The 70,333-nt window shown below is 45.4% G+C and overlaps 6 protein-coding genes across 10 annotated transcripts; 2 read left to right on the forward strand and 4 right to left on the reverse strand.

Moving 5' to 3' along the window:
* Window positions 1-4,309: 4,309 nt before the first annotated feature.
* LOC115768793 (ecdysone-induced protein 74EF) lies at window positions 4,310-33,101 on the reverse strand (the record flags this gene model as incomplete). The annotated part of the gene is made up of 5 exons (XM_030713488.1): window positions 33,047-33,101; window positions 11,287-11,911; window positions 10,673-11,250; window positions 6,329-6,507; window positions 4,310-4,417 (listed from the first exon to the last, which is right to left on the reverse strand). Coding segments are annotated over exons 1-5 (1,545 nt in total), but the record flags the coding sequence as incomplete, so codon positions are not given.
* A 2,711-nt stretch (window positions 33,102-35,812) lies between these two features.
* Window positions 35,813-40,782, reverse strand: LOC115768778 (gamma-tubulin complex component 2 homolog). 3 transcript variants are annotated; one of them, XM_030713472.1, is made up of 10 exons: window positions 40,708-40,782; window positions 39,983-40,138; window positions 39,538-39,916; window positions 38,565-39,338; window positions 38,368-38,496; window positions 37,452-38,196; window positions 37,223-37,394; window positions 36,839-37,160; window positions 36,539-36,649; window positions 35,813-36,304 (listed from the first exon to the last, which is right to left on the reverse strand). In XM_030713472.1, exons 1-10 carry the CDS (start codon window positions 40,731-40,733, stop codon window positions 36,086-36,088), a joined length of 3,033 nt encoding a protein of 1,010 aa, XP_030569332.1. In that variant the 5' UTR covers window positions 40,734-40,782; the 3' UTR covers window positions 35,813-36,085. The 3 variants fall into 3 exon arrangements, with proteins under 3 accessions (XP_030569332.1, XP_030569331.1, XP_030569333.1); XM_030713471.1 differs by lacking the exon at window positions 40,708-40,782 and adding an exon at window positions 40,337-40,518; XM_030713473.1 differs by lacking the exons at window positions 36,539-36,649; window positions 40,708-40,782 and adding an exon at window positions 40,337-40,517.
* A 172-nt stretch (window positions 40,783-40,954) lies between these two features.
* On the forward strand, window positions 40,955-45,093 carry LOC115768782 (probable ATP-dependent RNA helicase kurz). Its single transcript, XM_030713477.1, has 5 exons — window positions 40,955-41,163; window positions 41,222-41,419; window positions 41,477-44,448; window positions 44,510-44,712; window positions 44,768-45,093. Exons 1-5 carry the CDS (start codon window positions 41,089-41,091, stop codon window positions 44,863-44,865), a joined length of 3,546 nt encoding a protein of 1,181 aa, XP_030569337.1. The 5' UTR covers window positions 40,955-41,088; the 3' UTR covers window positions 44,866-45,093.
* Window positions 45,094-48,211: 3,118 nt separating this feature from the next.
* LOC115768781 (protein pecanex) lies at window positions 48,212-63,820 on the reverse strand. The gene is made up of 14 exons (XM_030713476.1): window positions 62,852-63,820; window positions 62,464-62,785; window positions 61,391-62,401; window positions 59,970-60,198; window positions 58,039-59,921; window positions 57,085-57,990; window positions 55,644-57,026; window positions 54,490-54,650; window positions 54,018-54,417; window positions 53,609-53,955; window positions 53,195-53,547; window positions 52,766-53,098; window positions 50,893-52,696; window positions 48,212-49,538 (listed from the first exon to the last, which is right to left on the reverse strand). The coding sequence occupies exons 1-14, from the start codon at window positions 63,002-63,004 to the stop codon at window positions 48,483-48,485; spliced, it is 10,341 nt and encodes a 3,446-aa protein (XP_030569336.1). The 5' UTR covers window positions 63,005-63,820; the 3' UTR covers window positions 48,212-48,482.
* Window positions 63,821-64,049: 229 nt separating this feature from the next.
* On the reverse strand, window positions 64,050-65,124 carry LOC115768779 (histidine-rich glycoprotein). Of its 2 annotated transcripts, none has more exons than XM_030713475.1 (3): window positions 64,769-65,124; window positions 64,626-64,693; window positions 64,050-64,561 (listed from the first exon to the last, which is right to left on the reverse strand). In XM_030713475.1, the coding sequence occupies exons 1-3, from the start codon at window positions 64,784-64,786 to the stop codon at window positions 64,177-64,179; spliced, it is 471 nt and encodes a 156-aa protein (XP_030569335.1). In that variant the 5' UTR covers window positions 64,787-65,124; the 3' UTR covers window positions 64,050-64,176. The 2 variants fall into 2 exon arrangements, with proteins under 2 accessions (XP_030569335.1, XP_030569334.1); XM_030713474.1 differs by having other exon boundaries at window positions 64,050-64,564.
* Window positions 65,125-66,182: 1,058 nt separating this feature from the next.
* Window positions 66,183-70,109, forward strand: LOC115768771 (AP-1 complex subunit beta-1). 2 transcript variants are annotated; one of them, XM_030713461.1, is made up of 2 exons: window positions 66,183-66,293; window positions 66,831-70,109. In XM_030713461.1, exon 2 carries the CDS (start codon window positions 66,888-66,890, stop codon window positions 69,663-69,665), a length of 2,778 nt encoding a protein of 925 aa, XP_030569321.1. In that variant the 5' UTR covers window positions 66,183-66,293; window positions 66,831-66,887; the 3' UTR covers window positions 69,666-70,109. The 2 variants fall into 2 exon arrangements, with proteins under 2 accessions (XP_030569321.1, XP_030569322.1); XM_030713462.1 differs by lacking the exon at window positions 66,183-66,293 and adding an exon at window positions 66,647-66,758.
* Window positions 70,110-70,333: the final 224 nt, after the last annotated feature.

The following is a 70,333-nucleotide window of genomic DNA, read 5'->3' on the forward strand; positions in this document are numbered from 1 at the left end:
AGGAGTTAGAGCCTTGCACTTTGGTATCTACGCACTTTTGTAGGCCAACTTGAAGCCCTGAAAATTTCATTAAGATCGGACTGTGAATAGCCAAGTTAAATGGGACTGCTTTATGCATATATGATCAGGAGCAGAAGCGAAGAGGAAGCACAGCTGTTGCTTAACTATGTTTATTATGAAGAGTGTGTAGAGTGTGAGGGTCTTAAAATTTTGTTGTGGAATGTGTAACGCTCCGATCCAATAGGGTAAAAGTATATATATTCTAGATCAGCATCAAGAGCCGACTTCAAATAGACATGTTCGTCCATCTGTCTATTTCTATGCGAACTAGACTCTTAGTTTAATAGATATCCTCTTGAAACTTTAAAAAAGTTATATAGAACACAGTACTATGTCTGATCGGACCACACTATAGCATATAGCTGCCATAGGAACAATCGAAAAGTAGGTTCTTGCATGAAAAACTAATCTTTTGCTTATCAAGTTATCTAGAGGAACACTGGCATTGAATATTAAAACAATGCTACCTATATAAGTATATCCAGCCATATCTTATCAAGATCATACTTCTATATAATATATATAGCTGTATGGGAAGAATCGGCCGAAAAATGGGCTCAAGTATGAACTACTTTATGATTTAGCAAGATATCTTTATGCTCAACAGATCGGACAACTATATCATATAGCTGCCATAGGAAAGATCCGTCCAAAAGTAGGTTTTCATTAAACTCAGCATTTACGAGCGAGCTTCTCGCTTCAGACTTATCTGCAAAAGGCAAATGTTTGCCAGGCTATTAGATCTTCTTTCTTTCTTTCTGCTTTTATTGGGTATGTGTAGAAGTAAGCTAAGGGCTGCTTTAAGGGTAACTGCTAACTAGAGGACTCTTGCTCTTCTTTATCTCATCTTAACTTATCTTATCTATATCATATCTATGGGAACAATTGCTATATGATATAGTTGTCATAGGAACAATCGGTATATATTTGATTTGTAGCATGAAAACCCTGAAGTCAACTGCCTGTTAGCTCTTTTCCAGCTGACTTTAAAGCTAGATTAGCTAGTTTTTCAGTTCTTTTACTTCGAATTGCAATTGGGCTATGACAAATTCGAATTTCAGTTGAGCACCAGAAATGAGAGATATTTGTTTGGGGAATGCAATTTTCCAAGCAGATGTGGCTGGCAACGCCTTTTTAGACGCCCCACGACAAATTTCGTCAACACCAACTCACAAATTATGTTCTTGTTCTTGTTCTTGTTGTTGTTGTTGTTAAGTGAGTGCCAGAGTCAAGTTGTAAGCGCACTCGTCAAATTACCAACGGCAAAAGGAAAACCTGTCTCACTCTCTGCCTCTCTCTCTCTCGCTCCTATATTATTTGAGGGTTGCGGTCGCTGGTTCGAGTCCTCGAGACAAGGGTTGGCGTGTGTAAATATTTGAACATTTGTAGAAAAATATGGTTTATGCTGTGCTAATAGCCCGGCATTTGCCTGTCATTTGATCGCCAACAAATGTCCTGATTCGCCATCGGCTTTAAGATACCCTCGACTCGCAATCCGCAATCCGCAACCCCTCCTCCTCCTCCCCCTCATCCGATTCAGATTTAGATTGTTAACATTTCAATCAGTTGTGTTTGTTCTGCGCACATAATTATCAGATCAAGCCATATATAGTTATGCATTGTCCCTGCCCTTGCGCACAATTCTCTAGAGCTCTCGCTTGAAAGCACTTTAAAGAGCTTCGAGCAAATGCAAAGCAAAAGCTGTTCCGGCTGTGATAGCTATCTGCTTGCTAGAATTATAAGAAGAGCTTTGAGCTTCGAGAAGCAGATACTGCTCCTGATCATATATGCATAAAGCAGTCCCATTTAACTTGGCTATTCACAGTCCGATCTTAATGAAACTTTCAGGACTTCAAGTTGGCCTACAAAAGTGCATAGATACCAAAGTGCAAGGCTCTAACTCCTGAAATGAGTTTTCTACAATGCAAGGTCTGAGTGCGAGGAGTTATTCAAAAAGTATATTTTATAGAAGAACCCACAACCCAAATTAGCTGCATCTAGCTCCATTTTATCGCGAGCTTAGCTTAAGTAAACAGATCTCAAAATCGATATTTATCGATATAAGGAAATCGTATGCACATGCATGTTATGGGAGAACTCGCCCTCGCCCTGATCACGAATATTGTAAACTTCTTTATTTTCGAATTTCTCGTTTCTCTTAATTTCATGTCTTCTCATTCTTCTTCCTTAAGAGTGACCAGCTTCTATTTGGTATAATACTATTATACGGTTTATACTACAATTCCTTTACAACACTAGACGTTGTGGCTGTTGACTTTTAAAAGAGTACCTAAATGTTCACAACATTTACAATATAGTATATACTCTATTTGATTGGAGATGCTGCTTCTGCTGCCTCTTCAAGCCAATTTGCATGTGTTGGGTGCCTGAAAAGCCTTTTTCTCTAACGTTTTACAACACTAAAATTGCCGAAACTCTCGCACTTTTACAACTTTTACGCCGCGTCATGAATAAGCTATGGCTAAAAATGCACTCATAGTTAGCTGGCAGCCAGCCAGGCATGTGTGTGTGTGTGTGCTCCACTTAGCCAGGACTCTTTCAGCTGGGGAATCTTGCTGGTAAAATCTGTGATTTTAGCCGCCTTTGTGACATGTAATTGTACACCTCAAATGGCAAAATGAAATGCGCTCTCAGCACCACTTTTAGCCCTGCTATGAGAAGGGGAAGTGGGAGGGTCGGTGCTGAATAGAGCTCGACAACCCTAGTCGGCAACCCTAACCACAGCGAAGTCGGCGGCACCACCCGCTGCACTCACTTGTTTCGCGAGTCATGATAAAAACTATAAATTAATTATTACCGCGGCGCACTTGAAAGCGCAACAGAGTCGCAGCGCACACAGGGGCGGGGCCAGGGGCATGGACGGGGGCGGGGGGGCGGAGGCACACACACACACACATGTGCCCCGGGGGTCGGCTTGTTCGACTAGGCTCGCCGTGTCGCCCGGAGAGCACTTTAGAGCGACACCCAAAAGCGAAGCATTCAATTGGAATAATCGCGCACTAATCGTCTAACCGAGATCATCGGCGGATTGTCGGCTAAAAAGGATGGGCGAGAGGAGAGGGGGGGGGGGGGTGGAGGGGGTAGGGGTGGGGTTTGGTGGTTGGCCCTAAATCGCATCAGTGCACAAATTGCCTACGCTGGCTGCGAATGCGTCTGCTCAAAGACCAATTCAGTTGAACAACTGTTGCAATAAATTGCAAATCAGCCCCTGTCCGCGCAGCTCGATAACTTTACCTATCGATACATATCGATTTACAGCTTATACTTTCGGAAAACCCTTTTAACTTTTTTGTCTACTTTCTTATACAAAGATACATATCGATTTCAGCTTCCAGTTTAAAAGAGACTTTTTGTATATCGAGCACAGCACACGTTTACTTTTTGTCGATAACTTTATCAATCGATATATATCGATTTTTAGTTTTTGATTTCTCAACGACTTCTTGAACATATATAAAACACAGTATATGTTTCCGTTTTTGTAGAGCACTTTTTGTATCGATATATATCGATTTTCAGTTTACAATCCAGGTCGATAACTTTGTATATCGATACATTCAGATTTTCAGCTTTCAATTTTGTTAAACGCATCGAATTTATAGTTTCAAATATTATATAACATAGCATGTGTTTGACTTTTTTGTCGATAACTTGATACATCGATTTATATCGATCATCTGATTTAGAGGCACAAGTTTTGAACGTAGCGTCAAGAATATAAGATGTAGCAAAGGTTGCTTTTTATCGACAACTTTATACATGGATTTTCAGCTTCCAATTGTTTAAAACTCATCGATTTGAGAAGAAAGCAAAGTTGACTTTTTGTCGATAACTTTGTCTATCGACTTTGCACCAACTCAATCTACGTAACTCCTGATCTATCTGGCCTCATTATAGAATGAAAGACCAGCTAGCTTGATAGAGCGACGAACACAAGACTTCTAAGTAGCTACATCTAAATTATTTTTATTTGACTTGAAATGTGGGCTCTCAGATAAAGTTTCTTTATGTCTATCGATGAACTTAACCAAAATCGATAAGTATCATATATAAATATCGACCCACAATTGACACTTCAAAGGGAATACCCTTCATCTTTGGTATAAAAATCCATCTTCAATAAGATGAAAAGCTCAAAAGTTATTTCGAAATACAATTTCCATGTGTGTAGAGCTGGCGATCGTGCACACTCTTCGTTACATATTTCTAGGGTATTTTTGGTACTCACTTGTATTCGGGCCTCGTTTAGCTTTGTCGTGCGCGCCAGCTCTTCGCGACAGTAAATATCCGGGTAATGCGATTTGGCGAATGCAGCTTCCAGTTCAGCTAATTGTTCCTGAAATTAAGCGGATTTTAATTAGGCTAATTTGTTGTTATATAAGCTACACTCACGCAAATACATGCTCTCTCTCGCTCTCTCTCTCTCTGCCTTACTCTTTAATTTTGTTTTTTTGACTTTTTGTTGCTTGTTTATGCTGAATAAGACAGTGGGGGAGGGGGGAGCCGGAGCCAGAACATTTTCTATTCCCATTGCTCACTTTCAGCGTCGAAATGCAAATTGTGTTGCCTACTTTGGGGCATGTCAAAAGTTTCAGAGCTGCCAAGCTGCCGAATTTCCATTAGAAAGCAGTGTTGAAAAGTGACCAGCGAAACAAAAAACGAAAGAAAAAAAATACTAATACTGTGCCTTAAGCTGTCTCAGCTAAACGGGCTGCAAATGGAGCTTAGTTGGCTGTCAAAGCAGTCTATGCAGAGCTGTCGATGGCCTTAAGAGTTATCGAATTATCGACTGCTTGAGCCACACTGAAGCTTAACGAGTTGTATGATCTTTAATTACACAGTTATTTCAAGTGTGACCATAGCTAGGAGCTAGTAAATAGTAATTTTAAAGTGTGACCATAGCTAGAAGCTAGTAACTAGTAACTCTAAAGTGTGACCATAGCTTGGAGTTAGTAACTATGGTCACACTTTAAATCTGATTAACGATTAGATATCTGAGTGCTTCGCTTAAAAATTTGAGCTCTCTTTAAGATTCGCTTCATAAAGCTGATGTTCTACAATTATGAATACAGGCTTTAGCTTTATTTTCATATAATTTTCAAGGAGTTTAATAAATATAAAATTATGAGATTCAAGCGATATATGCATCGATATGAAAATAAGATATGTATTTCAAGTTATATCGATGTTGAAGATAAGAAAAACAGAATACTTCAAGCTTCGATATTTGACTTAGTTGTTTAGCTGTCTCGAAGTCCTTCAACTAAACAAATTTTTAATAAAATGGAAAGGTCGCCAAAAGCCAAATAAATATATAGAATAGGGAAAAAGAATACTAACTTGACAATTTACAAGATTCAATTTAAGCAATGCAAAAGCTGTAGACTTGGGAATATAAGATATATATTCTCTCAAGCTAAGCGCGGCAAGAGTTTACAGTTTATGTCATCGATATATTCTACTATCTGACCGATGACGATATATATCGATGTTGAGATGAACGTTTTTTAAGCATAGCTTTTGAATACCTGCCAGTTCCCTTACAATTGTAAGAAATTCACTCTCGCAGCTATAAACTTCGATTTTGGTATTACAAATAATTATATGCATTATTTATGCGCTCCAAATTTGATACGAATCGAACAATAGAGTCCGACGCGCACGTAATTTGCGCTCTATACGAAATTGTCAACTAGTTTGTGTCTAACATGTCTCTGGTTGGCTTTTATTAGGTTAAGTTAAAGATTTTTATTTAAAAAATTGTTTTTATTATCTTAAATTTCGTGCGGTTCAGCTTTTTTGAAGCAAGTGTTTGATAACAAGGAAAGTTGTTTGAAACGCTTCAGATCGAAAAACGGATTGTTTACAGCACTACAGCGTACGTTTTGCAACACTTGTTTGCACTTTGGACGCGTCTGCTGATTAGATTTCTAATCATGATTAAATATCGCCTCGTTTAGGCTGTAACTAGACGGGGCACAACAACAACCGAGGAAAGATACTTGCTGTTGTTGTTGTTAGCCCGTCGTTAACTTGGAAAATGCCAAAGTTTTAATTACAAGCGTAACCTTCACGAAATCTAATTAAAATTTCTCACTACGTGCAACAGCAAAAGGGAGTTTGGGGCAGGCAGAGAGAGAGAGAAAGGGAGAGAGAGAGAGAGAGCGCAGCAGGGAATACCCCTAATGTATGTAGATGAGCTCCATTATATATATATATACATATGTGTGTATAGCCTGGCACTGACCTGTGTGAATGTGGTTCGATGTCTTCGTCTGGCTGGCGTTGGGCAGGATGCTGTGGTTGGGGTATGCCCGGCATGCTGACTCAGCGAGGAGAGTCCACTTCCGGGCGATGTGATGCCGGCGGAAACCGTTGACAGGCCGCTGTTGGGTTCCGGTTTGAGTTTCTTGAATGCACCTTCGGCTGCAATAAAACATAAAACATTATTATTATCTATAAATAAAAGATTGAAAAAAGACTGCCCGACTGATTGGCGATCAGGAGGCAGAAGTTTTCGACAGAATTCAACTTTCAAGTGGGGTAAAATGGCGAACAAAGTTGTAAGTTTAAGTTTACTGAGCGTCGGATCTGCGAGCGAGAAGTTGTCGGTTCAAATTCAACAAAAATTCTCAATTTTTATGGTTTTTTATTTAATTAACTTTTTGTGATCTAAATGTCTGCGCGCCGCACGAGAAGTCGCCGGTTCAAATACTTTCGAAATCATCATTTTTACGCTTGTTTATGTCGCTAGAAGTCGCTGGTTCAAATCCAACAGAAATGTTTCATTCTTATAGCTAGACGATGCCGTTTCAAATCGAGCTGATGTTTTTTATTTTGATCCCATTTTATTTTATTTGTCCTATAAGCCTGTATGGGAATTACTGTGGCTAGGATCAACAAGCTAGAAGTTGCTGGTTCAAATTTTCCCCCTTTATGCTTGTTTATTTAACTCTATGGGCCTATAACCCTTAGATGTCTGGGCGTTGAACCAGCAAGCGAGAAGTCGCCGGCTCAAATCACGCAAAAATGTTCAAATTTAAGAACTTTTTATTTCTACAACAAAAAAGCGAAAGTAATCAACTTTTTTAAATGAATAATTAAAGTTTTTCTACAAGTTTCCTTTGTCTGTGTGTATTTTACAAAGAATTTAATTGAGCTGGACGCCGCCGGGTAATTTATTTGAAGCGAAAAGTAGGCAACACGAATTTAATGTTTTCTGTTTTCTGGCTGGCGTTTAATATGCGGCAAACGATTATCCTGCCCGCCCGCTTGTTGCATAATTATGCCCCAGCAACAACAACAACAAGGAGCAGGAGCAGGAGGAAGAGGAGGAAAGGGCAAAGGAGGAGCAGGCGAACAACAACAACAAGAATGGCGACCGCAGTGCGGCCACAAGACATCGCGACGACGACGTCTACTTGTCCAGAGTTTTGGGTCACGTCGCCGGGTCGCATGAATATGCAATATGGGATAATTTATGCAAATTTCTGCCACATTAATCGAGCTGGCGTTCGCCGGGTCACCTGCCTGCCACCTGGCTGCCACCTGGCTGCTGCCAAAAGGCGGCAAATTACACGGCCAAAGGTCAAAGCGCAAAGCGCAAGCTAAGCTGGCCGCAAGTAGGGAGCAGTGGGCGGGCATACAGCTTTAGCTACGGCTTGGCAGGAAGTCATCAGAGCCGCTGCCCTCTGAACTCTGACCTCTGACCAGCCTTGGCGCTTAATTGGCGCGCTTAGCTCGTTAACAAAATTTAAACTATGTATACATTTTTGGGGCCGGTTCACACTAATTGAATAACACACAAAAGTGCTCGCTACCCATTTTGCCCCCGCCCACAGGTGGGCGTAAAGGTGCCATTTATTTATGTTAAGCCAGTCTCATTGCCTCCCTCTTCCACTCTCTCTCTCTCGCTCTTATGCTCTCTTGACCTTGCGGCCAGGTCTGGCCAACAAGGTCAAATAGCTAAGCGCGTGTCCTGTTTTGCACATTTCCGTTTTTTGTGCTCTGTTCTCAAAAGCGATCCTCCAAGCATTTAATTAAATAAACTCTATTGTATAACTAGCTCGGGCAAACTGTGCTCAAGTTCAGCTGCAAAAACTCTCGGTTTAAAAGCTTATTGCCTCAATCAATTGAGAATTCTCTATATTGTATATCTATCAATTGCCGTACTCAAGCTTAGTTCTTAGTTCTCTGCAAAGACGCTCGAGTTGCCTTTAAAGGACAATTGCCTTAACCAATTGCGAATTATAAGCGCGTTCTTGTCAGCGTTGCCAGATCAAAGCGGCTCAGTTCGTTTGTAGTTTCTTATACGTTTTCTTGCTAAATATTGAAAATTGATTCATAATATTTGATTCTATACAAATAAGTATATCTAGCTTAAAGCAGTTGAAGATCTCAGGATTGAATATTATTTCGGAACTTTGGATCAAGCGTCAAGAAAGCGTCTTTTCAAAAGTGCTTCGATTTAACTAAAAGTGGAATACCCCTAATCTTTGGAAAATCAGTTCTTTATCCTTTTGGGCCACTGTTTTAAAAGGAACTTCGATTTTGTTCTCCTGCAAAATGTTTTGCGTTTCGGATGTTGTCACAAATGTTAATCAAGTTTACTTAAAGCGATTTAAATAGATCTGTCTGTAAGATTTTTTTCCCCAATTTTTATTCCTGTACAAATCAACATTGTCAGAAAAATCTATATGAAGTTGTTCTATCAAGACTTTTGAAAATAACTACTGAGATCCCGGAGAATATTGAAAAACGTAATTGATTAATTATTTAATTAGTATTAAATAATTAAGAGAATATGCTACTCTTGCAATACTTTCTTTAGCTTCATAGCAGAAACATTTGAAGAACATTTTCGCATTGAACTATTTGCTTAATGCTTTCTCTCTAAGGTTTAATTTAAAGGACTCTTCCAGAATTGGGCAAACTTTTCTGAGCATTCACATTTTAATTATGGCAATTTCCAAATACTTAGAGACTTTTTGAGAGCAGGACATAAAACGTAGTTAGCAAAAGAACTGAGTCTAAATGCCGACATCATCTCCGATCGGTCGATGAGAATTTATTGAAAGTTCTTTTTAAGACAGATAGAAAAGATATAGATAGAAGTCGCCTTCTAGTTTATATAATATATATAAATTCTTGTTAATCAGGTTCATTCATTTGTCTATCAGCTTCTTGACAAACTTGCATTCATTATTTCACATATTGGACTATCACCTACTATATATTCCATATCATATAGTTGCCATTGGAACAATCGCTTGTGTAAGCTTCAGAAAAGTACTTCAAATGAAACATAACTAAACGCAGCGATTGACACATAAATTCGCTTCTAACAAACAGACAAATTCGTATTCAAATCAAAATTCTATAACATCAGGTTCCTAAAGGAAGAATCGCTCCAAAAAGATATGCCATAAGCTATTCAGATCAAAGTTTTTACCATATCCCAACAATGGCATATAAATGGACTTATGATGTTATCATTTAAATAGTCTTAAATTCAGTCTGATTGTTCCTATATGCTATATAACACCATAAACCGATTTATATACCGTGGCTGGGAACATAATGAACACTTTGTTCTAAGTACCTAAAAGAATCGTCTCATAATGTTATATAGGAACAATGGGAACAATTAGTCTGAATTCGTGATTGTTCCTATATACTATATATATATATATATATATATATATATATATTCTATATATATGTATTTATAAAGGAGTCAATTGTGACTCCATATATTATATATATTCCTGATCGGGAAGACGATAAACTTCTCAACCTTGAAATTTGTTCTTAACATTCTCCCATATCAAATGTGGCCTGCTTTTCTTCGATAATTCTTGGCATTTTCATAATATCGATAAATATCGATTTTGAGATATGTTTATTTAAGTTCAACTCGAGCATTATGAGTGCTAAGCAGACCAAAACTGACAAATTTGCTCTCGTTTCGTCTACAAAGACTTGGAATATTGATTGATTTCTGAATATCTTTCGACTATTTGCCCAGGAATTGGCATAATCGGATTTGAATAAGCTATAGCCGCGCGCCTTGGTATATGCACACTTTTTTTGTGCCATATTTAAGCGCCGAAAATTTCAACAAGTTCGGGCTACAAACAATGAAGTTACAGAAGGTTGGATTTTGAATATATTGTCTGGGGGCAAAAGAGTAGAAGAAGCAGAATTGAGGCGTGTCGAGAGTATTTCGAGAAAAGTTTCATTGTATCAACAATATTCATCAAATATTCGCAGGAGCACAAAGCTGGGCTATTTAAAGGATTCATTCGCCTGCTGGCCTGCTGGAAGGATGTGTGTTCCAGGCGCAGCTGAGTTTTATTTTTCTGTACTCTTGTATTCTTGTAATTTGAATGCCTTTTGGGTGTCACAACAATTGCGATAAGCCGATTGAAATGTGCGCCAAAAAGGGCAAGCGCGAGGGTCGGATCGGGTCGGGTCGGGTCGGGTCGGGTCGGGTCAGCAGCAGCAGGCGATAATCCTTGGCCCGGACGCGTGGCCAGAGCGGTGGAGACAATGGGTTAAGAGCTCTGCCCAAAAGGGCTAATGTGCTTACCTGATATGGTGTGATCGGAGAGGCGCGAGGGCGGCGTATGGGCCGGCGTATGATGGTGCGAGGACGAGTCCATGCCGGGCGTGGGCAGGCCCGAATAGAGGGCGCTGAAGTCCTCGGGCGTGCTGCTGCATTTGCGCTGATGGTTGAGCGAGGAGGAGGAGGACTTGTCCAGCGTGGTGATCGGCGAGCGTGTATCCTGCACGGACGTGGCCAAGCTGAGCAGGCGGTTCTCGTGTGCGCCGCCAATGCCCATCAGGCGATTATCCTGGAACGACATGAATTTCGTGTCCTGCGGTACGCCGCCGCCGCCGCCGCCACCGCCGCCGCCGCCGCCTGCATGCTGCATGCTGCTGGCATGATCCTCGAGCAGGCCCTGCTGCAGGCCGAGCAGGCCACCGACCAGATTCGGACGCAGCTCGTCCATGCTCAGCTTGGCCGCCTGGCCGCAAGCGCCGGCCGCCGAAAAGTTCAGCTGCCGGCTAAATATGGCCGGAAATATGTTGAACTGCTGCGAATCGGCGCTCGATTGCGGACTCAGCCCTAGACTGTGCGGCGCCACGTGCGGCAGGGACGCGCCGCTGGCCACAGATGCCGCTGAAACGCCCGATACGGACGCCGATGCGGCGCTGGCAGCGGCCGCAGCTGCTGCGGCGGCGGCGGCGGCGGCTGATGTGCCTATCGTATGACCTGCTCCCGACGAGCCTGGTCCGTTGCCTATTAACAATGTGGGCGTGACCACGCCTACGCCGTTGCTGCTGTTGCTGCTCAACAGCTGCTGCTGCTGCTGCTGTTGTTGCTGTTGTTGCTGCTGTTGTGTTGCCTGCAACTGTTGTTGTTGTTGCTGATGTGGTGTAGCGCCCGCCGGCAGCTGTTGCTGCTGCTGCTGTTGTTGTTGTTGCTGTTGCAACGGCAGCACCGCGTGCAGCTGGTGTGCGTGCGCGGCCGCTAGGGCGTGTGCGTGACTGTGGGCGTGGCTGCTGTTGCTGCCGTTCGCTGGCAACGGTTGCTGCTGTTGCTGCTGCTGCTGCTGCTGTTGCTGCTGTTGCTGCTGGGTGTTGGTGTTGCTGCTGTTGGTGTTGCCGACGACTCCTAGCACTCCAGCAGCGCCGCCGGCACAACTTTGATGTTTGAAATCCAATTTGTGGCCGGCGTAAAAACGCTGCGTATCGATATACGTTTTGAAGAAATCTATTGAATAATCCAACTGGAGGCTGTAACGCGGCGAACGCGCACGTTTCCCTAAATGAAATTTGTTTAATTAAATGCAAATTAAAATGATGCGCTGACCGACGCTCGATTCAATTTGCTTGTTTTTTTTTCTTTTCTTTTTTATTATTATTATTTTTATTATTTTTTAGTGTTTCTCTTGCGTCGTCTTTGCGCCAATTGACTTGAAGGTTAGCTTGCGCTTCGTTCAGTTTGTGAATGACTTTTTGAATTTGGCGCCGCGTGCGCTTGTCTTTAATTGGCCAGCCTGAAGCTAAGCTTCGTTGAGTTGTCGTTGTTGTTGTTGTTGTTGTCGTCGCACTTAACGCAAATAATGCATTTTGTTATTATTGCCGTGCTCTTCGCTCTCTTGAGACAGACACACACACACACACACGCGCGCACACTTTTTGCAAATGGCGACGGCTTTTGGGCACTTGAAAAAAATACAAAATTCTTATTGGATTTGCGTACAATGCACATGCAAAAAATTGAAAGCAGTTGTTGTTATTTATTTTGTTTTATTATTATTGCTGTTGTTGTTGTTGTTGTTGTTATTGTTGTTGTTATTGTTGTTGTGGTTGGATTTGCACAATGCGGCGTCGCGTTTTGTGGCACCGTTATGTCTAAAGCCGTTGCAGCGACTGTTGGTTTTGTTGGTTTGTTGCCGCTGCCAAAGCAAAAAAGCGGCGACGCCGACGGCGACGGCGTGCAAAAATAACGGCACAAAAAAAAAATGATAGAAAACCAAACCAAACGCCACTAAAAAACACAACAACAAGCCAGCGCCCACGCACACATCTAAACAAATGTGTTTTTTATATTATGCTGGCCAAATTGTCGCAACTATTGTGAATTGTTTTGTTGTTGCTGTTGTTGTTGTTGTTGTTGTCGCACGCACAACACGGTATGTATTCACGGCCGATCAAACTTAAAATGATATACAATTTCAGGCAACATACAAAATTATAACGAAATTAAGGATCATGTGCTCAGCACGATGCTGCGCTGCGCTGCGCTGCTCAGCTGCTGCTGCTGCTGCTGTTGCTGTCGCTGTCGCTGTCGCTGCTGCTGCTGCTGCTGCTGCTGGGGGTTGCTCTTGGCTTGTGGGGACAATTGCGGGCTGCGCGCGAACGATTGGTGGTTAGCAGTGCTGTGTGCGTGTGTTTGTGTATGTGTGCGTGTGTGAGACCACGAATCGTTAGTCGTACTAATAATTTGAAAAATAATGAAACTTGCGCTGACGACGTCGTCGTCGTCGCCGCCGCCGCCTGGTCTGGCAACGCTGCGCGCGTGTCGAGTGCGACAGCATGCGCCATTTTGTGCTAGCGTCGTTTGAAGCGCGCGCGCGCTCGCTCGCACGCACGCGTCGGCTGCTGCTGTTGCTGCTGTCTCGCTTTAACTTGCTTGGTTAATTTCGTTAGTTGTTGCCCAGACGTGGACGTTGACGTCGGCGGCGGCGGCGGCGTCAGCGGTGCCCTGCGTGAGTCTTCGTGTGTGTGTGTGTGTGTGTGTGTGTGTGTGTGTGTGCGCGTCCGAGCAGCTGTCCATATGTATGCCATGTTTCTGTTGATCCAATAAGGCTCGTCGCTGTTGTTGCTGTTGTTGTTGCTGTTGCTCGCTCGCTCGCACACACGCAACAAAATGAAACAACATTTATTCTATTAGACTGGCAAGTTTTCTTTTGCCTGCTCCAACTTGAGCCGTCCACACACACACACACACACATATACACACACACTAACACATGTCTGACACACTTCCTTGGGAAATTGCATTTGGCCGCAACAACGGCAACTGTGGCTAATTTGTCGCTGTTGCCAACTTGCGGCGCAGTGAAAGTGCGCAAATTAATTGCAGCAACAGCAAAATAAAACAACGCCACGCACAGTTTGACACAGTTTAACAGGCGGCAGTGCATGTCAAACTGTCAGCAACGATCAGCAGCAAGCCAGCTTGCGAGCGAGCTAGAGCGAGAGCGAGATAGCCTGCTGCCTGCTCATTAAGTTGCTGTAAAAAACTGTCATCATTCCAATTGGAATCTTATGCAGACACACACGCACACACATACACACAGGCCATACCCTGTTCGCACACAGCAAAATTCATAGCGAAATTCATGTGGCACGGCAAATGTGTTGTGCCCGCTGCCAGCGACGCGCATCAAATGAAAATGTTGCCCCAGCAAAGCCAGCAGCAATGGCGACAGCAAATTGCAGTGCGCGCACTATGGTTGTCTCGCTCTGGCTGGCGCGCGCGCGTAGCCAGTGCACACGCGCTGACCAATCAGCGCGTAGCTGCCGCAGCAAAATGGAGTTGAGCATGTCTGTGGCCGTTGTTGGTGTTATTGCTGCTGCTGCTGCTGCTGCTGCCGCTGCGCTGCCAGCGCAATGAATTAGTGTTCGTTAAATGTGGCAGCCTGGCGTTGACGTTGTCGCTGGCATCGGCAACGTCGACGTCGTCGGCATCGGCGCTGGCGCTGTTGCCGCATTTCTTTGGCAGTTTCTTTTGGGGCGGCATTGGGCGCTGCAGTTGCGCGCCGCTTTCTCTGGAATCCTTAAAACAATACTTTTGAACCGAAGGCCCCAAAATGCTGCGCCAAACTGACTTTGGCCAGCGTCGCCAGCGTTGTCGCTCGTTTCGTGCCGTTTAGCTGCTCAGCCTGCAGCCACCTCCAGCCCCCCTCCACCCACTCCAGCCGTGCTCGTCCTCCTCGTCCTTGCGCCCATTCGCATTCCCGTTCGCCTTGTCCGCCTTGTGTGGGCGCGTCTGTCCGGCTTTTGCTTTGAAGCTGCCTCAGCTATTATTTTTTTTTTTTCCATTTCTATTTTCTCTTTTTTTTCTCATTTGTTTGTTCTTTATTGTGTTGCTTTTTTTTCTCGTTTATTTTTCATCTTATTGCTTTTCCAGCATTGGGGTTCTGCCTTGCTCGAAATGATTTCATCTACTTGCTTTACACACACACACACACACACACACACACGCACACGCACACATATGCTTGCATATGGCTTAAAGGCTGCGGCTTTACCGTTAGGCCAAATGTCAGCCTCGTCCTGTTGGTCACTGGGTTCCATATTGGCCGCTTAAATTGCAGCAAAATTGCCGTTTTCTTCCCTAGCGATGACACTTGGCAAGCACATTTATCGATAGCACAGCTTGTTATCGAGTCTGTCTATCGTTTTCGAGCACCGCTTGCATCGCGAGCTCTTAACCAACACTCAGTAAACATTTTGTTTAAACTAATTCAAAGCATTTTCATTTGGGTTTCAAGCCACAAATCAAATGTTAACTTTGTTGTTTTTTTTTTACCATGAATCGAATTGAGTTTATCGAAGCGTACGATATACAAAATATTATTTTGTATAATCAAACTTCATACTTTAAATTTGATGAGTTCTTTATATCCTTGTAGAGCGTTAAAATGTTGTCAAAAAATGTGTAACGCATAAAAAGAGACATCTCCTTTTTTTCCTTTTCTCGGAATTTGTCTTAAATTGTTGATAGCTCACCTCAAATCGATAAGAATCGATATTAACATGCGCTCCTCTGATCCTATCGCGGAGTTATAAGCACTTTGAATGCCAAATCTGGGATGTGGAACATATTGGAGCATAAACAGTTGCAGAAGTCTTCACTTATTGGATACTCTGCCCCATCTTTTCGAAATTTAGGGTATCTTCTAGTTGGACACTCCCGACTAGAGCACTTTTACATGTTTTATTATAATGCTGATTCGCTTTGAGCTTGGGTTTGTCTGTATTTTTGCATAAGATTTGGTTCAATATTACCCGCAAGTGGTATAAATTGATATCATATCTTGTAGTCAAGCCCAATCTGAGATGAGTATGTTTGAGTATAAGTGTGAACAAGTGCGAGTACTATGAGTCACCAAGCCAATAAGTGTTCAAGTACTTGTAAGTAGTTATTTTTATAAAACCATTTGCGAATGGAGTTTGCATTTAATGAGTATGCATGAGTATAAGTGCGTATGTGCTAGAGCATGTTTGAATACTTTGAATAGTAGAGCCAAATGAAATACTACTCGAATCATAATGAGGTTTTTAAGCTCGGTAATTAAAGTTAGCAATATTTAACTCAAATATCCCAAATTGTATCTATCGTCCTTCCTTCTACTTTCTACTCTTCTTACACTTAACTCTTCCTTAGATCCTGCAGCTGACTAAATTATACTTCTCCTCAATATTTCCCATTTTCGACAGTTCCTTCAATTTCTGTAGTATTCAATTCGTCTCTGGTTCACAAAACAAAAAAAACATATCTAAATATATTCTCTTTCATATTTGTCCAATTGGGTTTTACATTAATTGTTTTAATCCTGGCAAAAAGTCAAAAATTCGTCTCGAAAAGTTTCGCCTTGTGCACTTTAAGTTCTTTTCAGCTGCATAGAAATTATTGCAAACGAATTGGCTTTAAAGCTGTTTTAAGTGCATTGCACACACACACACACACACACACACGCACACACACAGCATTACCAATTCCAATTCGAATTCCAATCCGAATCCGAATCCTCAATATGGTGCATGGCTTGCATCATCCACAGAGCGACATCAAAAGGCCGCAATAACCTGTTTTCCACACACACACACACACACGCATACAAATGCACACTCACATGTTTACGTAGCTTGCACACCCACACACACACACACACACACACACTCGCACAGTTGGATTCGTTGTCAGAAAACAAGCAGTTGGGCTTTTAAGCATCCATTTAGGATACTAATTTGTGTATCATTACAAATTGTATCTGCACGCACACACACACACACACACACACACACATGCACACACACACATGCACACACACTCCTAGCCTGCCCCCCCTCCTCTTTTCACTCCCTTTTCAAGTTACAGTTAACCATTTTGTCGAGTTCCCATTGCAAACGCCCATCTCTTTGCCTCCCCCCCCCCCCCCTCCACCCACCGCAACGCTCTTCTTGCCCCACACAATGCCAAAGCAAAATGGCAGCCATTGCAAAAGCGTTGCCCCCTCCCCCGCCCCCCCTTCCGCTATACTCTTTACCCTCCTGCTCAGCGAGAGCATTTTTGTTTCCGTTTCATTCCATTGAGCTGCGTTTCATTCAGTTCCGTTTCGCTTTGGGCCTTGTCCTTGTTGTGCACCACAAAATGCAATAGCCCAAAAAAAAGGAAAGAAAGAAAGAAGATGAAAAACAACAATTATAACAGCAATTACATGTGGTTGTTCTTGTTGTTGTTTTTCTCGTTTGCTGCTGATGACGATGATCATAACATCAATTAGGGCTTCCTTCTATCTAGTCGGCCAAGGGCTTTGGCTAGGCAAAAAGCCCAAAATGCTTCGCAAAACAAAATAAAAACCAAAACCCCAAAATGACAACCAAACGAATGGACAACAACAACAGGAACAACAACAGGAACAGGAACGAGGAAACAGAGTTTGCTTCTTGGTTAGTTAGCTGGTTGCTTGGCTTGGGTACATCTTCGGCTCATCATTTCTAGAAGGCCAAAAAAAAAAAAACGAACAAGAGTAGCTCTGGACAGCGACTGCACGACTCGAAGATACCCTAACACCAGTTGAATCAGCTTCTGCTTCGCTTTGCCCCATTGAGCTTTGGCTGAAGTTCGGTGCCTAAAGTCCGATCTTTATGCAATTTTCTGGGCACAGAGGCTCCAATTTGGCCAAGTTTGGTATATATAGCACTTATCCTCGAGTTATGCCCAAGAAACCATGTCTCGAAATCGATATTTATCGATTGGAAGGACTTAAGACTGAGTCTTTCACATGATACAGGAGAATTGACAAATATTGCACAATTTCAAATCACTTGCCTTTATCTTCGCGATAGTTTTAGCAATTTTCTGTTTTCTGAGCGAAGCGCGAAGAAATATATATTGTTATCCAGGCTAGATATACTCCAAAAGCAAACACGGTTAATCGATATTTATCGGTTCTGAGAAAATTGTATCGCTTCATTCAAAAGGAAAATGCTATAAAAATGAGTACCTTTCACTTTTCAAGTCCTTAGCTATTATTACAAATGAATATCTATCTGTTCTATCTATCTTGTCGCTCTACGTTCAAGAATTTGAATACTTTTCCTCATCTGTCGCATACGTATGAATATGAGTGCATGTGAGTACATGTGAGTATATAATATGAGTGAGCTTTCTATTACTCATATCTTTACACTTTAATTTATTCTGAAAATGCTTGTATTAAAATAAGTTTCAGCCTATGTATTTGAGTACGAATATGCGTAGTTTGAGTAGCTGCATGAAATATGCGAATACTTTCAAGTATTTTTAAGAACTATTCAACTGAAAATGCATTTATCAGTATGAGTTAGTTAGAGTATGAGTATGTATGAGTAAAGGTGTGCATACGTACGAGTACCATTAATAACTAAGCCAAGAAATACGCGAGTTCTTTCTGTTATGAGTATGTTCGAGTATAAGTGTGAGCAGCGCGAGTACTATGGGTAACTTAGCCAATAAATACTCAAGTACTTGTGACTTGCTGTTTTTATATAAAACTATTTACGAATGGAGCTTGCATTTAATGAGTATGAGTGCGTATGTGCTAGAGCATATTTGAATACTTTCAATAGTAGAGCCAATTGAAATACTACTCGAATGCTTGTGACACTTTTTTTTTGTACTCATTTCAATACTCGTAAAATTCTTACGCATTTCACAGGGTAGCTGCTAGCGGAGCATACTCAACTATTTGTTGTGGGGCTTACTCAGTTGCACTTGCAAAAAAATAGAGCACACACACACACACACACACAAGTACACATATGAAGCTGAGTGCTTTGCACTCGACGGACAGCCTACTCACACTCACGCTCTCTCTCCCCTCTCTCACTCTCTCCCCTCTCTCACTCTCTCCCCACTCGCTCCTCCCCCCCCCCCCCCCCCCCCCCCCCCCCCCCCCCGCGCTACAAAGTTGGCACGCAAGAAAGCAAAATGTATCCCATTGATGTGGCTTTTTAACTTTTCATTATTTACCGCTAAAAGCATCTTTTAAAAAATTTCAAATAGCTGCCGCACAGCAACAACAACAACAACGACGAATAAAAAGTGCACACAGCAACAACAACATGAAGGAGAGAAAAAATAACGGCAAAGAAATGCGTGGGAAGAAGAAGACGAAATGCGAGAGTAGACAACAAAAATGGTTGGCTGCTTCGCAAAGTGCCAGAGCCCGCCCCCCGCCACCCGCCCCCCAACGAGCCCGCCCACTCGCATGCCTGCCACCATTTTGCCAGCGCTTTGATATTCGCAGCCCCCCACCCCCTCCCCCACCCCCTCCCCGCTCTCCGCACCAGGACCCAGCCATTTGCTAGCTTTGTCGTCCTTCAACTCATTTAGCTGATGCTGCTCTCTGTTTTATTTTTGTTCGTCTCATTTTTTGCTCTTCTACTTTATTCTGCCTCCCCCCCTCCTTTCACCCCCCCTCTGCACACACCCCTCACGTTTACACTTGCCGTACAGTTTTTTTTTTTTTTGTTTTTGCCAGCTCTTTCGCATTTTTACTTTGATTGCAAAACGCACTTTTATTCTCCATGCTGCGCTTAAACGCTTTTAAAGGCATTTTCTTCCTCTTACGCTTGCTCTTGCCTTTGCTGCCCCCCCTGTCCCTCCCCCCCTTCTCCACCGCTTCTGTCTATCTGCTTGCCTTGCAGCCCTCTCGCTTTATTTCTGCCCTCCTGCCTGTCCTTCTGCCTGTCCTCGTCGTCCTCGTCATCGTCTAATTTAGCCTATTAGCTAGTAGATGCTTTTACACACACACACACACACACACACACACACACTCGCGCGCGCACACACACACACACACACACTCGCACACACACACACAGGGCTTTATTATGTAGAAACCTTGGCTAGCTTAAAGCTTTCGCTGCAATGTCTTACTTAAGATTCTTCCATTGAATTCGCCGAATGGAACACATGGAAAATTCTGGATGAACTATGGATATTATTTATAACAGGAACTGCTTGAGATATACTGATGATACTGATGATGATGTTCTACATATTCCGGATATTAAAGCTTTAAAGAAACTTGATTTAAAGCTTAGAAATTTCTTAAGCTGTGAGCCTAAAATATGTACACTTCCCGGAATTTCGAGTAGTTTAACGCTTTAATATTCCAAATACTTAATCGAAAAAATCGTTCTAAGTCTATCTATCTATGAAAAGTCTCGAGTCTCTGTCTTACAGCTTAACAGTTTATAAATTTTGATCAAAAGTAAAAAAGTAAAACTTAGTCGGAAAGATTTCCGAGAAAATGGAATTCCAGTTCGAATTGGATCAAGCTCTTTGTGAATATTTATGAATAGAGAACAAGTTAAAGTCATCGGACATTCACTTTTCGTGTTCGATGTTTGAACTTGGATTGTTTTTATATACACAAATCTGTTCATTCCTCGACACTAGAAGTTTGCGTCTATATACTGCCAATATATATACATATATGTTAACCGATCTGGAGAGTTGCCAGATTCTCAGGCATCTGAGAGACAGAAGGAAGCTGCAGGGAAAGCTAGAAAAAAAACGGTTTGAACCAGCACGCTGGTTCGCTTATCCAATTTGAAGACCTTAAGTTGAGTATATCGGGAATATGTGAGCACGGTTCAGTTAAGATTCGATCCGAACCGGTTCGGCTTAGACCCGGCTGGGTTGCTTTCCATTTAGATCATGAAAGACTGAAAGACTTAACAGAATTTCTTAAAGCCAATAATATATATTCTTACAATATCTGAAATATACTTAGTATTCAATTGGCCAGGCATAGAATCCGTGAACTAAGTTTTTCGAGTGCAACAATTCCAATATTTTCCGAACTTGGTTAACTCTCAAGAGGCGAGATTTCGTTTGAGTGCACTTTCGCATTCACTTAAAATGTATTCATTCGAGATCTGGACTATTTTAAGGAGCGGTATCAACGAGTACTCCAAAGTTTCAAGTCCATGGCATTAACAATGGGGCCAATTTCTCTGAGCGAGCAATGAAGTAATATTTGTTCGACCTGATATAACAAATAAGACTTTTTTGGTCGTTAGCAGGAATTGTCCATCATTTCAAGTAATTGTGCAATTTAGTTATGGCATAAATCGGAATATTTTCCATATGGGATTTACCAATTATTAACTGGGCATTCCCTCTGAGCGAGCAGAGAAGTATTATTTGCGTGAATCTGATATCAAATAAGACTTTTTTGGTTCGCTATGAGGTATTGTTCATATATAAACACGTCTGTCTATATACTACTCATATGAAACTGTTTGGCCAGACTGATTGATGATTGATTGAGTGACTGATGTGAGTGTTTGATTGAACGAATGACTGTAATACTGAGTGATTGATTAAGTGACTAATTGATCGACTGACTGATTGGTTGACTGACTGATTGACTGACTGACCGACCGATGACTGACTGGTTGATTGACCGTCTGACAAGCAGACTAGCTAATTGACTGCATGGCCAACCAACTGACTAAATAACTGATTGATTGACTTATTTATTGATTGACTGAATGCCTGGCAGTTTAATTGACTGCCTCACTCATTGTCTAGCTGATAAACAGACTGATTGACCACCTGCCTGACTGATTGACTGAATGATGAAGGGTTTGATTGACTGCTAACTGACTGACTGGAATTTTCTGATTGATTGATTGACTGACTAACTGACTGCCCGACTGTTTGATTGACTGCCTTATTTGAAGGCCTGCTTTATTGCTGACTACCTGTTTGATTAAGCAACTAATCGATTGACTGATTGATTGACTGATTGACTGACTGGCTAACTAGATGGCTGGCTGACTCACTTACTGACTAATCGAATGACTGGCTGAATGACAGGGTTAACGGCTTGACTGACTTATTGATTGTATGACTGACTGATTCACTATCTGACTATTTGACTGACTGACTCATTGACGACTGACTGATTGACTGAATAACTGTATGGTTGATTGATTGACTACTGATTGGTTGGCTGACTGGCTAACTGACTGATTGACTGTTCAATTGGCTGTTGGCCTGATTGACTGACTAACTGGCTGGCTGATTAATTGACTGTCTGATTGACTGATCGACAGTTATTTCAGGTAATGTAAATGCGCACTAAAATGGGATTCGAACTTCCACCCACAAGTGTGGAAAATTGATGGAAAACGAATATAACAAAATTTGAATTTATTTTCAAAGGGCTCAAACTCATTTTGAAATGAGTTTTCCGGTTGCGAAATGGTGCTTCAAGCTAGAAGGAATAAACCTTGATTTAAAAAAAGCGCCTGGCCCGTGCAAAGCCGGGTGACAATACACGTACAGCATATCAATATGGGCAGTATGTGACGTTTCCCACTTGATAAAAAAAAAAACAAACGAAGTTGTAAAGCTGCGACGTTTAAATGATTTAAATCTTTCGATTTAATTAGCATCATTTTAAAAAATTCAATTTCATTTTGCATTTTGCTAGATTATTACAATACACACAGACAGACGGCACAGGGGTAGAGTGTGGCAGAGAGTGAGAGAGAGCGAGAGAGAGAGAGAGAGAGAGGGGGCAGGCAGCGACTGTTTGTGCGTAAAAAGGCGTTTCGCTTAATGGCGTAAAAGGAGGGAAGTCGGGAACATGTTGGGCTGCTAACTTTACCTGTGAACCGCACTCGAATAGTTGACAGAACCCCCCCCCCCCCCCCTCCCCCACTCCCTGCCTCCCTCCCTTCAAGCAGCCCCTTGCCATTGCGACCCATGAGCCGGTCATGCCCATTAATTTTTCAATCAAACAATTTGCGCAAGCGGCGCAAAGCCGAAGCTCCAGCTGGGCGCCAAGGAGCAGGTCGGACACGAGGCGACAGCGACAGCGACAGCGACAGAAATGCCGCCAGCAGCAACAACTACAACAACAACAACTACAAGGGCTACAACAACGCCGCGACGTTTCATCCTGGACGCTCAACTAAAATCAAGTGCATGTCCCTTGATGCTGAGGATACACTCGAAACTCAGCAGCAAAAAAAAATAAAACCAGCGAAACGAAAAGCAACAACAAAAAACAAAAAAAAAATGGGAAAAATGTCGCCCTGCTGTTTCCGGAAAAGTGCTCGGGGCGCACATATGTCAACTTTTTGCACTGACTGTCGCCCGACCGCCCGCCCTCTGCCTGTGCCGTTTGCTATATATACCCTGTATTCCAGTGAGAAAAGGGTGTGCCCTTAAACATACATTAACTATATACAATTCTGATCAGGTTTTGGCAGATTCCACTGTCAAAGTTTCAAGAGCGTCGAACCATTAAACGAGAAGTTGCTGGCTCAAATCTAAAAGTAATTCACAATTTTTCATGTTAGCTTATACTTTCAGGCATTTATCTACGATAGATAAGATTAAGAACAGGTTTTGGAAGTTTTAATAGCCAAAGTTTCTTCCTGCTTTAGCTGATTCGCTGGTTCAAACCCGAAACCGAAAAAATGTCCACTTTTACATTATTTTGCTTCGTTTCTTGTTGTTCATTAAGAAAAAGCATTAAATCATAGACATTGGCATTTCGCTAGGACCTCCATTTCGAATGTAACTCATTAGTTCCGCGCGACGCCGGGTAATCGATAAATATTTATCGTAAAGCTCTGATTTCTTGGCACATCTTGAAAAATATTATTATTTATTGGATGCGTGCAACGCCTGGTAATTGTTGCAAGCTAACATTACACGCAGCACAAGCATATACTTATTCATTCGATTGCTCCCTCTATTTATCGATAAATATCGATCTCTTAACTCTGCTTTTTCTTCTTGTTGGCATATCTTGGGCAATAGTATTCATTAGAGCCGCACAAGACCGGTCAATTTCGTCAAGTTAATATTGTACGCAATTCAAGCTTATACTTTTCGATTCGATAACTATGCTATTTATCGATAAATATCGATATGCCATCTTTTCACAAGAGTTACTCTGCGAAAATATACTGCAAAAATGTCAAGTACAGAGTATCTGATAGTCGGGCAGCAGCTGACTAGACCATACTTTCTAGTTGTTGCACACGCACTATGTGTGTGCGTGTGTGCGTGTGTGTGTGTGTGTGTGCGTGTGTTCGACAACTTTAGCCGAGAAGTTTTGGCAGCAGGAACCGGGCAGAGCGCGCTTGAAGAGCGGCACAACTTGAAATTGGAAACTTTTGAATGTCCCTCTTATCAAAATCGTATAATTTGAATGTAATTTGCAACTGCAAAAAGGGCGGGGGGGTGCTGGAAGGTGGAAGGAGAATGGGGGTGGGGTGGGTTGGAGGGTGGCAGGCAGGCTGACATAGGCTAGAGACGCGCCCCAAACCCGGAAACTGAGACCAATCGCAAGCTCAATGCCAGCCCAAGGGTTGCCAGAGTTCAATACGAACGTATGAGGGGGGCGTTGGTGGGGGCGGGATAGGGATAGGGGAGAGAGCTGGAGCTGGAGCTGGGGCTGGGGCTGTTTGCAGCAATGCGGTAAAGTCAATGAGACGACGACAGGTTGTTAAATGTTTAATGCGCTCGCCTGCCAAATACCAAAGACAAAGGCTTTTAAGCGTATGCTAATGCTAATAAGAAAACCCCTCCCAAACCCAGCCCCCCACCCCCCCTACACCCACCATTTGTTGGCGGGAGTGGTTGGGGAGGAGGGGAGGGGGGGCGAGCATAGATAATGAAATTAACAAATCGTAGCATAAATCTTGCACACACCAAAATTTGAGTGGAAATCAACGAGGTTGATGATTTAACAAAGTCGGAAATGCCCGACTAGAGTTATACCCTGTACCAACTTCCGATGGATATGGCAACAAGATGAAAGATATTTGATATATCATATGTTACTCAAGTAGCTAAAAGTCAAGTTTCGGTGACTCTAGCTCAAAAAACGGGATATCTATATCGATTTTTATCGATTGAAATGGGGCAAGTTATCGATAACAAACTCATACTGCGCAGACAGAAGGCGGACCTAGGTTTCAAATTGCAAGGCTCTAGCTCTTAAAGGTTCTGAGATCGACAAAAGAACAGACAGACGGACGAACAGACAGACGGACGGACGGACGGAGAGGCGGATGGACAGACTGACGGATAGACAGACGGATAGACAGACGGATAGACAGACGGATGGATGGATAGACGGAGGGAGGTATAGATGGTTGGAGGGAGGTATGGATGGATGGACGGATGGATAGACCAAAGGACGGATGGAAGGAATACACGGAAACACGGACGGACAAACGTACGGAAAGACGGCTATGACTAGACTCGGCCACTCGGCCACCATTGATCCTGATCAAGAATATATATACGCTATAAGCACGGAGAAGCCTCCTTCTGCCTGAGAAAGCATCTGAAATTGTTAGAAGAATATGTAACTATATGCTAAACTTTCAAAGAGATTGGAATAATATAAGAATTATAAGAAATTTTATATATTCTATATCATATATCCTATATATTATATGTAAATGTACTCATCTAATAGAAATGTTAGTCAGTCTAAATATCCTTTTAGTTCTCTAAAAACTTAATTGTTTACCTGTTTAAACTAAGTAAAGCTCAGTTCGGAAATAATTGGACTTTATATAGGTACTTCACATTTGAAATATGTCAAGAACTCTTCAAAGAAAAAGAAATAAATGATAAAAGATTCTCTATAGAACACAATGTCAAATCTGAGCAGATATTAGAAAGGAAACAAAGCCGAATTGAAATATTTCGGGTTTTGTCACATGAAAGTAGCTGAGTTTGTCATGCATGCTTTCATGCATGAGCTGTAAGTGAATTTCGCTAATCAATTAATTTGCAGCAAATGCGCTTTGAGCGTCAAAAGTCTGCCGCAAAATGCAGTCTCACGGATTAGCCAACATGCTTAGCCCTGGCTAAAGCTCTTCGCCCGATAAAGGACGTGGCGGGGCGGGGTTGAGAGCAGCAACAGCAGCAACAACAACAACAACAACAAATAGCGATGATGACAACAATTTAAAATCCATCAAGAGCACAAAAAGGCCTCATTAAGTCAAGAGGGTGACAAAGCAAATGGTCGGGGCGTGTTGCATGCCGTATGTGCCAAACCCGACTCGACCCGTTGCCCGACCCGTTGCCCGACCCAAACCCAAACCGAACCCAACCACCGAAACCTGCACTAGATTCCCCCCCTTGGTCGCACAAAATGTGCGCATAAGACACAATAGTAATTATTGCCTAAATAATTGCAAATGATGAAGCAGAGCTCTTGTTGCTGGTGGCTGGTTTGGCTGGTTCAACTTCTGGTGGTGGCTCGCATGGTGGTCCATTTGCTGTTGCTGGCTGTCAACATTTGTCCAGCGGCGCTAGGCACAAGTGCACTACAATTGAGAAATGTTTCAGCAGGTCTTCAAGTTGCTGCGCAGCACATGAAGCCGAACTGGGCATGCCCTGCGATTGACATGAACTTTAACTGCCAGTTAACAAGTCCAAAAATCCAAGCGTTTTCTAACTATGCTTAAATAACAATAATTAAAATAAATAAACGTCAAATTTGTTATTACACAAGCGTGTTTTAGGCACACGCTTAGCCTGCATGTGCGTATGAGAAGCGCAAAGAGAGGCGCCAATATCATTTTGTACATTGAACGGTAGCTATCGCATGTATTTGATAATCCTAGCAAAAAAAGTCAAATTTGTTGTTATACAAGCGTGTTTTAGGCGCACGCATGTGCTTATGAGAAGCGCAAAGAGAGGCGCCAATATCATATTGTACATTGAACGGTAGCTATCGGATGTATTTGATAATCCTAGCAACCGTCTTTGTGCAAAACGATGTGGCACACATTCAACATAATCTTTGTTATTAACAAATACGTAAATGGCAGTGAAAAGTGAGTCAAAGTTTAGTGTATGTTGCATGTTAAACTTAAGAACCGTAGCTCGAGTAGATTCCGCGCTTGTATAGTTTGTCGGGCGAATACTTAGAGCGGATCGTTCGAATATGAGACACAGCCATTAGCTTTGTGTAATACGAGCATTCAAAATTAATCCAAATGCGCATATGCTCAATTCGGAACTATTTTTGTGGCTCTGACAAAGACGCAGCTCGTCATTCCGAGTGACTGTCAACACCTCGGGGTGTCGCGCTAAAGCGCACAGTTGTTGCACGCCCAAAGAGAGAGACGGGGAGACACAGGGTGAAAGAGAGATAGAGAGAGAGGGAGAGAGCTGATGGACAACTGCGTCAAGCCAGAGCTCGAAAACAACTGAAATTTCAAATGTTTTGCCTAGAAGGGGACCCGCCCCTCTGGCCCACGCCTCCCTGGCCATGTGTCGATGGGTTTTGTAATTCGAGCAGGCGTTCGAACTGGGCTCTGGGGTCTGCTGTCAACTGAAAATTGAAATGGAAAAGCAAAAAAGCAACAAAAAAAAAAGAAAGCAAAATTGTAACAACAAATGAGGATCAAATGAATTGTTGAATTATGCCACAAAAAATGTTGAAATCAATTTGTGCATGTGTTCCACTCCTCGATCTTGATGACCTCGTCTTTGGCATGGGCATTTTATCATATACGGAAATAATTTAATTCACTTTTGATTATTTGCTTAGTTGAAACAGACAACGAATTGGCCAGAACACAAGAGCTGGCCAGATTTCTCTATATATATCTCTTATCTCTATAAATACCTTAACTCTTGTGATGACGGCGTATTCCGGCAATTCCATCCGCAAGTGTGGAAAAATCGCAAAAACGTATGTTTGCAACTTCATCATTTGAGGCGTGTTTCGCACTTTTGCAGAATCAATCCTCGGTGGAAAGTTCGATTTGAAGATTTTTTAATGAAGTTTACACACATACATATAAACATGCATATGTACATACATACATACATACATACATACATACATACATACATACATACATACATACATACATACATACATACATACATACACACATACATACATACATACATACATATATACATACATATATACATACATACATACATACATACATACATACATACATACATACATACATATGTACATATATACATACATACATATGTACATACATACATATGTACATACATACATATGTACATACATACATATGTACATACATACATATGTACATACATACATATGTACATACATACTATGTACATACATACATATGTACATACATACATATGTACATACATACATATGTATATATGTACATACATACACATGTATATATGTACATACATACATATGTATATATGTACATACATACATATGTATATATGTACATACATACATATGTACATACATACATATGTACATATGTACATATGTACATACATACATATGTACATACATACATATACACCAAAAAAAAACACCAAAAAAAAACACCAAAAAAAAACCACCAAAAAAAAACCACCAAAAAAATAACCACCAAAAAAAAAACCACCAAAAAAAAACCACCAAAAAAAACCACCAAAAAAAACACCAAAAAAAAAACCACCAAAAAAAAAACCACCAAAAAAAAAGCTGCACACTACTAGCTGGGCATGAAAAACTGCAGAGCCTACTTGAATTCTTGAGAATCGAGGAGAAGAGCACTTGGTATAAATTCGTTTTATTTAAATTTGCAGCACAGCGAAAAATAAGGTTGGTCTGCATTTTGTATCAGAAATCAAAAATGTATGCGTACATATATACATAAATGCATACATACATACATACATACACACATACATACATACATACATACAAACATACATACATACACTCACACACACACACAAACACACAGAAGTTTGGCATCTAAATCTGGCAACATTTTTCTTGTATACCATATATCTCATATATCTGATATATCTGATATATCTGATATATCTGATTTATCTGATATATCTTATATGTCTTATATATCCTATATCCAGGTTCACAAAGCGTAGCCCAAGGCGTGGCATTGACTTGCAGCGTGAACCGAACCATTAAAGATATATTTATGTACTTTATATTTGTGCGTCTCCAATCGAAAGATCTGATATCCAGCATGAATTCAGGACACAAACGCTTCGAAACCAGGTCAGAGTTGGAGGCCATTGTTATGGCAGGTGCGAAGGTGGACAGGTGGACAGGTGGACAGATGGACAGGTGCGAAGGTGGGCAGGTGGGCAGGTGTCATCAATAGCCGCAGCCAGGCGCATCCGCATCCACATCCGTCGCAGGCGTCGCATTTACCCTTACCCTTTGGCCGGGCCGGTTGACGCTCACTTGGCCAAACTTCAGCCGTTTTTTTTTTTGGCCGTTTTACGGCGCTGTTGTTGGCCAATTGATTGAGACACGTGCCTCCACTTTGCGCAACAACAGCCGGAGCAGACGCCGGAGCAGCCGGAGTAGCCGGAGAAGCAGCAACAACTGGAAGCGAGTCAAAAGAAGTCAAAAACCAGGCCACGTGCCTGCCTGCGTGTGTGTGTGGTTGTGCGTGTGTTAATTTTGTCAGCTGAAGCTACCTAATTGAACGCCTCATGAAAACGCACAGGCATGCCGCGCCCCTCCCCTTCCTATCCTCCCCTACCCTCCGCTCAACAGTTCCGCAAAGCCTTTGCCAATTTTCATTGCGTTTGTTTGTTGTGCGTGTGTGCGTGTGTGCATGTGTGTGTATGTAGGTCACGCCTTGTTTTTCACAATCTATAAATTTAAGAAAAGTAATCAACGCATTTGTTGCCCGTCCTCCTTATACCCTAACCCAGACTCCAACCAGGCGGATCTTCGACTTCTTTTTACAGCCCAAACTATTTCTTTTCGGTTTAGTTTCACTTTTCGGGGCTTTTACTAGAATTTACATATTTGTACAAATGAAAATGGAAAATTTTCTTGCGATTTGAGCCAACGACCACACGCTTACCAGTTCAAACTCAGTTTCAAATATACCTTAAGATTATTTTTAAATGTATGTACGTTTTTCATTAACATATATTTTAGCCCGATTATTATTTCCATTAGTTTTGACAACAATCTGTTGAACAACTTGGATTTTACTGGAGCAATTCTTAAACTCCTGATCTCAAATCTTAGTCTTTAACTATATCTCTCTCTCTCTCTCTAATAGCCCAAACTTAAGGTTTACATTCAGTTTTCTAGTTGCAAAAGCTGAAAGCTGTTAAAGGCATGAAATGAAGTCTAAATAAATCGAGGGGGTTTTAAGTTCCATCAAATTTTATATATATAAATGGTCTGACTGATTGATTGATTGATTAATTCAAGTACCGCCTTCAAGCCTTACAGCAAGAAAGTTCAACTTTTGCACTGTGTCTACTTCATGCGATTTAAGGCAAAGCTTGGCCAATTCCACACGCGAATGCGGAAAATTCATGGAAATAAGTTATTTAAGTTTAATTTTAAGTTTGCAACGGAGCGAAATAATTGAAATACTTGGACTGGGCAACGCCGGGTAACAGCTGAGAAACATTTTGGCACTTTCAATTGAAAATTGAAAAGAAATGGAAATTACACCTGATTACAGGGTAAACTTGCAGTCGAGCAGACTCAGCTATGTGAAGCTTTAATTTATTTGATTTTCGACTGCAAATTTTTTTGTTATTGCAATTTCATATTTCATTGTTCAATTAAATGTTACCTTTTAACACGCATGTGGAGTGTGGAGGGAGTGGAGGGGAGTGTGTGGAGAGGGGAGTGTGGGGCGGAGGTTGTAGTGGGCGTGGCTGTTAGCCGCCCATTGTTAGTCGTGTGCCAAGCTAAATGAATTGTTTGTTGTATTCCGCTTGCCTCACACGCACACAGATCTCCCCATCTCGCCTATTGTCCAGACGCACGTGTTTGTTGTCTGACGGTGGGCGGCAGGTGGAGGTGGGGCAGGGCTCTACTAGCTAGCTAGAGGGGCGTGGCGGGGGGGGCGGATTTCAGCCAATTTTGTATGGTGCGTCTAATTGAATATATATTCATGTTTGGGCATCTCTCTAGCTGCTTGCCAAGTAACGCCCACTATTATTATTATTTACAGCTCATTGTGTGTTGGAGTGTGTGTGTGTGTGTGTGTGTGTGTGTTTTTATATGCCTAGCACGACAGATTTCCGGTTTATCATACCGTATTATCTTTATTTAAAGAGCTGTTGATTGATTGACTGATTGACTGATTGATGATCCACCTGATTGATTTCCAAACAGGTGGAAAATGCGTGGAAAATTAAACATGAAATAACTTGACTCGGGCAAGGCCGGGCAATACCCGCTAGCTAGACGCACACACTAGAGAAAGTTATGCAGCTAACTTACTTAGCAGGCCCACTTATCGATAGACCTATCGATAAACCTATCGATAAAGCTAGCAGCCAATCGATTAGTTCACAATTGCTGTTGATTTGGAATCACGACACTCAACTGTTATGTAGAAAACGATAACAGTGAGTCTCGCGTTCCAACTCAAAGGCAATAATTCTCGAGCAACTTTCGATGCGAATCGTTTCGATTTGTATCGATAAATCGGCTTTCGTGTTTTTGGGCCTGATCATGAATTCGATATGGTCTTTGATTTTAGATACTCCCTATATCCAGTATGTGTGCCACTTATTGAAATACAAGATGTATGGGGTGTCTGCAATCACAAACCACGTAGCCGCAATCAGCCCGCAGTCAAGTGTTATCGTTATCGAAATTAATTATCGCCCGTTGTAGTGCGTTCTTTGGTGCAGCCCCTCGCGATTGATGATAGCATCTCCAATGAGCATTTCACATTGGATTAGTTCTCATCGATGCCGATGCGCTGTACCAGCAACAACAACAACAACAACAACAGGAACGGGAACAGAAACGGGAACGGGAACCGGAACAGGATGAAGAAATTGTGTTTCCACTGGCCCAGCCCAGTTGCGATTGCGCGGACATCTCATCGTACGAGCATTCGATAACCGACGAGATATTCACGTTATCGAGACTGAGACATCGGCAACGACTGCAAAATTGTGCGCGAAAATTGTTAAAGAAAGTGATTTGAAAAGTGGTTAAAAAACGCTTTAAAAAGTGGTTTGAAAGAGGTTTTAAAAGTAATTTGAAAAAGGTTTTTATAAGTGACTCAAAAAGTGGTTTTAAATGTGGTTTGAAAGATGTTCAAAAAGTGGTTTAAAAAGTAGTTTAAAAGCGGTTTTAAATGTGGTTTAAGAAATGGTTTAAAAAGTGGTTTGACAGAGATTTAAAAAGTAGTTTGAAAGTGGTTTTAAAAAGTGACTCAAAAAGTGGTTTAAAAAGGGGTTTGAAAGCGGTTTTAAATGTGGTTTTAAAATGGTTTAAAAAGTGGTTTGAAAGAGATTTAAAAAGTAGTTTGAAAGTGATTTTAAAAAGTGGTTTAAAAATTGGTTTAAAAAGTGTTTTGAAAGAGGTTAAAAAAGTGGTTTAAAAAGAAGTTTGAAAGTGGTTTTAAAAAGTGGTTAAAAGAGGTTTAAAACGTGGTTTGAAAGCGGTTTTAAATGTGGTTTAAGAAATGGTTTAAAAAGTGGTTTGAAAGAGGTTCAAAAAGTGGTTTAAAAAGTGGTTTGAAATTTCTTTAAAAAGTTATTTAACAAGAAGTTAAAAAATTGGTTTAAGAAATGGTTCAAAAAATGTTTTACTCACCCCTAAAACTTGTTTGCTAACAAAACTTGAAGACTCTCGACTTTACAGACTCTCGACTCTCGAGCAGCTAGCGCAGAAGCTGGATAATTATCTCCTTCAATAACTGGAACTGAATAAAGAGAACTGAGAAAAACTTGACAAAAATTAGCTCCACACTTGTTGCCAACCTATTGTCCATCTATTATTAGACAAGAATTTTAGTCAAGTTTTTTTTATGGCAAATTCTCCAAAAATATTTTGGCTCAAATAATGAAATGCCAAATGGACTTCAAATGCAAGATGAAGCTGGCTTTTTAAACCTGATGGCATTTCGTTGTCATCATCATCATCATCATCAGCAGCAGCATCATCATCATCATCATCATCATCATCATCATCATTGTTGCTGGGCCTTTCAAGTGCACATTAATGAGCTGCTTGTATGCTTTTAATTTGCATATGTCTGTCAGTAAATGCCCAATCGATAGATAGATGGGCTTTTGATTAATTAACATACACACACACACACACACACAGTCGCTGCCCCTCCCCTCACTGGCTACCTCTCTTGCTGCACAAGCTGGCCGCATCCGCATCCAGGACCATGTCCATGTCCATGTCCGTGTCCAAGCCAACGCCATGGCCAGAAACCATAATTGATTGTCGATAATTCATGCGAGCTTAAATTGCCAATTGCATGTGGAGCCAGCGGGGCTGGTTCAGCGGGGGCGGCAGCGGGGGCGGGGCGGGGCGGACAGAGGCGATGCCACAACTACGTCGGCTAATGGTAAACATATAACATATATAAGCATATATATATCTATATATATATATGCACATGGACAGCCAGTCAAGTCAAGCGGGGCCGTTCGATAAGTAATATGTTATTTGGAACATGTATAAAAATTATATATGTATAAATATATATACCAGAAGGAAATATCCTGCCCATGTGCCGCATCTATGCCTGCCCCCCCAAAATGTGCTTTTTTTCCAATTTCAGGGATAAGTTGGAGAAAGTTATCAAATAGTTTAAATTGTATAAGCTATACGAACATTTACAGCTCTCTTATAACTCGTATAGTTTTCGAGTTATATTCAAACAACCGTGTCTCAAATAATTATATCGATGCTATCGATAGCTATCGATATTTTTAGCAAGCAAACTCAACACAACCTTGAAATATCACAACTTAAACCTACTTAAACGCCCTTCAGCCGTAAGTCCGTCTGATGTCCACTCAAAATTCCCAAATTCTAGTTTAATTTAGAAGAATTCCACTTGCAATAACACAACACTTTATCGATAACGATTAATCTTGCCTAATTGCTAGTGATGACACTTGAACCGATAACTTATTGATCAACCCGCGTGCCTATGTACTTATGAATATGCAAGCCAAATTGGCTTTTGTGCGTGCATGTGTGTGTGTGTGTGTGTGGGAGTGAGTGTGAGTGTAAGTGTGTGTGTGTGTGAGTGTGTGTGTGTGGGTCGTTGTCCTTTCGTCTGGGCCCCTTAACGGCCAGTTGTGGCCGATGGCCGTGCAAAAACTGCGGAACATGATGAAAATCCATGGCAAATTAAAATTGGCACATTTTCGCACGAGACCAACCGACACACACACACAGAAGACAGCCAGGGGCAAGGAGGGGTGGCCAAATGGGGATGCGGGAGGGGAAGGGGCGGCTTGAACAGCAGACAGCTGCGCCAAAAACAAAGCCATCAATTTTGGTCGTTGTTGTTGTTGTTAGCGTGAAAATAAAGTTGTGTATGTAAATTGGTTGGCTGTGATCTGCATTAAGGCTAAGCGATGGCACGCGGTACCGTTGGTTATGCATTCAGTGTTGGTAAATGCCACGAAGGCCGAGCGAACGCTAACTGTTGCAGCTGTAGGCCAATTAAGTTGTTTGTCCAGTGTGCGTAAGTTACGAATAGAACTAGCTGCAGATCTTTACAGTGTTGTAAAGGAAATTGTGAGGCTAACGATAACTGGCTGCAATTAGCTCCTTACAACAGCGCTGTTAGGAAAATTGTGGGGCATGCTGTCAGTATTGTGAAGCATACGAAATGCTGTAAGTAAATGAATTAATTGATTAGTATTAAACAAATAAAAGATAATTAATTGATTGATGACTGACTGATGATTGATGATTGGCAAGTTGGGTATGTTTTACTTAATTATGCAGAAGTTGCAGAGCTCAGACAATTGTTAGCTTGAGATATATGCATTTAGAACAAACCATTTCTTGAAGAAAATATGGTTCGGCCTAGTAAAGGGTTTGGCTGTTCTTTGTCCAACTTGTTCAGGTACGGCTCATGTCAAATAACAATTTGAATTTCCAGATTGAGCCGGTTCTTGCTTAAAGACTTCTCCTCAAGAGGCTAGAAATCATATGTGCAGTTGTAGTACAGTTTAATAACAATGTTGGAAAACGGCGCCAGTGCTGTAAAGGATTGGAAAATCGTGTTTGATGAGGTTACCGACTTGTTGGGCACTTAGTTGCTAATGTGGCCGATATTTTCAATATGTTGTGTTAATATTGCGTGCGCATATGCAAAAATAAGGCACTTTAGCAGCCAAGAGTCCACAGTCCGAGTCCAACATTAAAAACCAAGAGTCTATGCTAAATAAAAGCTAACCTTACAAATTTGGAGTGCCATGTGGCATATGAAGCGAAAGGCCCTTTTCGACTGCTATGTGCATTTTTTGACTAGTCATAGATAACAGTCTGAAAGGGCCTTTTGGCTCAGATGCAGACACAGCGATAACGATAACAATAACGATAACTTAAGCGATAACGATAACGATAAGCGCATCTGGTGACTAGCCGTTCCTGAAGTGTCAAATAGTAGGTACTACTCGTAAGAAAATGTACGTTGATTTTTATTTGGCACATCAGTGACAGCATGTTACGAGTAATTGCACAACAGCCACAGCCAGAGCCGGAAACAGAGCCAGAGCCGGAGACAGATGAGTCTTGGATGATAACGCGATGTGGCATCTAAGCTGGAACTCGATTCTCCTCTGTCATATGCGGACGATAACTATGGCAGTGAGGGTGGGGTTTCCTTATTAGATGCGATACTCAAAACGCGTGTTATCGATCAACGATAGCCGATAACCGATAACACATACATACATGGTACAGTCACAACTGGAAACAGGCACAGCCGTACTCTACGCTTTTGGGAACGAGTCCTTTGACACACTCGGTTCCATTGCCGTTGAGTAGAGCTGTCCTGATGCATATCTCAACGTATTGATTCAAACAAGAACCGTAATATTATTTTTTTTTTTTTGGAAAAAAAAAGGAAAAACATTTTACTTTATTATTAAATACGTTACGAACTAAATGGAGAAGTTATTACCAGGTGCATTATGACGCTCAGCAACAATTAACTGCGAAGCTGGGAATGATGATGGATTCACATATATATATGTATATATACATGTATATATACATATAGTATATATATCTATGGGATGCATGCCAATTTGGTTGATAATTACTTTAGTTTTGTCTGATTTAATACTCGGTTTGCTTGTCTTTTTTTCTTGTTTTGTTCTTCTTCATTTGTTTTGATATTAGTTTTTGCAGAACTAGCCCATGGCATTCTTGACGCACAGCTTTTCCATTTGTTCGGAGTAGAAGCCATTGAAATTGATTCTATGGACGAGATTCATGAAACGATCGGCGGTATTATCCTTGGCCAGATCATTGATTTGCTTAAGGAACGATATCAGCATGCCCGTAAACTCCAGATCGAAACGCTTCACGCGCTCCGCAAACGTATCCGTCTCATCCAAAGTGCTCTCCGACTACATGTATGCGAAGGGGGAGACAATCAATCAAGGAATTAGCAAAAATCATTAATGAATTCAGTAAAGTTAATAATTGATTTGTACATTAAATAAATGTCCACATGAATTGGGCTTAAATGGCTGGACTAGGTGCATGCAAAGGGTCTGGCTAAATGATGATGGTTTTAATGGTAATAAAAACAAAGAACAAATATAACCATGTATGTGTGTGTGGCCGTGTGTGTGGTATACCTGCCGGCGATCCGATATATCTGGCTCAGAGTCGGACAGATCCGTATTCTCATCACTGCTATCACAGACCATGGACTTGAGCTCCGCGTCGAGAAAGAAACGTTGCGAACGCTAATATTTTGAGGAAAAGGGCAAAGGCGCAGGCATGGACGAGAGAGAGAGAGAGAGAGAGAGAGAGAGGAGAGAGAAACGAGGAAACAAGACACAAGACAAGTGGAGGCGCATTTACAATAATTCAAGCTCAATCCAAATCGATATATATATATATATAGGTTTATATTGATAGACCCCTGGACGCACCTGTATGAACTCGCAGAACTTGAGACAGATCTTGCATAATTTGAATATGGCACGATTCAGATGCGACGTTTCGGTTAGCATGCAATTCTTGAGACAGAGATCTAGAAAGTCCTGATGCAAGCTGAGCACCATGTCCACGTTCTCCACATTCTTCATTTTCTCAATGAAAATATGCCAATTGGGCTCAATTATCTCGATCATCATATAGTATTCGAGATTCTGCACCGCGTTCATCATGCGCTGGCGCAGCGTAAACGCCGAACGATACAGCTCAGCGGCATGCGGTGAGAACTTCTTGGCAATCGAGTTCTCCTTCCATATTCTGCAAGGGATTTCGATTAATGTGCATCGCATATATGGGGTGTTAAGGGCAGCCACACTCACTTGCACAGCTGACGCTCGACGTGCTTGCAGTAGAAGAGCTGGCGGAAGAGCATCTGGTATTTGGTAATGGCAATGTGATTGAGCACCAGCGAAACGGGCCACTTGACCTCGTAGGTAAAGGCAAAGCACTCCAGGCCACTCAAGTCGAGGCGATCCGTGGTCTTCCAGTATTCTGCAAGCCAAATCTCAGAGTTAAACCATGCTCATCTTATCTTGTCAATTTGCTTACCCTCCTTTTGGTTCATGATCTTGGACATTTGTGTGACCAGATCGTAGGTGAGCAGCTCGCAGTGTAGATCATCCTTGTAGGGATCGCTGCGTGCGGAGGATAGGCGCAGCGTCAGGCCTAAGAGATTCTCCAGCGTCATGGGCAGCACCAGATCGACATTCTTGGCCAGCTCATCCTCGCAGGCATCCATGAATTGCATGGTAAAATCACCCTGATTCAGCAACAAATAACGCTTCACCGACTGCAGATGCCCCATCAGATCGTTCTCGGTGAGCAGCACATCGAGCAGCATCCGGGCCGCAAAATAGTAGGCATCATTTATGACATGCACATGCAGCTCACTGGTCGGATCAAATTCGAGATTCATTTGCTGTGTGGGCATCACACGCTTGCCGCACTGTCGGATCACGTTCAGATATTTGCCGGTGCGCAATATTTTGTCCGCGTACTTCTCCAGGAATGTGGGTATACATTCGGTGCGCACTGTGTAGCGTTTCTCCCAATAGTCATCGGAATAATGCTCGGGCAGCTCATCCTTGTGTATGACCTCGTTATCCTCGACCAGAAACTCATGCGTGCTATCCACAATGATGCCCTTCTGTATCCACAGCTGCAGCATGCGCATATACGGCTCAGCCGCCTTCCTGGCCAGCCCAATGATCAGCTCCTGGGCATACTTATCGCCCTCCAAGTGTTTGATCCGATCGCACAGATGCGACAACACAGCAGCGCCATGGTAATCATGCTGCGGAGAAGTAAACAAATTCTAGTTATAGACAGCTTTCCATTTTTCTACTTAATCTAGGAAATCGAATCGGACAGGTCTAGACAACCTTTGCTCTTCCTCCTCATCTGCTTCTATATGCTCCATGGAGTCGGAGCTGCTGTCCATTAAATGGATTCGGAGCATACTAACCATATCCAGTTCCGCCAATGTGGTCCAGATCTCATCTATGACCCAAATCGTTGGCTGCAAATAGTAGAGTAGCTTGGGCACGGTCAGATCATTCTTGAGCATCTCGACCTCGGCCTGCTGCAGCAGCATCTGCGCATGTAGAAAGACATTTGAATGGAATGTAATTTGGATTTGATATGGATTTGGCTGCAACTCACATAAAAGTCGTGCGTGATGTTTTGAAGCGCAGCGTTGAGCGCATTGTTCACCTGGCCATTGCCGTCCGTCAGTGCGATCACCTTCTGTATGCCCATAAAGTGCGAGGCCAGCGGCAGTATTTCGTGCACCATTTCGGCCAGCGATTTGTCCAGATGCACATGGACACTAAAACGCGTCTCGTATTTGGCGAGGCCCAGCGACAGCTCGTCGTGGGGCAGTGCCACAATATAATTGCCGCGCACACCGCTCAGGCAGTAGATGATTTCGGTGAGCAGCAGACGCTGCTGGGCATCCGGCGGCAGGGCGGCCAGCTCGGGCTTGGGCATCGGATTCGGCGGCTCCACCTTGTAGTAGTCCCAGAGCAAATGTGTGCGATACTCATCCGGCAGTCCATCCTTGCAGCCAACCAAATACTTGTTGTTGTTGTTGTTGTTGTTCAGACTGCAGCGATCCAGGAAGACATTGCTCAGCGGTCGATAGCCGCTGCTGGTGGCCCGACTGCTGGGAGCACGACTGCTGTTCCCGCCATTGCTGGTGCCCGTGCTGATAGCAATGCTCATGCCGGATCTATGGCTGTTGCAGGGACTGCTGCCGGGACTCGAGTCCAAATTGTAGGTGACACCGGATCGGGCACTGGCCGCATTGCTGGCCGCCGCATTGTTGCCCGCGGACCGATTGCTGGCCTTGCTGCTGCTGCTATTCAGCAGCTGATCAATGGAGCCCATTGTCAGCGCCGTGCTGTTCGAGACGGCATTCAGCACGCGCTTCTTGATCTGTAAAACGGAAAGGTCAGCTTATTAATCAGGTCTGGGGAACCCTATATATGATATTAGTTGCAGCCAGGAGAAGCGATTCGATATCGGGAACTCTATCGAGATCATCTCCTCGAGCAGGACAAACAGACCGAAAAGCTGTCACTAAACTCTGCCTGGCTTTAACTGGACCAGGATTGCGGGAATGGGGTGGACTCACCACGCTGAGATCGCCACGCGGCACAATTGGCTCGCTGGGCACCGGACGACGTGCATATGTGGCTATGGCCGTCGTCACGGGCACCGTGGCGAGGCCCAAGGACTCGTCGGACTTGCGATGCGTGACGGGCGTCGATGTGGACAGGTCGAGTTGCGAGTTGCGCGCATGATCGCCACTGGCATTGGTCGGCTGCTCCTCAACCTGCAGCAGGCTGCTGGAGCTGCGATGGATGGCCGCATCCAGCAACGGGGCTGGCGATTCAACATTCTTTTGGCTTGCCGGATGCGATAGGTTCGAGCTGCTGCCGTACTTCAAGGGCCACATGGCGTCGTCGTTGATGCGTTCGGCAAAGACCAGCAGTGCGTACATGGGATCCTTCCTGAAATGGGTTCACATATATATATATATATATATATATATGTATAATATATGCCGGTCGACTTACCGCTCGAGTGTGCTTGTTATTTCGGCTAGCACCTCGCGATAATTGGGCCGCTTGCAGCTGATGGACTCGAGCAGCGACAGGAGCTCGCGGTCGGGACGCCGCTTATCGACGGTGGCACGAAACTCACGTAGTATCTTCTCGGGCGTGTATGGCGTTCTATAAACGAATCGAATAAATACGCGTATCAATTTTGATTTGCCCTCCAATGTGTGTGATATTCACAACGAAAAATATATAAACAATATTTATTAATTAATTGAGCAAAGCATTCAGCAGCAGCCGTCAGCCAACAACAGCCGTCTCAGCCGTCAGCGTTGAGCATCTGGTGCATTCTGCGCTGGGCTGGGCACTTACTGGGATTCGGCGATGAGATTTGCCAGCACAATGCGCACTGGATCGGTTTTACTCGTCGCGGCGTGGGCCATTTGTTTTTGTAGATTTTTGTTAAATTAACGGTTTAAATGAACAGTAAATGGCTAGCTAGCACACACAACACACACACAACAAGGCACAACCAACAACAAACACAGGCTCGTTTTCAGCTGAGGGGCAGGCCACTGCGCTCAAGCGCAAATTGAGCGCGTTTGCCAATAACTGCGTATTCTCTTTCTCTCTTTCTCTCTCGCTTACACTTTGTTGCTCTTTCTGGCAGCGCTGCCACCCAGTTCGAATTATGCAAATATGCACATATGTTTGGCAATATATGCATATAAACTATTACTTACATTGCGTTGTGCAAATGATGATTCATAAGTTTATGGCTTAAGGTAAATTCGCTAAATATCTGTCAGCAATATATGCAATTGACATTTATGCCAGTACGTTTGACATACAGGCCAAATATGACATCCAACTCTATTCATCTAGCATGTATATATTTATGTTGCTTATCATAAATTGATGTTTTATCTATTAAGGCAATTTGTTCTAGTTAAATGTACATTTTATTTAAGCTAAGCTGACAAAACATCAAATTTAACTGCGATGCTTGCAATGTTTTCTCTTTGCGATGTTTTCGCTTCATAGTTATCGATAGTTACGATACACATCCCTAACAGCTGCACGTGCATTTGGCATTGGCAACAAATGTTTACCGAAACATAAACATGGGCAAAAAGGTGTACAATGCCAAGGCACGGCGAAATCCCGAAACCATTGTCGACAATTCCGCCGTAAAGAATGTGAGTAGCATCTCAGGCTAATGCCGATGTCAACAATTAAACCAATTACATTGCACAGATCAAAATCGTCAACGAGGATGTGGCGGGCGGCAGCGGCATTTCCACGGGCTACGATGAGGCCAACGCGCTCGTCCTGCCCTCACAGAAGCGTGCCACCAAGATCAAAGTCGAGCAGCGTCGCAACGTGAAGATCCTCTCGAAGAAGCAGCGCAAGCATCTGCAGGCCATTGTGGACAAGAAAAAGAAGAAGGAGGGCGTAAGTAATGCAGATCCAAGTGTCCACGCCGAATAACCGTTCGCATTTTGCTTGCAGCGAGCAGAATTGCTAGAGAACTTGGCTGCTGTGCAAATACCCGAAGCTGAATTGCGGCAATACACATCCATAAGTCAGGTGCAGACGGTGGGCCTGAAGCGCTTGCATACGCTCGATGAGTACCTGGCCAAGAAGAAGGAGCGCCAGTCGCAGCTGTTGGTCGAGCAGGAACAGCACGGCGCCAGACGCGTCAACGCCATCAAGGGCAGCAAACGCAAGCTGCTCATCGAGGAGCAGGAAGAACTCGAAGCCAAGCGCAAGAATCCAAACATTGTCAATGCCGACGCATCCGACGACGATTCCAGCACGGAAGACAGTGAGAGCGAAAGCGATGACAATGATGCTCCGGCAGCTGTAGAGCCTGCAGCCCAGCCGGAAGCCAATGTGGCAGTTGCCATTAAACAGCAGCCGGCCAAGCCAACGGACACGCCCACACCCAAGCCTAAATCAGCAGCGGCACCAGCTGCGACAGCGTCTTACCAGCACAAGACCGTGTATGTGCCTGTGGATCGCACGCCCGAGGTGCAAGCGGCACGCCTGCGCCTGCCCATACTCGCCGAGGAGCAGCAGGTGATGGAGCTAATCAATGAGCATCCGATTGTGATAGTCGCCGGCGAGACGGGCTCCGGCAAGACGACACAGCTGCCGCAGTTCCTGTACGAGGCGGGCTACGCCCAGCACAAGATGATTGGCATTACGGAGCCGCGTCGCGTTGCAGCCATTGCCATGTCGAAGCGTGTCGCACACGAAATGAATCTGCCCAGCAGCGAGGTCTCCTACCTGATACGCTTCGAGGGCAACGTTACGCCAGCCACACGCATCAAATTCATGACCGACGGCGTGCTGCTCAAGGAGATCGAATCCGATTTTCTGCTCAGCAAGTATTCGGTCATTGTGCTGGATGAGGCGCACGAGCGCAGCGTCTATACGGATATCCTGGTGGGTCTGCTGTCGCGCATTGTGCCGCTGCGCCACAAGCGCTCCAATCCCCTCAAGCTGATCATCATGTCCGCGACGTTGCGTGTCAGCGACTTTACGGAGAATACGCGTCTGTTCAAGGTGCCGCCGCCGCTGATCAAAGTGGAGGCGCGACAGTATCCGGTCACCATACACTTTCAGAAGCACACACCCGACGACTACATGGCGGAGGCGTATCGCAAGACATTGAAGATACACGCCCAGCTGCCCGAGGGCGGCATACTCATCTTTGTGACCGGCCAGCTTGAGGTCAATCAGCTGGTGCGCAAGCTGCGACGCGCCTTTCCCTGCCAGCAGCAGGACAACAAGCCCAACCAGCAGGAGCAACCAAAGCCGGAGCCAGAGCAGGAGCAGGAGTTTGATATGAAGCGCAGCATACGCAATATGCGCAAGTCCAAGAAGAAGTTTCTACATCAAATCTCATTGCCCAAAATCAATTTGGATGATTACAAGCTGCCCGGCGATGATACCGAGGCGGACATGCACGAGGCCCACGAGGACAACGAGGATGAGGAGGATGAGGATGACTTGGAGGAGCTGCAGCAACTGGCCGCGCCGACAACCAAGCAGCCGCTGTGGGTTTTGCCGCTCTACTCGCTGCTCTCCTCGGAGAAACAGCATCGCATCTTTCAGCCAGTGCCCGAGGGCTGTCGCCTGTGCGTGGTGGCCACCAATGTGGCGGAGACCTCGCTCACGATACCGCACATCAAGTACGTGGTGGACAGCGGGCGTCAGAAGACGCGCCTTTACGACAAACTGACCGGTGTCAGCGCCTTTGTGGTGACACACACCTCGAAGGCGTCAGCGGATCAGCGTGCCGGCCGAGCGGGTCGCGTCAGTGCGGGTCACTGTTATCGGCTGTACTCGAGCGCCGTTTACAATGACATCTTTCCGGACTTTAGCCAGCCGGATATACAGCAGAAGCCCGTCGATGATCTTATGCTGCAGATGCGCTGCATGGGCATCGATCGTGTTGTCCACTTTCCGTTCCCATCGCCGCCCGATCAGCTGCAGCTGGTCGCCGCCGAGCAGCGTCTGAGCGTGCTAGGCGCCTTGGAGCCGCGCACTGAGGGCAATACGCCGCCAGCTGTCACCCAGCTGGGCAGGGTAATCTCACGGTTTCCGGTTGCGCCGCGTTTTGGCAAAATGCTGGCCCTGTCCAATCAGCAGCAGCTGCTGCCCTATAGCGTCTGCCTGGTCGCTGCGCTCTCTGTGCAGGAGCTGCTCGTGGAGACGGGCGTGCAGCGTGACGAGGATGTGGCGCCGGTGTCGAACAAGTTCCATCAGCGGCGCATGAGCTGGGCGGCCAGCGGCAATTATCGACTGCTCGGTGATCCCATGGTGCTGCTGCGTGCCGTTGGCGCTGCCGAATATGCCGGCTCCCAGGGCAAGCTGGCCAGCTTTTGTGAGGCGAATGGACTGCGTTCGAAGGCGATGAACGAAGTGCGCAAGCTGCGCGTCCAGCTGACCAACGAGATCAATTTGAATGTGTGCGACGTGGAGCTGTGCGTCGATCCGCAGCTAAAGCCGCCCAGCGATGCGCAGGCGCGTTTTCTGCGGCAAATCCTGCTCGCCGGCATGGGTGATCATGTGGCGCGCAAGGTGCCGCTCGACGAGATCAGCGACAAGGAGGAGCGACGTCGTCTGAAGTATGCCTACAATTGTGCCGATATGGAGCAGCCAGCATTTATGCATTCCTCCTCGGTGCTAAAGCAAACGCCGCCCGACTGGATCATCTACCAGGAGGTGTACGAGCTCCAGCATGGCGATACCCCGAAAATGTTCATACGCGGCATCACCGCCATCGAGCCCGAATGGCTGCTTCTCTATGTGCCGATGCTGTGCAATATACGCGAGGTGCGCGAGGAGCCGGCGCCGCGTTACGATTCCGCCAAGGGCATCATCTATTGCTATGTGAATGCCACCTTCGGCAAGGCCGGCTGGGAGCTGCCCCTCGGCGAGGTCGAGATGCCGCTCAACGAGAAGGCCTGCTGGTAAGTCAAGTGGCCCCAACTGCTGCTCGAGAGCAGCATTCATTGAATTCCCTTTTTCCAGCTACTTTGGCATGTTCCTGCTGGACGGCATCGTTTGCCCGCCGCTGGCCGCATTCCGGCCCAAGCTGAAGTCAACGCCCGCCTCGCTGATCAAGAGCTGGTCCAGCCTCAACGACAAGGTGCTGCGCTTCAAGCGCGCCCTCATCAACAAACAGATTCACACGCGCCAATCCCTCTTCGACCAGTGGAAGACCGAACCCAACTGTAAGCCTGCTCCACATAATCCATATTCCATATCTATTTATGTCTTTGCTTGCAGTTCTGCTGGAGGAGTACCAGAATCTGCTGTACGATGTGGCGCTCAGCGAACTGGCGCCCATTTGGCCTCCAAATAAACCGGATACAGCATCCGCTTGAGTCCCAATCCCACCCAGCTTCCACTCATTTACGTGTCTTGTACATACCTCAAATGTGAATCCTTAATAATAAACATTTTGTTATATTTATCCAAACCGAAATCCAAAACTCCAGATTGTGATCATGCCAAGAACCGTATCGAAAACCGGATATATTTAACATATTTGAATATTTGTAAATTCAATTTTTCTATTTATAATTGAAAAATGTCTCTGGAAAGGCTTGGAAAAGCCAGCTATAGGAACCGAACCTTAAGGCAAGGCAAAATGTGCCTAGCCCGAAACGATTCCCAAGTTCCATAATTGTCAAAAAGAATTTACGATTTGTTTTCAACTAGTTTTGAAATTGGTTCGCAGCTGGTTCTGATTCCAACTGGTTCCAAAATGCTATATACTACGAACCGAACCCTAAACCAAGTAAAAGCTGAACCACATTTCGATACGTAGAGCTAAAGCAGACCATATCCAGTTCTCGTTTGGAGAATCTTCAAGAAAATATTATAATTATTAGAGCTGTGTCGTTTAGTTCGGACCAAGTTCGATTGAACGGGTCATTAAAATGAACGACTGAACTTATTCAGTGATTAGTGAACTAAATCGCTCATTTAGTTCACTCGTTCAGCTATTCAGTCGGTCATGAACAATGTATTGTGTACTCGTTCAGCCGTTCCTGAACGAACCATTCTTGATACTCGTTCAGTCGGTCATGAACTCAGCAGCTCAGCCGTTCCTGAACGATACATTCTTTTGAAATGTTCAGTTCTTAATAAACATAAAAGATAGCCGGATTTTAATTTCAATTTTGATTTGACTGCATAACTGAACTAAGCGAATAGTTAATGACTGAATAGCTGAGCTGAATTCATCGTTCATGAACAAATGAACTAAATGACCGATTTAGTTCACGGCCAGAAAATGAACGAGTGAACTTATTCAGCAAATTGAACTAGAAATCCACACTCTAATAATTATTATGATATAGTATATATATAAACTCGGTTTTCGAAGAAAAACCAGTTCTGACTTTTGTATAACAAGTTTCATTCTCTTTTTTATTTGTATTTTATATGGTATATGTAATATATATACATATATACTTTATATATATATATATATTATAAATATGCAAGTTCTTTAAAAATGGAACCAAATTTCTGAAGAAACAAAAAAAAACCATAATGAAGTGTTTTTTTTTTTTGTAGGGGGAATTAAAATGTTGTTAACAGCTAAGTTTCGATAGTTGTTCCAATACAATATATATGTATGTTTTCTTTAGTTTTCCACTTAAATGTTCTTTCTTTTTTTTTGTATATATATATATGTATATATATGTTGGTATGTAACATACACACATGTCATATCATATATGTTTTTTTTTTTTTTTTTTTTTTTTTTTTTTTTTTTTTTTTGCCTGTGTTGTACCATTTGTAGATAGTTTCTTGGTTTCTTGGTTTTTGTTAATATTTAACTTGTTTTTTTTTTTTTCATTTATTTAAGGATTGGCTAGTTTCAGTTAACTGAATAACTGTACATTTAGGTTGGGAGAACATTCAAAAACAATTTTTGTTCATGTGCTTTTTGCTGTTTTTTTTCTTCTTTCGATTTTTTGTTTTTCACTTTTGTTTTGTTTCTTTGTATTTTGTTTTTATTTTTTACAATTAATCTTAGTTTGTGTATTTGGAAAAATTATTTGGGCATTTTTCTAGTGTAGTTGTTGTTGTTGTTGTTGTTGTAATTGTATAGCGCATGCAGCTGCCACACACATTACAGGGTATTCACTTAGTGTACTCTCTTTAATGATATATTCCTTTAGCTAGTTTAAATACTCGCAACCATATATTTTTTTACACATAAACTGAATTCTTTTAGGGTTTCTTTTTTTTTTCCTTTTTTTTGTCTTGTATATATATAGTATTTTTTATATAATATATATATGCATATATCTCTCGCTATAGATACAGTTATGCTTGATGCATATGCATGTATGTATGTGTGTCAGTTGATGTATGTGTGTATGTGCTTAACACATACAATGTGTGTGTGTGTGTCTAGTTGAGTGTGCGTGTGAGTGTGTGTGTGTGTGTGTGTGTGTGTGTGTAGAAAAAATCAGTCTAATGTATTAAGGCAACGTGAGAGCTTTACATTTTCATATTCATAAACATTATCTCAAAATGTCAGTAAATCCATTTATACGAATATATATATATATATATATATATATATATATATATATATATGGAGTTATATCATTCATCAACATTAACATTATCGTCGTCAGCAATTGTTCTTGACTTTCACTTAATTGTTTAGGTTTTACATTTAAATTACATTTAATTTAATTTAAAATTTCAGTTAGTAATATTTCATATATATATAAATTTTTTTTTTTTTGTATACCCTGTACCCATTGGGAGTATGGGCTGAAAGGGGGGGGGGGGGGGGGGGGGGGGGGTTTAAGCTAAATACTTGTACATACATTTATACACAAATATACATGTGTGTATGCATGTGTGTGTGTGTGTGTGTGTGTGTATGCATTTGTTGATAGGTTTGGTTTTTAATCCTATTACATAATATTAACAATAAAATTTTGGTATGTTTTGTGTTTCGCTTTGTTGTGGATTTGTTTATTCAATTAATTTATATATATATATATATAAATTCTTTCTTATCAATTGTTTTTTTTTTGTATATATATATTGGCTAGGAAAGCAATTGAAATTGTTAAAAGACAACAAAAAAAAACAAAAAGAAAAATTATAAAATAAAATGCTGCAGTTCATAAAAGTTAGTTAAATTAATGAGAAGCATTTTGGTTTGTTTTTTCTGTTTTTGTTTTTTACATAATTAATTTTACAATATTTAACACACAACTTTTCGGCTTTCGCTATGCATATCGTGAGTATATATATCTGTATATATATATATATATATATTTATATATAATCAATTGTTTTATTCTTATACATTTTAATACTAACAAAAAGTTAATTTTTGTAAATTTCTTTATATATATATATGTATATATAGGTATGTATATAGCTAAATTGGTAAACACACACACACACACACACACACACACACACACACACACACACATACACATGTGTGTATGTATGTGCATATATATATATATATATACATATATTTTGTTATAGGTTTAAACTACATTTTGAGTGAAAAAGCTAACTTGTTTTTTTCCTCTAGTTCTTGCTCTTTTTGTTTTGCCAAATTTCTGTCTAAATATATTAACAAATTTTATAGCTAGGCGCAAGTTCTTTATATGTAATATATATAGTATATGTATACATATATATGGTATAGGGTATATGGTATAGGGTATAGGGTATATATAGCTTGTATAATTAATTAATTAATATTTACATTTATCCAAACTAAACGCAGTCGTTTTAAAAACTCTACTTTGATTTCATGGAAGTATTTCTTTGTTGTATTCTTTTTTTTTTATAATTATTTAATTATTTTTATTTTTATTTGCTTAGATCCGAATTCGTTTCAGTTGGGCTAAATTGTTCATCAAATGATATACACCACACACGCACACCCCTCTCTCTCTGTGTGTGTGTGTGTGTGTGTGTGTGTGTGTGTGTGTGTGCTTTAAACTGTGGTTCCATTATCCTCGTCATCTTTCTCTAATTTGTCCTGTTGCTGCTCCTCCTTCTCCATCTCCTTCTCCTCCTGCTTCTCCTCCTGCTTCTCCTCTTCCTGCTCCTGCTCCTGCTCTTGCTCCACCTTGATCTCCTCCTCCGCCGTGGGCGTACTTGTCGGCGTGGGCGTGCCGCTCACCTCCAGCGACAGCTCCTCGCTTGGCGGCGTCTGTATCACGTTTGACTGCGCCGCCTGCTCGGCAGCGAGAGCATTCGCCTCATCCTCGAGCTGTTGCAAATGCTTGCGCAGCTCCTCCTCCTGCTGCTCCTCTAGCTGCTGTTGTTGCGCCAATCGACTTGCCTCCAGCTCACGCATCAGCTCCGGCGGCAGCTCGCCCGTATAATCGAATGCCGCGAATGGCTCCGTGGTATCAATATTGATGGCCTGCTTCTTCTTGTCGGCAATCAGTTTCCACATGTTGAGCAGCATATTGAAATTGACGCCCGGTGGCAGCGAGCTCGCCGAAACAGCAGCTGCTCCGGCCGCAGTGTCGGCCACATCGCCGGCAACGGCAACCGCAGTCGAAGCCGCAGTCGCAGTCGCAGTCGAAGCCGCAGCTGTCGGTGCTGGATCGTCATCCTCGTCGGAGGAGCTGCTGCTGACGGCGCGTATTTTTGGCATCTTGCTGCCGCTGCCGCTGGGTCCCAGGATGGGCGTCAGCCCGGCCAGCTTCAGCTGCATGTTGTACTCGTGAAAGTCGCGCTGTATCGAGCTGCGCCTGGAGTTGGCCATCTCCTCGCTGCTGCTGCCCAATATCTGATTGTATTCGCGCAGGCCCAGCTCCTCGACGGGCACATAGTGCTCCCCGATCTCGATCAGATACACACAGCGATTCACATGCGAACGGAACAGCACATCCTTGTGATTCGGCACCCATACGTGCACCACATGTCCCACCATTCCCGCCGTCGGCTCCCAATCCTTCCAGCTGAGCCGGCCGCCATTAGCGCGCATATGATCCGTGGGCCAGACGACGGCATCGATGATGTCCAGACAGTCGTAGATCTACAAGCGAAGGCCAGTTAAATAAAGTCCGTCAACTGCGAGCACAAAAACGCTCTCAAGGTCTCAAGTTTGCCGGGTTCAGGTCCGTTTCAAAGCGGGTTTAAAACTGGATTAATCCAAGGATTAATTCAAGCTCTGAGCTCGATAAAAATCCTCTTTAGGAGTAATATTCAAAATTATGTCAAAATTGATTTCTTTTTCGAAAGTGTGAATATGAAAATTTTAAAAAATTTTGAAAAATAAACAAAAGCAGGTATAACCCGGCCTTGTCCGTGGCACGTATTAAAGAAACTTGCTCAAAAAGCTTTAAAAATGTTGATGAACCCCATCGGAGGGTAAAAAACAACTTCAAAAAAAAAAAGATATATATGTCTATAAATAAGAAATGAATTGAATGAAAGCTATGTGAAATAGAAGTGATTCGGGTATAAAACTGGCACAAAATCAGCTTTAAACCGGTTGAAAACAACATTTAAAGTATATTAAATGAAACCCCATCAAATAAGAGTCTCTTGATGACAAGAACTTTCAAATAGACGGTCTAATTAAATGGTATAAACGAATGAAACCTGTGTAAACAGACATAATTAGGGTATGAGACTGGCATAAAACCGGTTTAAGAACGTTGTAGAACCTTCTTAAACCCTTAAAGCCGGTTTAGAACTACCTGTAAAAGTGTATTAAATGAAACTCAAGAGCAGAAGACTCTCTGAATGAGCATAACTTTTCAATAGATAGGCTATTAATATAATGTAAGGGTATGAGACTGGCATAAAACCGGTTTAAGAACGTTGTAGAACCTCTTAAAAGCCGGTCAAAAACTACCTTAAAATTAAATTGAGTGTAATTCTATAAATATGATATTAAATGAAATTAAATGAAAAGCTGTGTGAAACTGGGATAAGCGGGGTATAAGATACGAATCTAGCCTAAAACCGGTTGAAAACTACAACCCAAAGGAAATTGAAGAGCACAAGGGTCCCTCTTATTGACTATAACTTTTAGATAGAACGTCTATTAATATGATATTAAATTATGAAATGGATGAAAGCTGTCTAAAACTGGGTCAAGTCCGTATTAAACCAGTTTAAGCCCGATGTAAAACCAGGTTTAAATCCGCTTAAAAGCTAGTTTAAAAGTGGCTCAAATATAACGGAAGAGAAAAGTCTTAAAGGGATTATATCGAGGCTAATTTATAACTCAATAGAAAAGTCTTGAGAGGATTATATGGAGTCTTGAGAGGATTTATAACTCAATGGAAAAGTCTTGAGAGGATTATATCGGGATTAAATCGAGGCTTAAATATAACTCAATAGTAAAATGTTTAGAGAATTATAAGGTGCACTTGACTCACCCCCGTATCGTCCACAATGATGACCTTTCTGTAGATATCGATGCGCGGTTTGCGCGGCGTTTGCTGAGCATTCGATGCGGATGCGGTTGCGGATGAGGATGTTGTTGCTGCTCCTGCTGCTGTTGCGGCTGTGGCTGATGCTGCGCTGGTGCTGCCGGAGGCTGAGTCGCTGGCCATGAGGCAAATGGGTCCCTTGGTCTTGCGCGGATAATCGCCGGGCGTGGTTATGATATTGCCAACGCCGGGGCCGATGCCGAGGCTGCCGGACGAGCCGGACAGCAGCTTGTTGGAGCGCGGACTAGACTCCGGCTCGGCCAGTTCCGAATGCATGGCATTGGCATCGGCCGCAGCATCAGCTCCGCTGGCAATGGGCAATGTGGCGCGCCGAGTGCTTCCCTGGAGCTGTCCGCCGCTGCGCGTGCGCGGTCCAGTGCTGGAGCCGGGAGCCATGCGCAACGTGGAGCCGGTGCCAGTGCCGGAGCCGGAGCCGGAGCAGGCAGCCTCCTGGTCGCGTTCGCGATTAAGCAGACCAGCTATGAGCGTGGTCGAGGTGGGCTTGACGGGCATGACGGCCAGGCCGCCGCGGACCACGGCCAGCGTATCGCCAACATAGCTGCCGGCCATGCCGGTCATGCCGGGCACATTGCCCGGCCGGACGTGGCCGTAGTAGCTGTTGACGGTGAGCGTGTTGTAGAGCGGCGCCGAGATGAACACCGGCGCCAGATCCGTGCCAGATTCGCCGCCCGTGCTGCTCGCCGTGCCGGGCGCGCTGCCCGAGCCGGCGACAACTCCGCCGCCGGCGCCGCCAACGCTCGTCGCGCCCGCTGCAACGGCGGCTGAGCCTGCAATGGAGATGGAGCCGGTGCCGGTGCCGACGACGCTGCCGCCGCTGCCGAAATTGCAGGCGCCGCCGGCGCCGCCGCCGAGCTGCATGGATGCCTCCATGGCGGAGCCGGAGCTGCAGCCCTGGCGGCAGCGTTCCCGTATGCGATGCCACCAATCGAGTACGGTTTGCCTGATCGTGTCGAGGGTTATGGCGCCGCCAATCACCTGACACAGCTGGCCATTTGTGTCCGCATAGGATGTGGTCAGCGGCGAGACGTAAATGGGATAGCCAATGGGCTGATCGCAGCTGGAGTTGATGATGTTGCGCAAAGCCTGCTTGGCGTTCTGTATGCTGCCGCGTTCCGGATTGCGATTGCGCAAATAGATGAGCTCCTGTTGCTGGCCTGCCCACAAGCCGCGCACGCATTCGCGGTTCAGTTTGATGACGCGAAAGCTGAGAAAACGCTTGGTCAGCCGGATGATGCGATACTCGTCGGAGCCGTCCTCCATGACATGGCGCAGCGCCAGCAAATTGGGTGCGCCGCGCAGCACAGCGCTGCGCCAGACGGGATCCGCCTCGTGCGAGATGACCAGCTCCTTGGAGCAATTGTCGATGGCCTCGTACAGGGCGAGCGGATCGTGAAACTCATCCGGATTTGTAATGTGATCCTGTTGCAGTTTGAGGGCCATTTTAACAGCGGGCGCCACAACTGAATGCAGCAGCTCCATGTCCGCGAATACCCATTCGTCGCGCGGCGACGTGATCCGAAAGTCGCCCTTGAAGAGCGCATGGAGGCCGTGCAAAAAGTACTCGACGCCCGTCAGTGAGCTGTGCGACGCGGTGGCCAGGGATCGACGGGCGAGCAGGCCCAGTGCCAGGCACAGGGACACCAGCGGTGCGTCCTTGTTGACGCTCTGGGCGCGTGGCTTCGGCGTCGGCCGCGATGTCATCGAGGGCACAGTGCTGGGCATTATGGTGGTCAGATTTGTGCCCTCCTGCTGATTGATGGTCGGCTGCAGGCGCGGCGAATCCTCCTTGCGCAGCGATTTGCCCGGCGTCGTTGTCGACGTCTTGGCCAGCTTGACGAACACATTCTGATCCATGTAGGCCACATAGTTGCCCAGTCCGGGCGCGCTCTCCGATGTCTGACGCGAGATGTTGGCAAAGCTGTGCGAGCTGCTCAGCTGATCGATGCCGCCCAGCACGCTGCCCTCCGGCTGGACAACGCCGGGCGCCGTATTGCCGCCGCTCATCGTGGCGCTCTTCTGGGGCCGGACGCTGCGCAGCTGTTGCTGCGACTGCGACTTGGACTGGGGCACACTGGTGCCGCCGTGCGCGGACAGATTCGGCGTGCTCTTCGAGTCGTTGTGCGCGGGCGTGCTATTCGCCGTAACTGCGCCCGCATTGCTGGCCAGCGGTTGGATTGTGCTTGGCGCCTGCTCAACCGCGGTGCTTATGCTCAGGGGTGGCGGACGCGGTGGGCGTGGCGGTGGCGGCGGCACCACAGCAGCGGCAACTGTGGGCGGCGCTGTGGCGGCAGCCGGTGGCGCCGGAGGCTCCTTGACTGGCTGCACTGTTGGCTCCTTGGCGGCTTGCGCCTCCTTGCGCTTGTCTACGCAGTAGTTGATCCACTTGAGATAGACGTAGCAGAAGCTAGAGCGTGTTATGCCAACGGCACGAAAGTCGAAATCCTCATCCAGATTGAAATTGAATATGGGATCGAGATCGACAAATTGACGGCTCAGCGTATGCTGCAGTGCCTCCTGTATGGGACCCGAGGCGAGCCACTGCTCCAGCTTCGGATTCCGCACCACATAGTAGATGATGCTCTGCGAGAAAGGAGGTTTGCAATTAGTGTCAAGTGGGCTTGGAGTTAAGTGGGAGACGCACCTTAATGTAGTAGGTGATGAGCACCTTGCGGTACTCGAAGACCTGCAACGTGGCGCTGGCCAGGTTATCGGATATGGAATAGCCCTCGATGACATATTGGGCGGCAACTACCTGCCAGGCTAGCCAGCGCGTGGAGAACATGGCGTTGGCGCTGAGCAGGCGGGGCAAATGGCCGGGATCACAGCAACAGCAGCCATCGTTGTCCTCGACATCCTCCGTAATGGCCTCCACCTCGCGCTGCTGGCAATAGGTGCCGCGAAATTCCAGGCCGCGCATCTGAAACGTGCACAGCCCGTTGCCCAGCTCGATGATGTGCACCAAACAATTCAGATCGTCCGAGGCGAGCACTGCAAAACGGAAATTATGTTGCTGGAGCTGCGAGCTGGGAGTTGGAGCTGATCTCACTTACCGAAGCAATCGCCCTGGTTGACATTGCCCCAGCGACCCATGAGCAGATCGCCGCAGAGCGAATGCTGCAACGAGCGCGTCAAATGCTCGTAGAAGATGCTATTCAAATTGTTGTCGTCGGCGCCGAGATCGCGCTCCAGCTGCGAGCTGAGCCGCGTGTTCGAGTGATCGATGCGACGCGTATTGTAGTCCCGTTCCCAGAACTTAACCGGACGCACATACGAGGTGAGAAATATGGCGCTGCCCAGAAACGGATTCAGCGGCGTCGACAGCAGCGCCGAGATGCCCGCCTGCAGGAACAGCATGGCCGAGTGGGGCACGCTGAAGGGCTGGGCGAAGGCATGGAAAGCCGAGCCCCACGTAATCTGCCACGGCGCGATGTACGTCACAATGAACTGCAGCTGCAAGGCGAAGAGGTACGAATATATTTGTATTATACATATATATATATTACAGGGTATTCTGTGGCTTACCTTGAGCAGAAAGTCGCAGCACTTGCGAAAAGCGAGCGATACGAAGAAATAGTCGATGATGAAACTTTCCGTTGCCATCGAGAAATCGATGCGAAAGAGCAGCACGGTGAATATAATGATCAGGTATTGGTTCGTCGGATCCGAGTATGCATTACGGACAACTGCAAAAGTAAGGGAAGATGGCACGTGGTTAGTTGAAACGAAGTTATAGAAAAAGATCTATAGATATAGATATAGATATAGATATAGATATAGATATAGATATAGATATAGATATAGATATAGATATAGATATAGATATAGATATAGATATAGATATAGATATAGATATAGATATAGATATAGATATAGATATAGATATAGATATAGATATAGATATAGATATAGATATAGATATAGATATAGATATAGATATAGATATAGATATAGATATAGATATAGATATAGATATAGATATAGATATAGATATAGATATAGATATAGATATAGATATAGATATAGATATAGATATAGATATAGATATAGATATAGATATAGATATAGATATAGATATAGATATAGATATAGATATAGATATAGATATAGATATAGATATAGATATAGATATAGATATAGATATAGATATAGATATAGATATAGATATAGATATAGATATAGATATAGATATAGATATAGATATAGATATAGATATAGGATGATATAGTAGACTTTGCTTATATTAAAGGAGTACACGATAAAAATCTTAAACTTGGTCGATCTCTTGACCGGAAACTAAATGAGCTAGAGCTGGGAAATTTGGTATTTAAGTATTACTTAAAGTCTCAAGTCTATTTCAAGCAATTCCCAACTATTCATACCTATTATGAACTCACTGAACTCGGGAACTGTAAGAGCAACAAGTGAGAAATTTGGTATGTAAGTATTACATAAAGTCTCAATTCTATTTCAAGTAGTTTCTGGCCATTATATATGAACTCTTGAGCCCAGGAACTATAAGAACTACAGGTGGAAACTTTGGTCTGTAAGCTTTCACAAACATGACAGGGATATAAAGACATAGAAAGAGACAGACACAGAGAGAGAGAGAGAGAGAGAGAGAGAGAGAGAGATGGAGAGAGAGGGGGAGATAGATGACATCATGCTGTCGCACTTACATTTGAGCGCGCAAACGGCGACGATGAGCGTGCCCCAAGGAACTCCGAACTTGTCGACAATATGCTGCGAGTCGGCGGTCAGCGATGATATGGCCAACAGAGGGAAGAGCACGTTGCGCTCGAGAACGCTCAGATAGATGTAGAACTTCTCGAACCACATGATCTGCGGCGCATTGAGCACCTCGAACTGGCCGAACTCCTTCTGGCGCAGCAGCGGTCGAGCGAAGCACAGCCAGGGCATGTGCTTGCGCATCTGGGGCACGGCATAGTGGAGCAGGGCGCCTAGGGTGCCGATGAATACGTAGAGAACGACATTGAGATCCGGCTGGAGAACGGTGAAGACGGTGCTGCAATGAAGCACAAGGACACTGACGCCCAGCAGGGTCATCACAACCAGATCGTTCTTCAGGCGCGTCGTCACAGTTGCCTGCAATTTGCGCGGCAACGGATCGGGCAACTCATCCTGGTCCAGCTCGCTGTTGTCCAGCTCGATGGCGGCATGATCCTCCTCCTGATGATCATCCGTCTCAGCGTCCAAGGCTGTCGCATCGATGTCTGTGTTGGCGGTGCCCGCGCCGGCGGTCAGTGTGGACATATCGCCGGGATTCGTTGTCGATGAACTCGAGATTTTGTCATCCTGCACATCCTCGTTGGTCTTTGCCTCGTAAACGTTCTCCTGACTGCGCGATCTCTTGACCAGCTCCTTGTCTGCTGCTGCTGTTGCTGCTGCTCCTGCAGCTGCTGCTGGGTCCTCAACGCCAATGGAAGCGTACGAGCTGGAGGCGGTCATGGCGCGTTTACTGCTGCTGATGGTCTTGGCCAGCGTTTGGCTGCTGCCCAGCGACGAGGCCTTCGATTTGCTATGCTTCTGATTCAGCTGTGTCTCCGCTTCGTGCTCGTGCTCCTGCTCCCGTTCGGGCTGCTGCTCCTCGCCCATGGCGAGCTTTTCGAGCGAGCTGAGCTCGATATGCTCATTGCTGTTGGCCATGGAGCTGAGCTCCGGCTGGCGTGCCCGATGCGTTGCAAGCGGCGTTGGCTGCCCCGTTGACGTCGGCTCCGATGACTGACGCTTGCCGCGGCTCAGCTGTTGCTGCTGCACGTGCTCCTGCTGCTGCTGCTGCCCGGCTTGGCTACGTTTGCGGCTGTGCCTCAGGTCGTCCTCGTCGTCGCGATAGGTGCTCACGATGCAGGTCTTGATGAGCCGCCACAGATGACTGAAATCGCTCGCCGAGCGCGACAAATGATAGCCCAACGGTATGAGCATGGCGCAGAATATGGAGAAGAGTATATACTGTGTGCCGCGACGCTCGTCCAGGGCCGCGTAAAGCGGCCCGTAGAGCAGCAGAATGGCGAGCACGGAGCGCAGCAGGCAAAGGAATGAACCTGCAACAAAGTAGATTAATGAATTGGTCAAGCAAAGCTAAAGAGGATTGGCACTCACCGAGCAGACTGCTCGCCGCATTGCCGCCAAAGAGATGCATATCGAGCTGCTCGAGCAGGTACATGAGAAACGTGTTGATCTGCGGGCACAGACCCACCGAAAAGATGATCGGAAAGCAAAGTAGCAGCACATAGAGCGACTGCAGCAGCAATCCGACCACATGCGCCGGCGCATAGTGTATGCCAAAGAAAATCATTGCCTCCGGCGGCCGTTGCGCATAATCCGTGTCCAGACGCTTTAGCAGCAAGAGCAGGCCGCCGCACAGGCAAAAGTATATGGCCCGGGAATAGGCGACCGTCTTGTTGAAGCCGTGCACCGGCGAGGCGGCATCCGGCTGGACGCTCTTCACCAGCGAGTACTGGGCGCCGGCGATGACCGCACAGAAGAGCAGCACGCACAGATCCTTGTAGTAGTTGTGCTGCAGAATGGCAGCGCCCAGGCAGGCGACCAGGGTGCACAGCACGCAGGCCAGCAGGACGTGCAGCCAGTGCAGATCACGATCGAACAGAGCTAGAAGCTCCAGGCGATCCATGGCTATCTTGAACTCATGCTCCTGGCCGCACCACTTGAAGCGATACTTGTAGAAACTCTTCGGCACCACCGTCTTCTCGGCGGCCAGCAGGCAGGCTGGCCGCCAATACTCGCAGTACGGCGCAAAATGACCATCCACATTCAGCATCGGCTGGCTGAGCTGTTGCTGCAGCTGCTGCTGTTGCTGCGATTGCTGCTGCTGCTGCTGCTGCCGGCTGGCGGCGGTGTCGGTGGGCAGGGCAACGCCGGCGTTAGTGGCCGCTGCCACCGCCTCGTTTAGCTGCTGCTGCAGTGCATCCGTGCGTGCTGCCTGCAATTCGCTGCGCATCATATTGAACATGCCCTGCAGCGAGGCACGCGTCGCTCCCGCTGCTCCTGCTCCCGCTCCTCCAGCAGCTCCCGCCGTTGTGGCATTCGCCGCACGCGTTGAGCTGCCCATAAGCATGCCCAGAGCTGGCGGCGGCACCGTCGTCTGTGCGCCATTGCCTCGCGCTTCGCTGCCCGTTGAGAGCGCAGCCATTTTCTCAATCATCCGCTTGGCGTCCATGCAGCGCTTGTCACGCGCCAGCGCCAGCTCGATGTGCGTCATGTGCTCCACGGAGCTGGAGGCGGGATAGCTGCTCTGCAGCGCCTGTATGGCATCCTGATAGAACTGGAAATGCGCACTGGACATGTTTGGCGGCACAATACTGGGATTGGCCGGCACGGGCGTGCCATCCGGCAAGATGCCGGCTATGGGACGACCGCGATCATCGACAGCGCCGCCGTGCATCAGCCAGAGCATCTTGTGTATGTCCGCGGTGAGGCTTTCCGTCAAGCTGATGCTGTGCGTCGAGTTCGACGAGGAGGAATTGCGCGAAGCGCCGCCGCCGGGCAGCTTGTGCTGCTGCTGCTGCTTGATGACCGCCAGATCGTTGCGGCAGGCGTCCAGCTGGTTGCTGGTGGCGCGCCGGCGACGCAGTTCGTCCACCTCGCGATAGTTGAGCACCTTGGGTATGGCGCCTAGGCTTCTGGCGGCCATGCGTGATGTGCACGGCTTTTCCTCATCCTCCTCCACCTCCTCGTCACCATCCTCCTGGTGCTCCTCCTGCTGCTGCTCACCATTCTGCTCCGGCTGCGTTTGGGTCTGACTGCTGGGCAGCTGTTCCATGCCGGCGAGCAGCTGATCCTTGGAGCTGGCGCTCACCTGCTCACAGTCGCTGGACGGACAGCCCGAATCGGCCTCGCTGCGTATCAGCGCAGCCGTTGCCGTCGCCGGTTGAATCTGTTGCTGCAACGCGGGCAAGGATAGCTCCTGGCGCATGGCCTGCTCGGCGGCCTGTTCGCGCGCGCTCTGCTGCTGCCGATTGCTGAGCAGGGGTGAGCGTGAGCCCGTGTTGTTGTCCGTCTCCTCGTCATCGGATGCAGCGGTGGCCACTGCAGCAGCGGCTGCCGTTGGGGCGCCCGTTCCGGCCGTGCCCGCCGCGTAGAGCTCACACTTCTTGAGCACGTCGTCCAGTTGACTGTGCGTCTGCTGCAGTTCGCTGAGTATGTGCTCGAGATTGTCATCAAAATCCTTGAAGACATCGTCATCATCGTCCGCCAAAATGCCGCCCACATCCGACTCGGCGCTATGATGCGTCTGACTGCAGCCGAGGGCGCGTGTGCGACGCCTCAGCGGCACATCGTCCAGCTCGTCGTCGTCATCATCGTGTCTGCCGTTGACATGGTCCGTTTCATCGCGCGGCTGTGCGCCCGGCGACTCGTCGGACGTCTTCTCATCCAAATGCTCAACAATGGGATAGACGGGCGGCTCGATGAGCGCTTGCGTTGAGCCGCAGGCGCTGGAGCTACCAAAGATGACGCTGCTGCAGCTGCTCCCACCGCCGACGCCGCCGCCGCCGGCACCGCTGCTCTCCGCGTATTGCTGATCGACCAGACGTGGCGGATAAAGGTTCAGCAGCTGATTGCGCACCAGACTCTTGCTCGGCGGCGGCAGGGGATTCCGCAGCTGCTGCTGCCCGCTGATGGCCTCCACGCTGTTCGGATGCGGGCTCAGATTCGAGACGGACGGCTGCGGGCACAGCACCTCCAGAGCGGCGCTCTTAATGCGCCGGACACCGTTGCCTCCGCCGCCCGTTTGGCCGCCGGACGACAACAGCGTCGACTTGGAGCCGCCGCCCTGTGCGCTGCTCCCGCTGTTCTGTTTGTGATAGCTGGTTGCGTTGGAATGTCGTCTCCGCTTCATCGCGGCCGTGCTGCCGTTCCGTCCGCCTCCGGCCCCAGTGCTGCTGCTGGCATTGCCGCCGCCGCCGCCGCCGCTGCCGCTGCTCATCTCGCCCAGCACCTGGTTGGAATCGGCGCGACCCGTGCACGAGCTGCTAGAGGCGCACAGCTGCAGCGCAGACATTGTGCTGTTGGGATCCTTGCGCACAATCGCGCTGCCCAGATGATGATGCAGGTGATTGTGATGCAGCTGATGGTGATGGTGATGATGATGATGGTGATGCTGGGCCCGAAATGGCGCCTGATGCGGCTGCTGCTCAATGCCCAAATCGGATTTGGTATAGCTATCATCCTCCAGGTACACATCCGACGACGAATCTGCAAAGCGGCAAAAGCACATTAAAAACTGAATAACCTCAAGCAGCACATGAGCATATAAAACAGGCAGCAGGAGGCAGCTCCAAGTCGACAAAGTGCTCTTTGGGGCAGGGTTGAGTCATGTCCGCCTGCCTGAGTGCCTCGATCTGGGCAACTACTTGAGCTAGAGGCTTGCCATTTAGGCTCTCATATTGTCAACATTTCCACCTCATTGACCTCCCTGACCTTTTGTATATTAACACTTTATGCCATATCGAAGTCGAAGTTAAACAAGATCTCATTTTCCATACATATGTAAATAGATAACAAGTAGAAGGAAATAGCCGACGCCTGAAGTGGGCGGCTTGGCAGGTGGGCGTGCCCTCGCGCGTGTGTGTGTGTGTGTGTGTGTCTTTGTGTATGTATAGCTGAATTTATTGGCCCTGAGTCGAACCACCTGTTGGTTTTTTTTTTTGTTCGTTTTAAAGCACGAATAATTATAATTATTATAAATAATAATTATAAAAATATGAAATAAAATTCAAAAATTTAAGGCATATTTATCGCCATAATGGAGCACATTTAAATACTCTACCTCCGGGTAGGTGGGTAAATTATTGGGCCTAACACGTGGAATTTTCTAAAAAAAAAAATAAGTTCATCTAAAGAACTTTGACGTTTTGTGCTGTGTCCTGATCATAAATCAGACAATCAATCTGTCCATCAATCAGTTTTATATATAAATCAGTTCATTATATATATTAGCAGGATAAATTAGTCAGTCAATCAGTCACTTACATACATTAGTCGGTCGATCAATCATTCAATTTGATATATCAATCAGTCAGTCAATTGCATATATTAATCAGACAGTCAATCAGTGAGTTTTATATATACATTAATTAGTTAGTCAATCAATTACACAGTCAATCATGCACTTTGATATATCAATCAGTCTGTCAGCCACTCAATCAGTTAGTTTAACCAGTCAATCAGTCAATCAGTCTTGTATATCAATCAGTCAATCAAGCAAACAGTCAGTCACACAACTTGCACAATCAATCATTCATTCAATCAGCCAAATAAAATGTAATATACTGACCTAACTGGTCAGTCAGTCAGTCAGTCATATATATCGATCAGTCAGTCAATCGATCTGTGAATCATTCACCTATATACGTAAGCAAAAGAAGTTCTTGAGAAAAGCTCTCACCTAATATCCAGGACTGGAGCGCACGATTGCAGGCATCATTGGCAGCGCCGCGACCGAGACCCAGTCCCAGCTCCATGTCCTCCACATCGTTGACGCCGCTGCCGATGCTGCTGGCATTCTGATGCTGGGCATGCTGCTGCTGCAGCTGTTGCTGCTGGAGATGATGGTGCTGGAGATGCGAGTGCTGCTGCTGCATCGACTGGAACAGGCCGGCGCGACTCTGATGCTTCAGGCGCTCATCGTGCGTTTCCGAGCTGCGATGTCGCTGCAGGCGCGAGGAACGTGTAGTATTTGGCTGGGCCACAACCATAACCGCCGAGGATGTGGAGGCAGTGTCGCTGCCAGCTGCAGCTGCAGCTGCCGCCGCGCCCGCCTGTGCGTTGTTGGCCATGAAATGCTGTCGCGGATTGGCCCCCGGCCGCACCGCCTTCGTGTGCAGAAAACTGGGCGCTGCCGCCGCCGATGTTGTTGTTGTTGTTGTCGTCGTCGCAATGGTATCCGACTGATTGCGCATCAGCTTGGCGCTAAATGTGGGCTCCGCGGCACCAGCGTCGAGGCTACTCTGGCGCTCGAGTCGCCGCCGATGCCGTCGACTAAATACCTCCGAGCATTTGCGCGACAAATGACCCGTGCGCCCCGTGCTGACTGTGGTTGTGCCCGTGCTGCTTGTTGCTGCTCCTGCTGCTGCTGCTGCGGTTGAGTTGGGCGTGGAACGGCTGGTGTCCGCTGCAGCATTGCTGTTGGTGCCGCCGCCGCCGTTGCCTTCAGCGGGAGGCACAACGACCTCAACCATTTCCGGATAGACGGCCAGATACTTGGTGAAAAGCTCGTTGGCGGATAGATTATTCTGTGCAGCGGCGGCAATAGTGGATCGTATGGATTTGCTAACGCTAGCGGAGCCAGCGATCGATTGCTGATCTTGTTGGCTGCCAGCGGAGAGCATCGACGGCGCATAAAACATAAGCTCAAAGGACTCCGAGCTGTTCTTGCGATGCACATCGACTTTGAGATCTGCAATATGAAGATGAATGTGTTTGAGTTGGGGCTATGGACATGTTGCTGGGCATGCTTACCTATAATGCTGTTCACATTGTCAATGGACATGATGCTGTTCTCCTCGCTGGCCTCGTTGATGGCCTGCTCCACAGACAGATGCGAGCCGTTGTTGCCGATGGCGCGCATCACTTTCATCTCGATGCCGTTCTCCTCGTCGGGATCGCGCTGATCCGATTCCTTGGTGACTTTGAAGAATTGACTTTTTAGATTCACCTCGGACATCGTCTGCGCCCGATCGTACAGCCGATGCAGCGCCAAATTGATAAGCTTTACCAGCAATATGGTGCCGCTGGTTAGCACACAATACAGGCACCAGGTCAGCCATGTGCTTGGAAAGTACTGCAAAGCAAAAAGAAATGATGAGATGAGTTAAGTTTTGAGATCGGACGAGCTCAGCGGACTCACCAAGTAGGCGACAAAGGGCGAACAGAGCAGGTAGAGCCAGAGATACAAATGCACCACATTGCAAAAGACGCCCTGATGCGGATCGTAAAAATAGCCGCCGGTCAGTGAGGCCCACACGCCCTGGCGCAGTATCTCCAAGGTCTGTGAACCCATGGTGGCCTATACTGCATTGCTATTATCGGATCGGATTAAGGATCGCCGTCTTATCAACGTTTTTTTTCTCAATTCCACTCAGTAATCGTTATCGCTATCGTTATCGTTGTCGCTGCCTTCCAATTGGGAGCTTAAAGCTCAAAGCCAGCGAACGGAGTTGAAATCCGAGAGCAATCGCTCACTTTCAAAGGGGGGGCGGGCGGTCGAAAGTGTAGGCAGGCGCCCATCGGTGTGTGGGTGTATGTGTGTGTGTGCGCGCGTATGTCTGTGTGTGTGTTAGTGTATGTGTGTGTAAATGAATTGGCACAACGGGAGTCTGAGTTTGGGCAAAAACAATGCAAGCAAAATAAATAGCTCAAATTCGAGGCGAGGCGTTGTTGCTGAAATTTAAAACTAGATATTTTGGCGATTTGTTGCACTTGCTGTCAGCACTTGCACTTCGAAATTAAGATTACGAATACGATTTTAGTTCACATCGATTTGCTTTCAGTTGTTGCTGCTTCTGCTGCTGCTGCTGGTGCCGCTGCTGTTGCTGCTGCTGCTGGTGCTGGTGCTGCTGCTGGTGGTGCCTTCGTGGATGCAGTTGCACCGCGGTAGCAGTTGGAGCGTGTTGGTTTTTTAGTTTACCCGTTGATGCGAGCGTTGTCATTGTTGTTGTTATTCGAACATCTCGAGCATGGTTTCAGCTTCAAATTTGAACTTTTCTTTATTTGGATATTTGTTCTGCTTTTTTCTCTTTTCTTTTTTTTTCTTTTTTTGCAAAGTAACACTCACTCCCTATGCTCCCTCGTTTCATATGCTTTTTCTTTTATTTTGCCTTGTCTTCGCTCCGCCGTCGCTATGTCGAGTTATCGAAACGTCGTCGTATCGTGTTATCGAACGCTTCAGTGTTGTTAAGCGTGGCTGAAAAATCGAACTCTTGGCGCGCATTTAAATGCGGCAGAGTATACTTGTTTTTTCTTTGTTTTTACCAGTTTATTTTCACAATACCCCGATACTTAAGCTACTTTACTATTATATTAAAAAAAAAAAATTAAAAAAAAAAAAACAAGTTTTGTGCCTATATCTAAGCATTACATCACAAAGTAAAAATCACCCACAGAACATATCGAGCCACGTTTTGTGCTTTCTTCTCTTTAGTTAATCTTCAGTCTACGTCGCCGCACTCAGTGTCAGCGCTCCTCACTGCTACCGATGCTGCTGCTGCTGCTGCTGGCATCCGTCTCGCTGCCAATGAAACCATCTTTGTGCTCATAGTTGTGATGATGATGGATATGCTCCTCCTCCTCCTGCTCGAGCGAGTGTTCGATGGGTGAATGGTGTTCGTGATGCTCGTGATGATCGTGATGGGCATGATCGTGCTTCTCGTGATGATGTATGTGCTCCTTGGTCTGATGGATTTGTATGGGACGATGCTCCTCGTGTATGATTTTCTTCTCCTCCTTTAGGACAATCGGCTTATGATGATGATGCACATGCTTTATAATCGTATGCACATGTTTCTCGATCTTCTTATGAACTGGCACATGGATGACAATCTTCTTCTTCTTCTGTTGACTACTAAAAGGGTAGAGCATGAGAAACTTATAATCCAATAGAGTGTGATATATTTATGGCATACCCGGCGCTTGTCTCCTGCACCAGAACAAAAAGTAGCACCAGAATAGCCAAGAACGATAGCTTCAGCAGCTGCATAGAGAAAGATTTTCATATATATATATATATATATATTTATCCGATCTCCCCGCCATTTCCCGGCCTTACCACACGACGATTATCCATTTTGCTTGTGATTTGTGAGGTTGAGGAAAAAGCTGGCGATGCGTTCGCTCGAGTGGCTCGATATGGAATGATTGCTGGCACAGTGCGTCCAAATTATTTTATAACACGATCATGACCAAGGCACAGGGGCCATTCCCAGCTGGAATGTGGCGTGGAATGCGCTCCGTTTCGCTTCCGTGCCGAGGCCCCAAAGCGCCCGTCTCAAGCGCACGCGCCGATCCGAACCACCAATTTATGTTGGGCGATCGCATTGTCGATACAGTTAATGCAATAGCAAATCATCATCATATTGTGAATTGTGGGTGTTTTCACTTGTTTCGCCTTTGTTCGTTCCCATATTTGTTGGGCTCCCGCTTGCTTTGATAGCTTTTATGTATACCCTACCTTGACAGCCGGATCTGCCAAGGATTGGCTTCACGACTTGCGATTCACCACGAACGAATTCACGCCCAATTCACGCCCGATTTCACTTCATTTTCACTTTATTTGAGCTGCGAGTTTGCATCATTTTTCTGGATTTTGATAACGCTTTGATAACTCTTACGTGATTTAGCTAGATCTATCGTCACGTCTTGCGATTCACCACGATTGAATTCACGCCAAATTCACGCCCAATTCACGTCCGATTCCACTTAATTTTCACTTTTTTTGAGCTGCGAGTTTGCATCAATTTTCTGGATTTTGATAACTCCTGCTTTGATAACCCTGCCAAGGATTGTCGCCACGACTTGAGATTCACCACGAGTGAATTCACGCCCAATTTCACTTTTTTTTTCACTTTAAGTGAATTTGTATCATTTTTGTGGATCTGCTGCGATCTGTGCTGAATGTAGCGCATTGGTTATTCGTATTGCTCGCAAGTTTGATGCATTGTTTTGATTTCCTTTGTGGTTTTCTTATTGTTACACGAAAACTTCTTTTTCGGTTTTTCGCACAGACGGAAGACACCGACAAGGTGTGTTGTTGCCGTGTTTGCGCACCTGCACAAAACTCAGTCAACGGAAATAAGTTGATATATGTTTATTAATGGGCAATACATATCTACAGACTTGTCAATTTGTAGTGGCATATACGTGAAACTAACAAATTAAATATTAGTTGTATTATAAAACTATGTAACATTTAATATTGGCAACAACTAGACCGTTTGAATTCGTGTGTTACGCAATGACACGAAAACAATTTCCAACTTCAAATTTGTTGTTTTCTTCAGTTTGTCTTCTTCTTCGGCTTTCCATCTGTACATAATTTCTCTTTTTCATATGCAGTTGAGTGCATTTTTTGCATTTTCCCCCGTCTTGGAAATTCCAAAATACACATTTGAATAATAATCGACGATGAGTTGGCTATCGATATGGCGTTAAGCAACACTGCTCCCTCTCTCACACACACACACACACACACACACATAAGAAGCCCACACATATTGAGGTCCGCAAGCAGAAAGCAGCAGCAAAAGAGAAGGAAAATAATAGCAAACAAAATTCTGTGAAAAGCTCATTTTAAGGTAATTAAAAGGATTGCAACAATTCTAACGAAATGCAGAGTGTGCGCAAACAATCGCAAAATACGTGCAATAGTTAATTGTTTGACGAATTAGCGGTCAAATTGACATTAATAAAAGTGTGAGACGTGTTCAAGCCGTCATATGAGTAAACTCTTGCCGTGCCTCTGTTTGTGTGCGTGTGTGTGTGTGAGTGTGGGCTGCTACGCCCCTTCAGAGGAAGCGCCCATATAATACCGAAATCAATAGCTTGAATTTGAGTTATGCATGTTAAGCATAATTGTTATGGCTTGCTTTGATTGATGTGCCCTTGTGTGGGCTATTCCGGGTATATTATTGACCAGGATGACGGCGCAATCTATTTGCCTTGCTATGCTCTTGCAGAGAGAGATAATGCCAAGTCGGCATGTATATATTCCGAAAGGAATGAGCAAAATCTATTCCATTATCATTAAACAGATTTTGAAAGTAATCATTATCGTGCCTACCAGGAACTGTGCTTATTCTTGATTGATCTTCCTGTTTTTCCCTTTTCCGCAGCAAGTTCCAAGCGTGAGACAGCGTGAGTAGAAGGACAAGAAGAAGAAGAACTGCAAGATGACCGATTCAAAGTATTTCACGACCACTAAAAAGGGCGAAATATTCGAGCTGAAATCGGAGCTGAACAATGACAAGAAGGAGAAGAAAAAGGAGGCGGTCAAGAAGGTAATTGCCAGCATGACCGTTGGCAAGGATGTCTCCGCTTTATTTCCGGACGTGGTCAACTGCATGCAGACGGACAATCTGGAGCTTAAGAAGCTGGTCTATCTGTATCTGATGAACTATGCCAAATCGCAGCCGGACATGGCCATCATGGCGGTGAATACGTTCGTTAAGGATTGCGAGGACTCCAACCCGTTGATACGGGCCTTGGCTGTGCGCACCATGGGCTGCATACGTGTGGACAAGATAACCGAATATCTGTGCGAACCGTTGCGCAAGTGCCTCAAGGATGAGGATCCGTATGTGCGCAAAACGGCCGCCGTTTGTGTGGCCAAACTGTATGATATATCGGCAACCATGGTCGAGGATCAGGGCTTTCTCGATCAGCTGAAGGATCTGCTGTCCGACTCGAATCCCATGGTGGTGGCCAATGCCGTTGCCGCGCTTAGCGAAATCAACGAGGCCAGCCAATCGGGCCAGCCGCTGGTCGAGATGAACTCGGTGACCATCAACAAGCTGCTGACGGCGCTCAACGAGTGCACCGAATGGGGTCAGGTCTTCATACTGGACTCGCTGGCCAACTACAGTCCCAAGGATGAGCGCGAGGCGCAGTCCATTTGCGAACGCATTACACCGCGCCTGGCCCATGCCAATGCCGCGGTCGTCCTGAGTGCCGTCAAGGTGCTGATGAAGCTGCTCGAGATGCTGTCCAGTGATAGCGATTTTTGTGCCACGCTCACCAAGAAGCTGGCGCCGCCGCTGGTCACGCTGCTCTCCTCCGAGCCGGAGGTGCAGTATGTCGCCTTGCGTAACATCAATTTGATTGTCCAGAAACGTCCGGACATACTCAAGCACGAGATGAAGGTATTCTTTGTCAAGTACAATGATCCCATCTATGTGAAGCTGGAGAAACTGGACATTATGATACGTCTGGCCAATCAGAGCAACATTGCCCAGGTCCTTAGCGAGCTGAAGGAGTACGCCACCGAGGTGGATGTGGATTTTGTGCGCAAAGCTGTGCGCGCCATCGGACGTTGCGCCATTAAAGTGGAGCCATCGGCAGAGCGTTGTGTCTCCACGCTGTTGGATCTCATCCAGACGAAGGTCAACTATGTCGTTCAGGAGGCAATTGTTGTCATCAAGGACATCTTCCGCAAGTATCCCAATAAATATGAGAGCATCATTAGCACATTGTGCGAGAATCTGGACACGCTCGATGAACCGGAGGCGCGTGCTTCGATGGTCTGGATCATTGGCGAGTATGCGGAGCGCATTGACAATGCCGATGAGCTGCTCGACAGCTTCCTGGAGGGCTTCCAGGATGAGAATGCACAGGTGCAGCTGCAGCTATTGACCGCTGTGGTGAAACTCTTTCTTAAGCGGCCGTCGGACACACAGGAGCTGGTGCAGCATGTCCTGTCGCTGGCCACCCAGGATTCGGACAATCCGGACTTGCGCGATCGCGGCTTCATCTATTGGCGTCTGCTCTCAACCGATCCGGCCGCCGCCAAGGAGGTGGTGCTGGCCGACAAGCCGCTCATATCAGAGGAAACCGATCTGCTGGAGCCGACGCTCCTGGACGAGCTCATCTGTCACATTAGCTCGCTGGCCAGCGTCTACCATAAGCCGCCCACAGCCTTTGTGGAGGGACGCGGCGCCGGCGTACGCAAATCTCTGCCAAATCGCGCCGCTGGCGCTGGCAGCACTGGTGCCGAGCAATCCGAAAGCGGCGCCGGCTCCGAGGCCACGGTCATACCCAATCAGGAGTCGCTCATCGGTGATCTACTCTCCATGGACATCAATGCGCCCACCATGCCCGCTGCGCCCGCCACCACCACCAGCAATGTGGATCTGCTCGGCGGCGGCCTGGACATACTGCTGGGCGGTCCGCCAGCGGCAACAGATGCCGCACCCGGCGGCGCCACAAGTCTGCTGGGCGACATCTTTGGCCTGGCCGGCACCTCGCTGTCCGTGGGCGTGCAAATACCAAAGGTCACCTGGCTGCCAGCGGAGAAGGGCAAAGGCCTCGAGATCCAGGGCACATTCTCGCGACGCAACGGCGAAATCTACATGGACATGACCCTGACCAACAAGGCCATGCAGCCGATGACCAATTTCGCCATACAGCTGAACAAGAACAGCTTCGGCCTGGTGCCCGGATCACCGCTGCAGGCGCCACCATTGCCGCCAAATCAGAGCACCGAAATAAGCCTAGCGCTGGGCACCAGCGGACCCATTCAGCGCATGGAGCCGCTCAACAATCTGCAGGTGGCCGTTAAGAATAACATTGATATCTTCTACTTTGCCTGCCTGGTGCATGGCAATGTACTGTTCGCCGAGGATGGTCAGCTGGACAAGCGCGTGTTCCTCAACACCTGGAAGGAGATACCCGCCGCCAATGAGCTGCAATATAGCTTGAGCGGCGTCATCGGCACCACCGATGGCATCGCCTCCAAAATGACCACAAATAATATATTCACAATTGCCAAGCGCAATGTCGAGGGCCAGGACATGCTCTATCAGTCCCTAAAGCTGACCAACAACATTTGGGTGCTGCTCGAGCTGAAGCTGCAGCCGGGCAATCCCGATGCGACGCTCAGCCTCAAGTCCCGCTCCGTCGAGGTGGCCAACATCATATTCGCCGCCTACGAGGCCATCATACGCTCACCCTAAGTGGACACAAGAGCCAACAACAACAACAACAACAACAATTCTGGTTGAAATTATAAAAAACTTTATGTAGTTATTTGAATATTACGCGTTGCAAAACTTTGTTAAATGAAAAATCCTCAAGTCCGCAAAACTTGAGGTGTATTATTATTAATATTATCTATTTTACAATTATATATACATAATACATATACATATATATATATGTGTGTGTGTGTGTATAACTGGAGCACATTATAAAACGCTGCCCGAATCCAAAAACCAAATCGACGTTGGACGCATTCCAAAAAAAAAACAAAGTAAAAGCGAGAAAGAATAAGTTATCTGGAGCACATCCGTTGGGGTTTATCATCCAATATTTTGTCGCGCTTAACACTAAGTAATCGCATGTCTGTATGGGCAACAAATAACGCATATACATAAATATATATATATATACACAAATAATCAAAACGCCTTGCGTATACCCTATGTTCTTGTTGTTGTTTTTGGGGAGTTTCGGTTGGGCGCAACGACATATACATAGATTTCTTTTAGAGGGTATTTAACGCTTGAAAGGAAACTTCTGCAACCACATTATAATAAATGCCAGCTACATTTGGAATTAAACCCTAACTGCACTCTCTGACCCTCCATGCTTGCTTTGGACTTGATGTTTACAGGGTATATAT

Source organism: Drosophila novamexicana, unplaced genomic scaffold (genome assembly GCF_003285875.2).
Source record: "Drosophila novamexicana strain 15010-1031.04,08,12 unplaced genomic scaffold, DnovRS2.1 tig00002012-arrow-arrow-pilon, whole genome shotgun sequence".
In the NCBI taxonomy this organism is placed as follows: domain Eukaryota; kingdom Metazoa; phylum Arthropoda; class Insecta; order Diptera; family Drosophilidae; genus Drosophila; species Drosophila novamexicana.

Excerpts from the sequence above, each read along its gene's own strand:
- LOC115768778 (XM_030713471.1), bottom strand. The coding sequence starts at position 40,407 with ATGGCCCACGCCGCGACGAGTAAAACCGATCCAGTGCGCATTGTGCTG. Across the intron at positions 38,197-38,367 it reads CATTGGCGGAACTGGATATG|CATGATTACCATGGCGCTGC; the intron begins GTTAGTATGCTC and ends ACTTCTCCGCAG. Across the intron at positions 36,650-36,838 it reads AGTTCTGCGAGTTCATACAG|CGTTCGCAACGTTTCTTTCT; the intron begins GTGCGTCCAGGG and ends TCAAAATATTAG.
- LOC115768782 (XM_030713477.1), top strand. The coding sequence starts at position 41,089 with ATGGGCAAAAAGGTGTACAATGCCAAGGCACGGCGAAATCCCGAAACC. Across the intron at positions 41,164-41,221 it reads ACAATTCCGCCGTAAAGAAT|ATCAAAATCGTCAACGAGGA; the intron begins GTGAGTAGCATC and ends TACATTGCACAG. Across the intron at positions 44,713-44,767 it reads GTGGAAGACCGAACCCAACT|TTCTGCTGGAGGAGTACCAG; the intron begins GTAAGCCTGCTC and ends CTTTGCTTGCAG.
- LOC115768781 (XM_030713476.1), bottom strand. The coding sequence starts at position 63,004 with ATGGGTTCACAGACCTTGGAGATACTGCGCCAGGGCGTGTGGGCCTCA. Across the intron at positions 53,099-53,194 it reads CCGCCACCGCCACGCCCACC|CACGCCCGCGCACAACGACT; the intron begins GCGTCCGCCACC and ends TACGGCGAATAG. Across the intron at positions 49,539-50,892 it reads TCATTGTGGACGATACGGGG|ATCTACGACTGTCTGGACAT; the intron begins GTGAGTCAAGTG and ends CTTCGCTTGTAG.
- LOC115768779 (XM_030713474.1), bottom strand. Across the intron at positions 64,565-64,625 it reads GTGCAGGAGACAAGCGCCGG|TAGTCAACAGAAGAAGAAGA; the intron begins GTATGCCATAAA and ends CTACCCTTTTAG.
- LOC115768771 (XM_030713461.1), top strand. The coding sequence starts at position 66,888 with ATGACCGATTCAAAGTATTTCACGACCACTAAAAAGGGCGAAATATTC.